This window comes from Lycium barbarum, chromosome 11, assembly GCF_019175385.1.
Source record: "Lycium barbarum isolate Lr01 chromosome 11, ASM1917538v2, whole genome shotgun sequence".
Taxonomy (NCBI): domain Eukaryota; kingdom Viridiplantae; phylum Streptophyta; class Magnoliopsida; order Solanales; family Solanaceae; genus Lycium; species Lycium barbarum.
The window spans coordinates 101821433-101893521 of NC_083347.1; the positions used below are offsets into that span (position 1 = coordinate 101821433).

Here is a 72089-nt window from a genome sequence, read left to right on the forward strand (position 1 = left end):
TTTGATATTATATTGGGTATCTCCTGGCTTTCTCCTTATCATGCGATCTTGGACTGTCACGCCAAGACAGTTACTTTAGCCATGCCGGGCATTCCTGGGCTTGAGTGGAGAGGTACTCCTAGTCTCGCTCCGAAGAAGATCATTTCCTTCCTTTGGGTGAAGAAGTTTGTAAGTAAGGGGTGTTTAGCGTATTTGGCGCATGTTAGTGATACGACTGTTGCATCTCCACCCCTTGAGTCTATCCTTATTGTGAGCGAGTTCGTGGAGGTATTTCCGTTAGATTTGCTGGGTATGCCACCCGATTGCGACATTGATTTCTGTATCGACGTGGACTCGGGCACTCGTCCCATTTCCATCCCACCATATCGGATGGCATCTGCCGAGTTGAGGGAGCTTAAGGAACAATTGCGGGATTTATTGAGCAAGGGGTTCATTAGTGTCACGCCCCAAAACCCACCCTAGACGTGACCGGCATCCGACGTCATGAACAACATCGGAAGAACCTAAACAACACAATAATAATACTTGAACCCGCCAGGTTCAACATTCGCCTCCAACAGTTTATAAATTAAATGTAACAAATCATGAATATATGAATTAAATCAGCGGAAGTCTTTATAAGTAAATAGTCATAAACGTGGCAACCACCCATTAAGTCGTACGAGACTTTGACAATCTACCCACAATTCTGACCACTATCTATGGAGCTTCTAAGAGACACAACAATCATCTAACTTCGGGACGCAACCCAGAAATCTAGAATAATAAATGAAACAGGAAGTGTCCCACGAACAAGGATGTGGGATCACCAAATCAACAGCAGTAGCAAGTTCTCCTAAGCGTCGAAAGTATCACGAACCTGCTCTTCTCCGTTACCTAACATACTATCAAAAACAATAATGGTATGCTTGAGTACTTTCGTACTCAGTGAGTGCCTCGGGGACAACAAGTATTATAAAAATAAAATATAATAATACATAAAGGAATCAGTCTTGAAAATCATATGAAACCAACGTAAGAGCAGTTATTCAGTTTGTGTATCTCAATAAGAATTATCAAAACCGATTACAAAGCCCTTTTGCCAATTTATAACTTTCAATTATGCCTTTGAAATTGATCATGATTGTCAACAACAGTTCCATGAGAGAATAAGAATATCACACATGCCAATACAGGCCCATGAATCAATCATATCGCGCATAGCGCACCATAGCGGAACATATAATTCTCGGTGGCTATCCTTCCTCCCGAATAGCTAGGCATAAATCACACCCCGGGTAGCGAACCTAGCGGTGGCTATCCTTCCTCCCGAATAGCTAGGAATGAATCACACCCCGGGTAGCGAACTCGGTAGTGGCCACTCTTCCTCCCGAATGGCTAGGCAATTACCACACTAGGATCCATAGTGGCTACCCTTCCTCTTGAGTAGCTAGGCCAAACACAACAACAAAGTTCATAGCATAGAAGCCGTTTCACAATTTATCTCAAAGTAGTCACACCATCAAATAGCATTAAAGTTCATTATGCCATTATGAAAATCCATAGTTTCATAGATAATCCTGAAAACGTTTCGACTTCTTTGAACAAGATTCCTTTGTCATAGTTCCTTTGTAAAATCATCAATACCAACAATTAACCATCATCACTGATCATCTCTTATAGAAGAAAATGATTATGATTTCATATACGTATACAAAGGATAATACAATCAAGGTTTAATGTGGTCTTGTCCCCTCACGCACATTAACCATTAATCAAAACATGTAATAAATTTCAAGAGTGTAAAACCAATTCATCATATCATTCAAAACATGCTTTTATAAAGAATCAATCTTTCAAGGGAGTTTGCAAAAGAGACATATAAATTACCTTTATATTCAAAAAGGATTTTATTTTTAAAGAGACATACAGATCATCTTTATAGTCAAAAGGATTTTTAAAAGAGACATACAAATCACAACCAAAGAGTTCGTAAAAACCGATAGAAAGAGTATGTTCAAAAGAGACATACAAATTACCTTTATATTCAAAAAGGATTTTACTTTTAAAGAGACATACCTTAAATCCCGTTAAATTATCCCAAACGTAAGCTCCATGCTTCAAAGAATCATCCTACGTCTAATTGAGGTTTGTATGACCAATAAACTATAGATATTTACCAAATTCGCAGCTACTGTGCATAGCTGGAAACGCACAGCTACAGACCTTGAAATCCGATCTTCCCCGTTCACATGTAAGACCTATATGTTGCCACCACTCAGTTAAAATTTGGTCTCGATCCAACGGTTAGTTAAGCGGGAAACGTCAATTTAATATGGCTGGTCGGAGGAAATTCTATAGCAAAAATACTAGGATTTTGTTTTTAATAAAGTGCATCTAAACCAATCCTATTTCATGATTCTACCAACTATTCCATGTCTAAAACATAATAATAATTCCATATATCCATAAAAGTGTGTGGGTGTTTCCTTTTTGAAGAAATCCCAAAGCTTCATCCCATATTTGACCTTGACTGAAGTTTTCACAATCTATCGATTTCATATAATGATTCGGTGTTAACCTAGTGATTAGCTAAGGTAATTAACTTAGGTATTTGAGTAAAAACTCACCTTAGAGAGATGATATATAGCTCTGGTGGAAAAACCCTCTCTTTGGACGTTTTTGGGTTGTATTTATAGGTCATTATGAAGGCTTGGGCTTTAAAACCTAATCCTACAAGAATTGGGATTTCCATTTTACACAGCTTCAGTAAGTCGGTAATAAATTTTTACTCACACGTCTGTTTGGGCTGCATAATATATTTTTGAAAAGGTATTTTAATTCCCTACAACTTATATGTTTTGAGTTTTTCCAAATGTCAAACTAAAATACCCAAAAACTGGACATAACTGGAAACTGTCTCAAACTTGACGAATTTAAGGATTTCTACGGAACTTCCTTATCTCATTTGACCCCGAAAAGATTATTTAATACTATTATCCATCCCAAAGGGATCCAAAACGTTAAAATTACATCTAAACCCCAATTATTTCACAATGACACCTAACTCGGATTTACGGGATGTTACATTATCCCCCCTCCCCCTTAGGATCATTCATCCTCGAATGAAAGCTATGGCCTAAGTTTTTCACTAAACCTCAAGTCTTAGAAATTTTCGCTCGAGTTATTTGTATGGAAAGGTATCACATCATAAGACCCTATTAATGCCATAAAGTTAACAATATGGTTCTCACAAGGACTCCCACAACTACAATGAAAAAGCCTAAACATAAAATAAGAGATTCACCTTAGTCTACACTTTCCCTAGGATTCGATAACAAGAAGGTTCAACACATATATGCTTTGACTAGAAAGCTCACAATATATCAATCTAGACAATATAATCCAACAAGGAGGCTAATTTAACAACACGTGATACAAGCCTAACTTACCTTATATCAAAGCCAAGAATAACAATTTAACGCCTAAATCAACTCCCTCATCTTCTTAAATCATTCTTCCACAAGCGGTAGTTCTCCAATTTCAAGCCTACAGTATAGTCCTTCCACTAAACATCTAAGTAATATATATCTTTTAACTCAATATGAATATAGACTCAATGTGCAATAATTCTTAATTCACTACAAGATTCCTTCAATTGTTCCCTTCATCCTAACCTCCAGTACTTGAAATATATCACTAACTTAATTATTCCCTTAAGCTTAACAAGATTTTGTAACAAGGACTACTTCTGTTTCTAAATCTGTCTCAATTTATCAACAACCAAACCCTACAATGACCATATATATACCAAACAACTATAATGTAATTTTCGTGACTGTGTACCATCCCTCGAATTAAACATCACAACATGTGCACTCCATAATACCATTGTCCACTGGATTAACATATGTAACACGGATTAAGGTCATCTCCATAAGCGCGAGTAACAAAAGCGTCAGAAAGATCCTAAAAGAAGTTCAAGCTTAATTGCACAATGTAGAATCAAGCAGAATGAGAAACACCTAAAATGTCCTGGTAGTCAAACATCCATACAGGTGGCCAGTCTGCATTAAGAGGACTCCTCTAGACACAGCTCCAAAGACAAATCCTAGGACACTTCTAAACCTAGGCTCTGGTACCATGCTTGTCACGCCCTAAAACCCACCCTAGACGTGACCGGCATCCGACGCATGAACAACATCGGAAGAACCTAAACAACATAATAATAATACTTGAACCCGCCAGGTTCAACATTCGCCTCCAACAGTTTATAAATTAAATGTAACAAATCATGAATATATGAATTAAATCAGCGAAAGTCTGTATAAGTGTCACGACCCAACCCCGTAAGTCGTGACTAGTACCCGATTTGGGCACCCAAACACATATATCCAATGCTATCTTAACTGTTATCAAACGCGTTCAAGTATAAAGCAGAAGCCGTCAAGGCTATATTTCAAATTTAGATAATTTCCAGAAATTTTTTGGCAGAGTTTCCTTTGTTTTACAGACTATCCAAAATGACCCTGCGCACAGAAAATACCAACAAAGGCCACACCGGCCAACAAAGCAACATATGAACGTATGCGGACCGGCCGCCGCGGCGAATGGGATCGCCCCACACAACATATACACACATCCGTACAGAAAGACCCTAACCCACAAACATATCTACAGGCCTCTAACAGACATACAGAGTCATGTGACGGGACAGGGCCCCGCCATACCCGGAGTTGCCATACATACAAAATATACAGAAGACAGAAGATATATACCAAAAGTACACGCTCCGGATCAAAGGAGCTCTCCAAAATAGCAGAATCTGAGCCCTAGACTGGCGGCGTGTCTCTAAGTGCGTCTGTACCTGCGGGCATGTAGCGCAGCCCCCGAAGAACCGGGGGTCAGTACGAAAAATGTACCGAGTATGTAAAGCAGAAACATAACAAACATAATCATAACATGAACCGGAAGCACAGAAGTATAACAGACAGAACCATAGATCAAACGGACGGACAGAATTATGGTTCAGACGGACGGGCAGAATCACAATCCATACGGACAGGCGGAATCAGAATCCAATCAGACAGACAGAATCATAATAGAGCACAGGAACGTGGTCGCCACTCCTGCCTCTGGCGCCACAACATATCATATTTCAGAAGATTTCATATCTTCGAACATCTCCGTCACATAACACATCATATCATAACCACGGTAACCCCGGGGACAGATCACACGCCGGGAAACCGGACACATCATACTTCGTAACATATACACGGTAACCGGGAACGACATATACCACAGTACCCTGGAACCGAACACATCATACTTCGGAATTCATACATGGGACCCGGCCCCCGACAAGGGACTCGGCGGCCCATCCGCACGATATAAACCGGCCCGGATCCGGTGAAAGGGATCATAGCACATGCACGAACTGATTAATGAGAAACCACATACATACAGATCATTATACCGACTCAATCAAACTGAAGTAGGCCAAATGGCGAGTCCAATCAGAGTATTCGGATAGCGTTCATAACACGCGCCCCTATCCTACTTGGGAAGGCGCGACAGATTATCACCGAAATCAGATTTCCAGATATCAAACCATTTCGTAGGATTTATAAAAATAGTCATATCATGATCAGAATAATAGTCCAGATGTTACTTTTGAAAAACGGACAGGAATAAGGCAATTTAGGTCATACAAGAGGTATCGGGGCTCCGAGGGCCCACCTCGGACCAACTCGAGGCGACATGCGTAAATTACTGATAATAGACCTTATGAGGTCATCCATAGTCATTTGGAAGTATTCCGACTCCGTTTGGGAAGATTGCATACAAAAGTTCACTTCGGGGACAAGTTATAAGGAAAGTGATTCAATCTTACTGAAGGAATTGGAGCGGATTTCCATCTCGGACACATCATACTTCGTAACATATACACGGTAACCGGGAACGACATATACCACAGTACCCTGGAACCGAACACATCATACTTCGGAATTCATACATGGGACCCGGCCCCCGACAAGGGACTCGGCGGCCCATCCGCACGATATAAACCGGCCCGGATCCGGTGAAAGGGATCATAGCACATGCACGAACTGATTAATGAGAAACCACATACATACAGATCATTATACCGACTCAATCAAACTGAAGTAGGCCAAATGGCGAGTCCAATCAGAGTATTCGGATAGCGTTCATAACACGCGCCCCTATCCTACTTGGGAAGGCGCGACAGATTATCACCGAAATCAGATTTCCAGATATCAAACCATTTCGTAGGATTTATAAAAATAGTCATATCATGATCAGAATAATAGTCCAGATGTTACTTTTGAAAAACGGACAGGAATAAGGCAATTTAGGTCATACAAGAGGTATCGGGGCTCCGAGGGCCCACCTCGGACCAACTCGAGGCGACATGCGTAAATTACTGATAATAGACCTTATGAGGTCATCCATAGTCATTTGGAAGTATTCCGACTCCGTTTGGGAAGATTGCATACAAAAGTTCACTTCGGGGACAAGTTATAAGGAAAGTGATTCAATCTTACTGAAGGAATTGGAGCGGATTTCCATCTCGAATTCCGAGGAACGGAGTCGTATTTAAGGCTCGCGGCCAAGCCTATTATGTTCAGAACATGCCTAAGAAGGAAGGGGTAGGCTTTACATACCTTGGTTGCGTCCTACGCTCGTCCAAACTCGATTCCTGTTTCGCTCAAAAACTGCAAATGGTCACATTTACCAGTTACTATTCATGAGACTTAACATTTCTAACCTTAACCAATACTTGTCTATAAGAATTTGGGCAGCACATCCCCTATACATATAGCCTCCCCGAGATTCAACTCGGCTCCAAACAACCAACAACAACCCAACAACAATATCAACAACATCAACAGTTATCATAATTCATAATATACACAATTAGTCTAATTTACGACATAATACAATAATCCTCATTTCGACTTCACGCTCCTAAATCAATACCAACATTCTCTCATTTATTCTAATCAAAGTCATTACAATACCATTCGGAGTCATATCATACCATTTTCACAAGATATACATAGGGTATACACCATATACAAGTTTCCTACCAAAAGCATAATTCGCTCACAACTTCCAATCTTTTAGCAAACATGTTCATGATATACTTCTATCTTTCAACTTCATCAATGCCAACCATAATTTGCCTCTTACTACTTTCATTCCCACATTTACATAAGTTACAATAAACTTGCATAATTTCCTACAACAACTTAACAACTATTCTTCCATGACAACATGAACCATTATTCTTTCATTCACTTCACAATAACACAATTAACATACTAGAGAAATTTAGTTCATATTCCATCTTACACATAGCACCACACGGCCATACCTTATAATTTCCAACTTTCACTAATTCATTCAACTTTCATTTCTAATACAATTTCTACCATACTACAACTAAATTACCAACATAAATTCAAGCCATCATAAATATACAAGGCACACATGCATTCGGCCATACACACACATTCCCAACCCACAAAATTTTCATGCTTTTCATTCATTCCCTCACACTACAACATACATAAATATATTCCATGGTATAAAAATGGTAAAACTCTTACCTTTTCTCAACTCCTTCACTTGTCACCAAGGTCACTTTTTGGCCTCAATAATCATACCACTTTGTAGAGGGCTTTGCACTTAGCAAGGATTCAAGAAAATTATAACTTTTGAATCAAAGTTGAGGCTTGGACAAATTTTTCTTTTCTTTTCTTTCTCTCCTTCTCCTCCACCCGAAACCTCTCTCTATTTTTTTGTTCTTGGTTTTTCTTTGATTTTCTTGAATGTTCTTGACACTTATCCACTATAAATGATTAATTATATCATAAAATAATTTCCATGGGTTGGACCCTTCCATGGCCGGTTGGGCCTCTCCCAAATGGGCCTCATGTTCTCTTATTTGTTTTTTGAGTCCAATTGGCTAGATTTTGTATTTCATGAGGCAAGTTTTCCAAAATTCCAATTTTGCCCTTGGCCTCCTTTCGTAATTCCACACCAATGTATTCATAGCCAACACATTCATACCAAGCAAGGTCCAAATATAGCTTTATTCATTACAAGTCAAGTTATCTCAAATTTTTCGAATGTGCAAAAATGCCGGATGTAACATCCTCTCCCACTTTAAAAATTCGTCCTCGAATGTTAAATCGACCTCATGGGGCGTCATACCATTTCAGGAGGGTTTTTTTTTTTTTTTTTTTATAGTCGTCCTTTGTTGACTTTCCGACATGGCTTCTTCACCAACATGATGGGGTAATCCTCCACGTCACTGATTCAAATGCCTTCATAATTTATTTTCTCATACCCCACATACTCATCGGACCATAAACTATATTCTCGTAACAGACGAATGCTTTTCAAACATCATAGTCAATATCATTTCTGGTTACACTCCTCGATTCTTTGCCACGTTATCATAATCCCATTTTATGCCAAACAGATTCGTAACTGGGATCGGACGCACAGGAGCATATCAGACGGATTCGCAATCGGAGGCAGACGTACTAAACTATGGCGGACGGATTCGTAGTCAAAGTCAGATATATGGGAGGGTATCAGACAGATCCGAGATCAGAGTCAGACGTACAGAGGCTTATCGGACAGATTTGTGATCAGAGTCGGACGTACAGAGGCATATCAGACAAAAACATGATCAGATTCAGAAGTACGAAAGCATAAGAGACATAGCCTCGTCCATATCAGGGGCGCAGAAGTATGACATACAGAGTAATAGTCAGAGTCAGACCATTTTCATTAATGCCTTCCGTATAATGCAGCATTTGTTGCTGGAACTTACTTCCTAGCTAGTTTGGTCACCAGGTGAGAATCGCACACATATATACGCACGCTACTATCTTACTTACAAATATTTCCGACTGTTGATCAACCTCGCCCCAAATTCACGGGCGATATTGCGTTTTCTTCTTTTCACCCATAGGTCTGCTTCGCTCTGCGCGACCCCTGTAAGGGTACTGACTACTCCATACATTCTTTTTTCCTTTAGGTTACCCCAAATTTCCATTTATATCTATCATACTTACTCTTGTGAAAAATTTTGCATTACTTCCCAGGGGGGTCACCCATCCCAGAATTACCCTGGCCTTAGCACGCTTAACCTCGAGACTTTCATGCATTTTGACGTGTTAGGGCTAATATAATTTCGTCGACTGCCCCGCACGACCTTCGTCACGTAATTTAGGGCAGATCGGGATCTTAGTAAGTTTTCGGAAAATTCTCATAGTGGGTCCCGACCCGGGCTAAACCATACAATTATTATATCGCCCTTTCGAATCCTTAGTATCTATTAGGTTGAAAATTACCTTACTCTTACTAATGCCCAGAAAAGAAAGTCACATAATGTAATAGAGTATATACCCATTCATACACATATCCCTCAAGAAAAGATCACTAACATACCTGGGTGTGCACTTGAAGACGCTCCTGGGTCCTGCCGGCCGGTCAAAGCAAATACGTGGTTCGAAGGACCGCTGTAACCAGAAGCTGCGCCTCGACCTCGGCCACGACTCGCTGGTGCTAGCGCTGGTGCTGGTGCTCCCCGCCCTGTGGGGCGTATGGCTGCCGAAGGAGAAGACGAGCCAGCAACTGACCCGGTAAGCTGGGCTGAACCACCTGGACCACCCCTATACGGACACTCTCTCATCGTATGGCCTTGTTGGCCACAAGAAAAGCAGGCACCAGTGGCACGATAACACTCACCAGGGTGACGCCTCCTGCAATAAGGGCACCGAGGTATGGATGGCCCCATCTGACTGAAACTCCTATTTACTTGCGAACTCGAAGCCGTGGAGTCCTGTCCCGAGAACTGTGGGGGCGTACTGTATGCTGGCTGGGACGAATACCTGTTACCCTGCCGCTGAGAAAACTCACTCTGAAATCCCCCTGAGTATCCGGTCGATCTGGCTCTCTTAGGCCGACGTTCCCTACGCCGGTCCTCCATGCCCTGGGTGTGCGCCTGCACCCGGGCAATATGCATCCCTGGCTGAGAAGCCACCGCCAGGCAACCATCAATCAAATAAGGGTCTAGCCCCATCACATACAGGTGCACCCTATCGGCCATCTCGGCTACTATAGCGGGTGCATACCTAGCCAACGAGTCGAACTCTAGGCTATACTCTCGAACACTCCTACCGTTCTGTTTCAGATGCAAGAATCGATCAACCCTGGCTCTCCGTAGCTCTGGAGGTAGAAAATGATCAAGAAAGGCCTTAGTAAACTCGGCCCATACTGCTGGGGCAGCATCGTCTCCCCTGGATAGCTGCCAGGACTCATACCAGTTCGCCGCTACCTCATATAACCGATACGAGGCCAATTCAACGGACTCAGTCGGCGACGCCTTAATCAACCGTATCGTGCTCTCCATCTTTCTAATAAACTCCTGGGGGTCCTTTTCGGGTTTTGTCCCGGAGAATTCTGGAGGATTACATGTCAAGAACTCACGAGCCCTGGAGCTTTCATATCTGTCCACACGACCACCCCCAAACCCATGCCTGCGAACCTGCTCTGTCATCAGTGTGGTCAATAACTGAACCGCATCTCGCATGGCCCTGTCCTCCGCCCCTGACTGGGGGGCTGGAGGTACAAGTACTGGTGCTGCTGGAGCTGGCGGTGGAGCCGCCCCCTGTGCTGCAGCTGTGGCTGCTCCAAGTCACTCCGATACTGGTGGTGTAACAGAACTAGCCGTCGAAGGCACAACATTTGGCTCAATCTGGGCACGAGCCCTAGTAGTCACCTGAGCTCGGCTGGTCTCACCTGCCGCTGTAGACTTGCCCTTCTGGGCGGTTGTTGCCTTCTTTGGAGGCATCGCTGAAAACATAACAATTCGTCAAGAGGGGATCATCCTACTAATACAGTTCTATCGCACGATCTAAGATTCAAAGAGAGGTAACATCCTAGATGCCCTGTAGCCTCCTGTTTATAGATGTGGTGCACAACACACCGATAAACAAGACTCTACTAGACACGGCCTGTAGACATACCGAGGACTAACCGCTCTGATACCACTTCTGTCATGACCCAACCCCGTAGGCCGTGACTAGTACCCGATCTGGGCACCCAAACACATATATCCAATGCTATCTTAACTGTTATCAAACGCGTTCAAGTATAAAGCAGAAGCCGTCAAGGCTATATTTCAAATTTAGATAATTTCCAGAAAATTTTTGGCAGAGTTTCCTTTGTTTTACAGACTATCCAAAATGACCCTGCGCACAGAAAATACCAACAAAGGCCACACCGGCCAACAAAGCAACATATGAACGTATGCGGACCGGCCGCCGCGGCGAATGGGATCGCCCCACACAACATATACACACATCCGTATAGAAAGACCCTAACCCACAAACATATCTACAGGCCTCTAACAGACATACAGAGTCATGTGACGGGACAGGGCCCCGCCATACCCGAAGTTGCCATACATACAGAATATACAGAAGACAGAAGATATATACCAAAAGTACACGCTCCGGATCAAAGGAGCTCTCCAAAATAGCAGAATCTGAGCCCTAGACTGGCGGCGTGTCTCCAAGTGCGTCTGTACCTGCGGGCATGTAGCGCAGCCCCCGAAGAACCGGGGGTCAGTACGAAAAATGTACCGAGTATGTAAAGCAGAAACATAACAAACATAATCATAGCATGAACCGGAAGCACAGAAGTATAACGGACAGAACCATAGATCAAACGGACGGACAGAATTATGGTCCAGACGGACGGGCAGAATCACAATCCATACGGACAGGCGGAATCAGAATCCAATCAGACAGACAGAATCATAATAGAGCACAGGAACGTGGTCGCCACTCCTGCCTCTGGCGCCACAACATATCATATTTCAGAAGATTTCATATCTTCGAACATCTCGGTCACATAACACATCATATCATAACCACGGTAACCCCGGGGACAGATCACACGCCGGGAAACCGGACACATCATACTTCGTAACATATACACGGTAACCGGGAACGACATATACCACAGTACCCCGGAACCGAACACATCATACTTCGGAATTCATACATGGGACTCGGCCCCCGACAAGGGACTCGGCGGCCCATCCGCACGATATAAACCGGCCCGGATCCGGTGAAAGGGATCATAGCACATGCACGAACTGATTAATGAGAAACCACATACATACAGATCATTATACCGACTCAATCAAACTGAAGTAGGCCAAATGGCGAGTCCAATCAGAGTATTCGGATAGCGTTCATAACACGCGCCCCTATCCTACTTGGGAAGGCGCGACAGATTATCACCGAAATCAGATTTCCAGATATCAAACCATTTTGTAGGATTTATAAAAATAGTCATATCATGATCAGAATAATAGTCCAGATGTTACTTTTGAAAAACGGACAGGAATAAGGCAATTTAGGTCATACAAGAGGTATCGGGGCTCCGAGGGCCCACCTCGGACCAACTCAAGGCGACATGCGTAAATTACTGATAATAGACCTTATGAGGTCATCCATAGTCATTTGGAAGTATTCCGACTCCGTTTGGGAAGATTGCATACAAAAGTTCACTTCGGGGACAAGTTATAAGGAAAGTGATTCAATCTTACTGAAGGAATTGGAGCGGATTTCCATCTCGAATTCCGAGGAACAGAGTCGTATTTAAGGCTCGCGGCCGAGCCTATTATGTTCAGAACATGCCTAAGAAGTAAGGGGTAGGCTTTACATACCTTGGTTGCGTCCTACGCTCGTCCAAACTCGATTCCTGTTTCGCTAAAAAACTGCAAATGGTTACATTTACCAGTTACTATTCATGAGACTTAACATTTCTAACCTTAACCAATACTTGTCTATAAGAATTTGGGCAGCACCTCCCCTATACATATAGCCTCCCCGAGATTCAACTCGGCTCCAAACAACCAACAACAACCCAACAACAATATCAACAACATCAACAGTTATCATAATTCATAATATACACAATTAGTCTACTTTACGACATAATACAATAATCCTCATTTCGACTTCACGCTCCTAAATCAATACCAACATTCTCTCATTTATTCTAATCAAAGTCATTACAATACCATTCGGAGTCATATCATACCATTTTCACAAGATATACATAGGGTATACACCATATACAAGTTTCCTACCAAAATCATAATTCGCTCACAACTTCCAATCTTTTAGCAAACATGTTCATGATATACTTCTATCTTTCAACTTCATCAATGCCAACCATAATTTGCCTCTTACTACTTTCATTCCCACATTTACATAAGTTACAATAAACTTGCATAATTTCCTACAACAACTTAACAACTATTCTTCCATGACAACAAGAACCATTATTCTTTCATTCACTTCACAATAACACAATTAACATACTAGAGAAATTTAGTTCATATTCCATCCTACACATAGCACCACACGGCCATACCTTATAATTTCCAACTTTCACTAATTCATTCAACTTTCATTTCTAATACAATTTCTACCATACTACAACTAAATTACCAACATAAATTCAAGCCATCATAAATATACAAGGCACACATGCATTCGGCCATACACACACATTCCCAACCCACAAAATTTTCATGCTTTTCATTCATTCCCTCACACTACAACATACATAAATATATTCCATGGTATAAAAATGGTAAAACTCTTACCTTTTCTCAACTCCTTCACTTGTCACCAAGGTCACTTTTTGGCCTCAATAATCATACCACTTTGTAGAGGGCTTTGCACTTAGCAAGGATTCAAGAAAATTATAACTTTTGAATCAAAGTTGAGGCTTGGACAAATTTTTCTTTTCTTTTCTTTCTCTCCTTCTCCTCCACCCGAAACCTCTCTCTATTTTTTTGTTCTTGGTTTTTCTTTGATTTTCTTGAATGTTCTTGACACTTATCCACTATAAATGATTAATTATATCATAAAATAATTTCCATGGGTTGGACCCTTCCATGGCCGGTTGGGCCTCTCCCAAATGGGCCTCATGTTCTCTTATTTGTTTTTTGAGTCCAATTGGCTAGATTTTGTATTTCATGAGGCAAGTTTTCCAAAATTCCAATTTTGCCCTTGGCCTCCTTTCGTAATTCCACACCAATGTATTCATAGCCAACACATTCATACCAAGCAAGGTCCAAATATAGCTTTATTCATTACAAGTCAAGTTATCTCAAATTTTTCGAATGTGCAAAAATGCCGGATGTAACAATAAGTAAATAGTCATAAACGTGACAACCACCCATTAAGTGGTACGAGACTTTGACAATTTACCTACAATTTTGACCACTATCTATGTGTCACGACCCGACAAAATCACCTTTCATTTGAAAACATAAATACCTTTATATACATAAGCCTTTTTGGCCATCAAAATAATATATATATATATATATATATATATATATATATATATATATATATATATATATATATATATATATATAAAGATAGTAGCAACCTTGTGAGACCATATAACCCACACTGCGTATCTACGAGCCTCTACTAGAGTACTAAACATATGGACGGGACAAGACCCCGTCGTGCCCAAAATATACATGTACACAAAAGAATAATCATAAGCACCTCCGAACAATGGAGTGCTCTCAAATCAGCTGCTAGCTCCTATGAGTCTGGATCAGGATCACCTCCCGATCTATCTGTGGGCATGAACACAGCGTCCAAAGAAAACAGACGTCAGTACGAATATTGTACTGAGTATGAGAGGCATAAACGACAATAATACATCAATGAGATAGAGGAAGCATCAATAAGGAGCAACTGTGTATGGCTGTCACTAATGAAGAAATGACACATGCTGACTTACTCATAATCATCATTAGATCGTATACGCAACGATGTATAAGCTGCCCATCCATATAGGTACGGTGTGATAATGTATAGGCTGCCCGTCCATATAGGTACGGTGTGATAATAATTAACCTGCGTCCAGGCCTCCCGCGTCCGGGGTATAAGTTGCCCACTATAGTGGTGTGTATGTCTACCCGCCTTAGCGGTGTAATATCATCATCATGTGCACATCATAGGTTTATAATACTATTATCATAATGCATGCATACCAGCTCAAGGATGGCTAAACTTTATCGAGGTGACATAAGGTCGTGAACCCCTGATTCCATTATGGACATTTATAAGTACTCTACCTCACCTTGAAGGAAATAGTACATAAAGTGAGTGTATACGATAACTGACATCATTAACTTAGTAGTATTCTACCTCACCTTGAAGGAAATAGTAGATAAGGTGAGTGTGCACAACAAACAACATCATTATTGAACTCATATCTTATCTCTTATCTCATATAACTGTTCAGGATCATAGATTCTTGACTTTCCGGAATATATAGAGAATTCATGGAGAGGAAAGAGAAATCATGTCTGATTCATGCCATAGAAAGAAAGGACTAGCCTCACATACCTTTGTCGCTTAACTATTTTATTTCTTGCTCGTTCTCCTTTAATGCACTTGTTCTACCTTCAAGAGAATTCGTATCGACATTAGCTAAACGGTTACAAGAACGTGCTTGCTAAAGATAGAGAAAATTGGACGGCATTTCCTTCGTTTATACAACTTTTCCCATATTCTATATCAACTCCCAAACATTCATAACAACGTTCACAATGTTATAAACAACAAGCATCATTCATTTATATTATCCACATTTCACAATTTCACTTTAATTCACCCATAATCATGACCACAGTTCACTATCGTATTCTTTCACGTATAATACTCACTCCATGTTCTACATGTCATTCATAACGTATTTACAATCTCAACATACCCGTTTTGATGATTCATTCCAACCACTACTCAACAATGTCACTATTCACACTTTCATGACCCATTTCCTATATCTTTCTACAATCCAAGTGTCTCCACTTCTCCATACTTTAAATAACATGCAAAATACCATAAAACTTACCTTAGATAGTGTAAGAACAAGTCTTGAGTGATATTACTCTTCTTGCACCAAAACCCTAGTTCACCTCTCTTGAAATTTCTTGACTTGGATGAACTTTGATGTGTTCCTCACACTTAGTTTTGTGGATTTGATGAAGTTGAATCTTAAATTTTTACTTGGATTCTCGTATTGGAAGGGTTTGGAAAGTTCTAGAGAGCTATTGGGTCGTGGAGAGAGAAAATGGAATGAATTAAATGGACTTGGGTCATTATTTTATAAATGCAAAAGCTGTCCCGACGTCATTATACGGTCCATTATACAGTACGTATAAATTTATACGGTCTGTATATTCGACCGTAAAACTGCTCCAGCGACCACCCTTTTATGTGTCAGTTTGACGGCACATTATACGGGCCGTATAATTTTTATACGGTCCATATCATAGACCGTGAAATCAACCCTTCAACAACTTCATTCTGTGACACTTCTACGGTCCACTATACAGGCCGTATAACATTATACGGTCCGTATAATCGACCGTATGACCCATCAGTTCACTGAATCTTATTTTCGTCACTTCGTTCGATCTCCGATCCTTAGGGAACCTTCTTAATACTTGTTTATTGCCTCATTTACAATCTAAGGATCGTTATAACTCGTCTCCAAAGCACCATTTAGTTATTATTAACTCGTTACTCGTAGTTTCTTTCCGATACACATCGTATGCCTTGCCTTTCCTCGGCAAACCTTCTTCTCTTATTTCAAATGCTTTTGAAATCTTAATTAGGGTCGTCAAACGTCATTCCTTTCTCATTAAAATATCATATACTCATATTCTTCGTTAGTCTATTCACTGTACGAAGTTGGGGAATTTTCCGAGGTGTAACATTCGCCCCCTTTTTGGAACATTCGTCCTCGAATATTAAGTCATCGGGAATTCTATAAAAAATTTGCTAGAATTTCCCTTGTAATATGGCAGTACCGTCCTGTCACAACAACCCATAATATCATTGCCTCACAGGGCCACAACACAATAAAACTTATAAATTGGCCACACACGACCAAACGCATGAAAGGTAAGCATACATGCCTTATATTGTTGGTGTTTCATTTTGAATTTCTCCTAGGGGTTGGAATAAATACGGGTACATGGATTTCATTTTCTCTTCCGCTTCCCAAGTCATTTCTTTCCGGTTGTTATTTCGCCACAACACTTTGACTGAAACTACTTTCTTATTTCGAAGTCTTCGTACTTGCCTGTCTAAGATGGCAATAGGCACTTCTTCATATGCTCGCTTTTCTGTCCCTTGCACGTCATCAATTGGAACAATCCTCGCAGGATCTCCGACACATTTACGGAGCATTGAGACATGAAATACTGGATGGACTGATTCAAGCTCTGAAGGCAAGTCCAATTCATAGGCTACATGACCCACCTTGCGGATAATTCTATAGGGTCCAATGTATTGGGGACTCAACTTTCCTTTCTTACCAAATCTCATCACCCCTTTCATGGGCGAAATTTTTAAAAATACCCAATCATCAACTTGAAATTCCAAGTCTCGTCGGCGATTGTCCGCATAAGACTTTTAGCGACTTTGGACTGTCAACAATCGATCTCGGATCACCTTAACTTTTTTCTACCGCTTGCTGAATCAATTCAGGGCCTATTAGCTGTACTTCTCCTATTTCAAACCATCCGATTGGGGACCTACATTTCCTTCCATATAAAGCTTCATACGGAGCCATTTGAATACTGGAATGGTAGCTATTGTTGTATGCAAACTCAATAAGGGGTAAGTGACCATCCCAACTACCACTGAAATCCAGCACACATACTCGTAGCATATCTTCTAAGGTCTGAATAGTACGCTCGGCTTGCCCATCAGTTTGCGGATGGAATGCCGTGCTAAGCTTCACTTGGGTGCCTAGACCTTCTTGAAAGGATTTCCGGAACTTGGCTGTAAACAGTGATCCTCTTTTTGTGATAATGGATAGTGGAATACCATGAAGTCGCACAAGTTCCTTGAGATACAACTTCGCATAATCTTCAGCCGAGTAGGTAGTTCTAACCGGAAGAAAATGGGCTGATTTCGTGAGTCTGTCCACGATCACCCATATAGAATCATACTTGCCTCGGGAACGAGGTAACCCCACAATAAAATCCATGTTGATCACTTTCCATTTCCAAGTAGGGATTTCCATCGCTTGCAATAACCCTCCTGAATTTTGATGCTCAATCTTTACTTGCTGGCAATTTGGACACTGAGCTACAAATTCTGCTATGTCTCTCTTCATGCCATCCCACCAATATATTAATATAAGATTGTGATACATCTTGGTTGCACCGGGGTGAATAGAATACCGAGAATAATGGGCTTCTTCTAGAATTCGGCGATGTAATTCTGCAACGTCCGGCACACATAGCCTGCCTCGGTGTCTAAGAATTCCATCCATAGAAGTTTCAAATGGGGACTTCTCTTTCTTCTGGAATACATCTCCATAATGTCTCAACTGAGGATCTTCATATTGTCGCTCTTTTACTTCCATATTCAGAGAAGAAACTGTGGGATCATTAATACCAATCCCTGCACTACCCGAGTCAATTACACGTACTCCAAGATTAGCTAGTTGATGGAGCTCCTGAATCAATTCTTTCTTTTCCAGTGGAACTTCACATAGGCTACCCGTTGATCGGCGGCTGAGAGCATCAGCTACTACATTGGCCTTTCCGGGGTGGTACAAAATACTCACATCATAGTCTTTCAGCAATTCTAACCACCGCCTCTGCCGCAGATTTAACTCCTTCTGCTTGAAAATGTATTGAAGACTTTTGTGATATGTATAGATATCAACATGCACACCATACAAATAATGTCTCCACATTTTTAGCGCATGAATGACTGCAGCCAATTCGAGATCATGAGTTGGATAGTTCTTTTCATGTTTCCGTAGCTGTCTCGAAGCATAAGCAATAACTCTACCATGCTGTATCAATACACATCCTAGCCCAATACCGAAAGCATCACAGTACACAACATAGCCATCTGGCCCTTTTAGAAGTGTTAAGACTGGAGCTGAGGTTAATCTATCTTTCAACTCCTGAAAACTACGCTCACAACCATCGTTCTACTGAAATTTAGCTGATTTCTGGGTTAGCTTCGTCAATGGGGCTGAAATAGATGAGAAGCCCTCTACGAATCTTCTATAATAACCTACCAATCCCAGAAAACTACGAACTTCTGTAGGCGTCGTAGGCCTTGGCCAAGTCTCACAGCTTCAATCTTCTGAGCGTCGACTCGAATGATATCATTTGAAATAACATGGCCCAGAAATGTCACAAAATTCAGCCAAAACTCACCCTTTGTAAATTTTGCATATAATTCTCGGGCTCGAAGAATTCTAAGAACGATACGTAAATGATCTGCATGTTCTGATTCTGTGCGAGAGTATACCAAAATGTCATCAATGAATACTATCACGAATAAGTCCAAGAGTGGCCTGAACACATTATTCATCAAATTCATGAACACTGCCGGAGCGTTAGTCAACCCAAACGACATCACCCGAAACTCATAATGGCCATATCTCGTTCTGAAAGTTGTTTTAGGAATATCTTCTTCTTTAACCCTCACTTGATGATAGCCCGATCTCAAGTCTATTTTAGAAAATCACTTGGCACCCTGTAATTGATCAAATAAATCATCAATCCTTGGGAGAGGATATTTGTTCTTTATCATCACCTTGTTCAGCTGCCTATAATCAATGTACATTCGTAAGGAACCATCTTTCTTTCTCACGAACAAGACTGGTGCTCCCCACGGTGATGAACTGGGCCTAATAAACCCCTTCTCAAGCAAATCTTTCAACTGTGCCTTTAACTCTTTCAGTTCTGCCGGAGCCATTCGATAATGAGGAATAGAAATAGGCTTGGTGTCCGGCAACACATCAATGGAGAAGTCAATCTCTCTTTCTGGAGGAAGACCTGGAAGTTCATCTGGAAATACATTCAGAAATTCACTCACTACCGGAACAGATTGGAAAGTTGGCGACGTTGCTTCGGTGTCATGAACTTGGACTAAGTGATAAATATAGCCCTTAGCTCTCATCTTCCTTGCCTTAAGGTAGGAAATAAACCTACCTTTTGGAGATGCTGTATTACCCTTCCATTCAAGTAACGGTTCTCCCAGAAATTGAAATCGAACCACTTTCATTCGGTAATCAAAATTAGCATAAAATGAAGCCAACCAATCCATACCCATAATCACATCAAAATCTAACATTTCTAGCTCAATTAAATCAGCTTTGGTTTGGCGATCACATATCACGAGTACAAAATTTTTATACACTTGTTTCGCTATCACGGGATCACCAACCGGAGTGGATACCTCAAAAGGTTTGATTGGCTCAGGTTTCATCCCAATACGACCAGCAACATATGGAGTAATATAAGATAGGGTAGAACCCGGATCTACCAATGCATACACATCATGAGAAAACACGGACAGTGTACCTGTAACCACATCTGGGAGCATAAATGCGGGGCTGAGTGGCACCTGGAGTAGATGCTCCCCCTCGGCCTCTACCTTGGCCTGTTGAAATTTGAGAAGTATGCCCTACCGGGCGCACTGAAGAAGAACTGGTCGCTGATCCCGTGGGCTGAATCCCAACTCTACCACTCATCGACGGGCAATCTCTCATCATGTGCCCAACCTGGCTATAGGCATAGCAAGCATCCGAACCCTGGCGACACCGTCCGGAATGTAATCGACCGCACTGACTGCACTGCGGTGCTGGAGGTCTCATCTGGCTATAATCTTCCCCAAACTGTGAACCTGAGGCCCTCGAACTCTGACCCTGTCCTGAACGGAATGATCGATCAAATCTCCTACCCGTAAATCGAGGAGGTGCACTGGTCACTGACTGGCCAGAATGTTGGGAATAAGTCTGCCTTGATCCCCCTCTATCATCGCCACCTGTCCCCATAGATCTGGCCCTCTTGCTTTGCCTTCTATCAATGTCGCGATCACCCCTTTGCGGATATCGTTGTCCTTCTAAATTCTGGGCATGGGCTTGTATTCGGGAAATATCCATCCCGTCTTGCAACGAAGCCGTCAAATAATCCTTGAACAAATGTGGCCCCAAGCCACTCACAAATCTATGTACCCGATCTCCCATGTCGGCCACCATAGTCGGGGCATATCTAGCTAATGAGTTAAATTGCAGGCTATACTCCCGGGCACCCATGTTTCCTTGCCTTAGATTTAAGAACCTATCCGCTCTAGCTCGGCGGACCTCGGGCGGCAAATAGTGACGGATGAAAGCATCTACAAATTCTTTCCATACGGGAGGAGGCGCATTTTCTTTTCTCGATGCTATCCAATTATTATACCACAATACCGCCACGTCTCGGAGTCTATAAGAGGCCAGCTCCACGGATTCAGTTTCTGAGGCATGGACAATCCTCAATGTTCTTAGCATCTCATCAATGAAACCTTGCGGGTCTTCATCCGGCTTTGACCCGAAAAACTCCAGAGGATTTAGACTCATAAAATCACGGGCTCTGGTACTAGCTGCCCGATCACTTGAACTCACATTCTGCCGCTGTGCCTGGGCGGCAACCAACTGTGTCAATAGATGGATGGCCTCGGTCACTTGTTGACCCGAAGCAACCGGTGGAGGAACTGGAGCTGGAGCTCCCCCTGTTCTTCCACATTAGGCGGGGGTGGAGGAAGTATTAGATGGAGCCTCATTATGTGACTCGCCCTCTTCTACATTCATGGGCGGCTCTCTTTCTACCCGTCTTTTTGTCGTAGTATTTCCCTTCTGGGCAGCTGTAGCCTTTCCCTTTGGCGGCATTTCTGAAATCACAACACACTATTAGAGAGGATAAAATCTTATACACGACTCTATCGCACGATCTCATAAGAAGAAAGATGGTCATTTTTCATAAATGCCCCGTAGCCGCTTCTTTATTAGCGTGGCGCGCAACACACCATAAACAAGAATCTACTAGGAACGGCTCGTAGACACTTCGTAGGACTGAACAGCTCTGATACCACTTTTGTCACAACCCGACTAGGGGCCGTGACGGGTACCCGGGGCTAATCACCGAGCACCACTCGTTCTACTACTTATGATGCTCATTCAACGTTCTTTTATCAAATTCATACTTAAATTATAAGAAAATCACCTTTCATTTGAAAACATAAATACCTTTATATACATAAGCCATTTTGGCCATCAAAATAGTATATATATATATATATATATATGCATAAAGATAGTAGCAACCTTTTGAGACCATATAACCCACACTGCGTATCTATGAACCTCTACTAGAGTACTAAACATATGCACAGGACAAGACCCCATCGTGCCCAAAATATACATGTACACAAAAGAATAATCATAAGCACCTCCGAACAATGGAGTGCTCTCAAATCAGCTGCTAGCTCCTATGAGTCTGGATCGGGATTACCTCCCGGTCTACCTGTGGGCATGAACACAGCGTCCAAAGAAAACGGACGTCAGTACGAATATTGTACTGAGTATGAGAGACATAAACGACATTAATACATCAATGAGATAGAGGAAGCATCAATAAGGAGCAACTGTGTATGGCTGTCAATTATGAAGAAATGACACATGCTGACTTACTCATAATCATCATTAGATCGTATATGCAACGATGTATAAGCTGCCCGTCCATATAGGTACGGTGTGATAATGTATAGGATGCCCATCCATATAGGTACAGTGTGATAATAATTAACCTGCGTCCAGGCCTCCCGCGTCCGGGCTATAAGCTGCCCACTATAGTGGTGTGTATGTCTGCCCGCCTTAGCGGTGTAATATCATCATCATGTGCACATCATAGGTTTGTCATACTATTATCATAATGCATGCATACCAGCTCAAGGATGACTAAACTTTATCGAGGTGACATAAGGTCGTGAACCCCCGATTCCATTATGGACATTTATAAGTACTCTACCTCACCTTGAAGGAAATAGTACATAAGGTGAGTGTATTCGATAACTGACATCATTAACTTAATAGTATTCCGCCTCACCTTAAAGGAAATAGTAGATAAAGTGAGTGTGCACAACAAACAACATCATTATTGAACTCATATCTTATCTCTTATCTCATATAACTGTTCATGATCATAGATTCTTGACTTTCCGGAATATATAGAGAATTCATGGAGAGGAAAGAGAAATCATGTCTGATTCATGCCATAGAAAGAAAGGACTAGCCTCACATACCTTTGTCGCTTAACTATTTTATTGCTTGCTCGTTCTCCTTTAATGCACTTGTTCTACCTTCAAGAGAATTCGTATCGACATTAGCTAAACGGTTACAAGAACGTGCTTGCTAAAGCTAGAGAAAATTGGACGGCATTTCCTTCATTTATACTACTTTCCCCATATTCTATATCAACTCCCAAACATTCATAACAACGTTCACAATGTTATAAACGACAAGCAAAATTCATTTATATTATCCACATTTCACAATTTCACTTTAATTCACCCATAATCATGACCATAGTTCACGATCGTATTCTTTCACGTATAATACTCATTCCATGTTCTACATGTCATTCATAACCTATTTACAATCTCAACATACCCATTTTCATGATTCATTCCAACTACTACTCAACAATGTCACTATTTACACTTTCATGACCCATTTTCGATATCTTTCTACAATCCAAGTGTCTCCACTTCTCCATAATTTAAATAACATTCAAATACCATAAAACTTAACTTAGATAGCGTAAGAACAAGTCTTGAGTGGTATTACTTTTCTTGCACCAAAACCCTAGTTCACCTCTCTTGAAATTTCTTGACTTGGATGAACTTTGATGCGTTCCTCACACTTAGTTTTGTGGATTTGATGAAGTTGAATCTTAAAGTTTTACTTGGATTCTTGTATTGGAAGGGTTTGGAAAGTTCTAGAGAGCTATTGGGTCGTGGAGAGAGAAAATGGAATGAATTAAATGAACTTGGGTCATTATTTTATAAATGCAAAAGCTGTCCCGACGTCATTATACGGTCCATTATACGGTCCGTATAAATTTATACGGTCCGTATAATCGACCGTAAAACTGCTCTAGCAACCACCCTTTTCTGTGTCAATTTGTCGGCACATTATACAGGTCGTATAATTTTTATACTGTCTGTATCATAGACCGTGAAATCAACCCTTCAGCAACTTCATTCTGTGACACTTCTACGGTCCACTATACGGGCCGTATAACATTATACGGTCTATATAATCGACCGTATGACCCATCAGTTTGCTGAATCTTATTTTCATCACTTCGTTCGATCTCCGATCCTTAGGGAACCTTCTTAACACTTGTTATCGCCTCATTTGCAATCTAAGGGTCGTTATAACTCGTCTCCAAAGCACCATTTAGTTATTATTAACTTGTTACTCGTAGTTTCTTTCCGATATACATCGTATGCCTTGCCTTTCCTCGGCAAACCTTCTTCTCTTATTTCAAATGCCTTTGAAATCTTAATTAGGGTCGTCAAACGTCATTCCTTTCTCATTGAAATATCATATACTCATATTCTTCATTAGTCTATTCACTGTACGAAATTGGGGAATTTTCCGAGGTGTAACACCATGGAGCTTCTAAGAGACATGATGTGCCGCAGATTTGTGGCACATTCGACGCCTTTTTACTATGAATTTTGGTTGTTTTCAAGTAAGTCTGGTTCTCGTTAATATGTTTTGTTGTGTTTTAGGAAAATAATGGCCCAAAATCAAATAGCAAAGAACAAAGGAAAAATTGGCCAGAAATGAAGAATCGACGTTCCATCGATCAGCTGACGAACCGTCCTTTGAAGCGTCGATAAGCTCGATTTTCCAGTGACGAAAAAGTTGAAGACGACAAAGGACGGAGACATCGATGAAGCGTAGAACTGATTGACGCTTCATCGTTTGTGTAGTCAATCAGGATCTGTCAACAAGAAGAGAGAAAGACGGAATACTCGACGGAGCGTCGAACTGGTCAACGGCACCGTCGAATGGAACACATTGCTAAAGGAACAAAGGACGGAGAAATCGACGGATCGTCGAACGATCGACGGTCCGTCGATTGTTCTATCGGGGGCAATTTTGTCAGTCGCTGCTTTGCATTTTTTGGAGCCTATTTAAAGAATATTTTAGGTTTTTTTTTGGCAGCCAATTTTAATTGTAACCACGTGAACAAAGTTTCATTGGTGGGTGAGCATTGAATACTCCCCTTTTGGAGCTTAGTGAAGACAACAAGATTCCATTTTCCATCATCTTTATCACACTTTGTAAGTTTTATGTCTCATTTATTGCTTACTTCTTTTGAGACCATAATGTGTTAGTAGTTTCTTTAATCAAAGTTGTGGACCCAAATGATGGGTGCTATGTAATGGGTGTCTAACATTGTATATATATATATAAAATGGGTTGTGATGTGTTTTATTATTTCTCGCATTCATTGTTCATTAGTGGTTGCAAACACTTGTTCATGCACAAACCCTAGGTTATTTGGAAAGATGAACTGGGGTGTGATTTGAAATAATATAACAAGGACTCGGGGTGCTAACCCTCGTTTAATGAACTCGCTTAGGGATAATATAAGTTCTACTTGGCATATTTAATCAATCTTATTTACATCTTTTCTGCATTTGGGAAAATCATGAAAAGAAATACTTTCTAACTATTGGAAAATATTAGAAAGTGCATTAGAGATTAAGTGCATACATAACCCCGACCCATTAGAAATATATCATATTGACACCCATAGCATAACATCTAATTATCCGGGGACACAACTTTGGTTCTCCAAATCCAAACAAATTCCAAACACTTCAAAATAGTGAATACAAACCAAATCTCTTTTTTCAAACTATTCGGAATAGGATTAAAGCCTTTAAAGACTAGTATCGCATACAATTAGTACCCTTTTCTCTCCATATTCCCTATGGGATTCGACCCCAACCTTGTTTGGGTTACTATATTTGACAACGTCCGCTTTACGCCATTAATAGGTGTAATTTGAGCGTATCAAATTTTGGCGCCGTTGCCGGGGAATACGATTTTGAAATTACTGATTGTTGTGTACTCTTCTTTAAAACTTTTTCTATTCCATCACACCTTGTTTGCTGTTGTGGTGAACCAGGTGAACATGGCAGGAAGACAGAATCGGAATCAAGGAAACCAAGGTGGACTCCAAGTGAACCCACCTGCACCAGAAGAGGATGAGGATGAGAATATATTTGCGGAATTCATCAATGAAGCTGATTATGCTTCTGCAGTGGTTCCTCCTAGAACTGGAAATACTACTTTCAAAATTGATAGTTCTATCTATCAGCTGTTGAAACTTGAAGGTTATTTCTGAAATTCTTCGGAGGATTGTCCAGTCCGACATTTGAAGAGCTTCTTGCATGTGTGTGCTCAACAATCCCATGGTGCTGTTTCTGCTGATGCACTTCGATTACGGGTCTTTAAATATTCCTTGGCTGGCCAAGCAAGGCAATGGTATGAAAAGCTCCCCAGCAATTCTATTCATACCTGGAGCGAGTTAGCCAATACATTTTTGAAGAAGTGGTTCCCACCAAGCAAAAAGTCTGAGCTTCAGGATAAGATCTTTGAGTTCAGACAACTTCCGGGGAACAATTATATTCGGCATGAGAGCGTTTCAAGTACTATATAGCTCAATCTCCAACACATGGGTTTCCGGATGCTATTCTCACTGAGAAGTTCTACAAGGGGTTAGATACAATGAATCAAATTGCTGTCAACACTGCAGCTGGGGGATGCTTCATGCACAAATCATTTGTCAGCATCACCAGGTTGCTCGATAAGCTCACCAGCCACAATCAAGCTTGGCACTCCAGTGATAGCGAAATCCTGTCATATGGTAGTCCTTCTGCTGCTGCGGTGGCCAAAGAAAATCATGAGCGAGATCATGCTTTTGCTCAATTGCAAACCACCATGGATTTGCTGTCAAAGAGGCTTACGGAGAAAGAAGCTAAAAGTGTGAATGTTATCGAAGATATGCCATCTCATGCTCCCGGAATGTACCAAGTCTCGGAGGAAGCTTATCTAGAGGGGCAACCACAACGTGAGGATGCTAATTATATCGATCACTCTCAAGGGAGTTATCAAAAGCAATGGAGACCCCAACAACAAAGCAATCAATATGTTCAAAATGAATATGGTGGTTCGGACAGGAGGGATTACAACAACAACAATTATGGTAATCGGAATTCCAATGCCTATGTTCCACCAAAGGGCCGTACTTCTAACTCTCAAAATTGGCGAGAGGGTCCTTCCAATGATCAAGGGACCTCTCGAATGGAATCTATGCTTGAAAAGATATTGGACAATCAACATAAGAGTGACTAGAAGATGGAAAATTTGACCAAAGTGGTAGGCTCTCACACCGCTTCGATTCATAAACTTGAGTCACAAATGCGAGATCTTTCTCGTGAGCAACATCCACCACAAAAAGGGGGCCTTCCTAGCGACACAATTCCGAACCCAAGGGGTAGTGGAGGTGATCACATTGCCTCATGCAAAGCTATTTCTACTAGAAGTGGAAAGATCCTTAATGCGGTGAATCAGAGAGTGGTTGAACCTATCATTATCGAGCCGATTCTTGATGAGGTTATTGAGGAAGAAGTTGAAGAAGAAATGGAGGCACCAATTGAAGTGCCTATTATTGTTGAGAAAGAGAAGGAAGCACACCCTATTGTTCTCAAGGGTGACGAGGAGCCAAGTGTTTAAAAAGCTATCGGTGGTAGCACCTAAAAGAGCAAGGTCACGGGGGCAATTAAACCCTTGACTCAAACATATAAATCTCCTCCCCCGTTCCCACAAAGATTGATGAAAAGAACGGAGGATGCCAAGTGCCAACGCTTCTACGACCAATTGAAAGGGTTGTCAATGAATATCCCATTTCTTGATGCATTCCAAGAAATGTCGGGATTTGCTAAATACTTGAAAGATTTGTTGACGAATAAAAGACCAATCAAGCATGATACGGTGGGAGTCACCCACCGTGTAAGCGCTATTATTTCATCATCCAAGGTTTAGAAGAAGGGAGATCCCGGGGCTTTCACTATCCCTTGCACCATCGGTCATCATGATTTTTCTCGTGACAATGGGGCTTGTATTAATTTGATGCCACTAGCCATCTATAAGCAAGCCGGTTTGGGAACACCTACACCAACGAGCATGCGTCTCCAAATGGCCGATAGATCCATTAAAAGACCGGTAGGGGTTGTTGATGACATCCTTGTTAAAGTGGGGGAATACTTATTACCGGCAGATTTTGTCATCCTTGATTGTGCGGTTGACAAAGAAGTTTCAATTATCTTGGGAAGGTCATTTCTTGCCACCAGGAGAGCTCTAATGGACTCAGAAAAGAATGAAATAAAATTTCGGGTCAATGATGAAGAGGTAACTTTCCAAGCTAGAAAGGAGTTAAAATTGCCTAGTGCTTATGAGAGCATTTCAGTCATTGATTCTTTGGATGTGGTAGACGAAGCGGTGGATCATAAATTAGAGGAGGGGCACTTTGACGAAACACTTTCGGCTATTTTAGTGAACTTCGAGGCGAATGACATGAAGGGGTATATTGAAACAGTTAATTCTCTCATTGGCCGGGGTTCGTACTCTTATGAGCCGAAGAAATTATCTCTTGATCTTGACAAAAGAACCACTCCTCTGGCTAAGCCTTCAATTATTGAGCCTCCAAAACTTGAGCTCAAGCTACTTCCCTCTCATTTGAAGTATGCTTTTCTTGGCCCAGATAATACTTTACCGGTTATTCTCTTATCTTTGTTAAATGAGGAACAAACTCAAAAGGTTCTTGAAGTGTTACGGGCTTATCAAAGTTCTATTGGGTGGACTATTGCGGATATTATGGGGATTCCTTTCGGTATTTGTGAACATAGAATCGAACTTGAGGACGATAGTTCATCAAGTGTAGAGCATCAAATAAGGCTAAACCCTCCTATACAAGAAGTGGTCAAGAAAGAGATAATCAAATGGTTGGATGCGGGTGTTGTATACCCAATTGCAAATAGTCCATGGGTTAGTCTGGTGCAATGTGTGCCAAAGAAGGGGGGCATCACTATTGTCCCTAACTCCAAGAATGAGTTGATTTCTACAAGGACAGTTATCATATGGAAAGTGTGTATGGACTATCGAAAGCTCAACACCGCGACTTGTAAAGACCACTTCCCTATGCCTTTTATTGATCAAATGCTTGATCGGCTAGCCGGAAGAGCTTATTATTGCTTTTTGGATGGATACTCGGGGTACAACCAAATTAACATTGCATTAGAGGACAAGGAGAAAACCATTTTCACTTATCCTTATGGCACTTTTGCTTTCAGCCGCATGCCTTTTGGCTTGTGCAATACCCCGGCTACTTTCCAACAGTGTATGATGTCTATTTTCTCGGATATGGTGGAAGATTTCTTGGAAGTCTTCATGGATGACTTTTCAGTTGTTGGTGACTCTTTTGACGAATGTCTTGCCAATCTCGGTAAGGTATTGAAGTGAGTGGTGTGAAGAAACCAACCTTGTACTTAATTGGGAGAAATGTCATTTCATGGTGAAGGAAGGGATTGTCCTTGGCCATAGGATTTCCGAGAAGGGTATTGAGGTAGACCGAGCAAAAGTTGATGTTATAGCCAAGCTCCCTCCACCAATCTCTGTCAAAGGGCTTCGTAGCTTCTTGGGACATACCGGCTTCTATCGGCGGTTCATCAAAGATTTCTCCAAGATCGCCAACCCGATGTGTAAGCTTCTTGAAAAAGAAGCTAAGTTTGCATTTGATGAGAAGTGCCTTAAGGCATTTAATGAGTTGAAGGAAATGCTCACCTCTACTCCAATTATTGTATCTCCGGATTGGTCAATGCCATTTGAGCTCATGTGTGATGCAAGAGGATTTGCTATTGGTGCGGTGCTTGGGCAAAGGCACAACAAAATCATGCACCCAATTTATTATGCTAGAAAGACCCTCAATGGAGCTCAAATGAATTATACCGTCACCGAGCAAGAGCTTCTGGCCATTGTCTACGCGTTTTAGAAGTTTCGGGCTTATCTACTTGGATCCAAAGTGGTTGTTCATACGAATCATACGGCCTTGAGATATTTTATGACAAAGAAAGATGTAAAGCCACGGTTGATTCGTTGGGTATTGTTGTTGCAAGAGTTTGACTTTGAGGTCAAAGATCGAAAAGGTTGTGAAAACCAAGTTGCGGATCATCTATCTAGACTTGAGGAAGCTGGGAGACCGAGTGAAAATCTTGAGTCAAATGATGTGTTCCCTGATGAGAGGCTCTTGGCTGTATCTTGTGAGGTTGCCCCTTGGTATGCAGATATCGCCAACTTCTTGGTGACGGGTCTTATCCCCGACGTCATCAAGGCTTATCAAAAGAAGAAATTTTTTAGAGATAGTCGTCAATACTATTGGGATGAGCCCTATTTATTCCGCACTTGTGCCGACAACATCATTCGGCGATGTGTAGCCGAATCCGAGGCCATGAAAATCTTGAAAGCTTGCCATGACTCTCCCGTGGGGGGTCATCAAAGTGGGAACCGCACAACAGCTAAAGTGATTGAGTGTGGCTATTATTGGCCCACCCTTTATCATGATGCAAATTTGATGGTGAAATCTTGTGATCAATGTCAACGCCAAGGGTCAATTGGGAGGAAGCACAAAATGTCAATGAATTTTGTCATTGAGGTTGAGCTATTTGATGTGTGGGGCATCGACTTTATGGGCCCATTTGTGAGTTCTCGTGGCATGCGATACATCCTTATTGCGGTTGACTATGTGTCCAAGTGGGTTGAAGCTGTAGCATTGCCCAACAATGATGGCAAGAGTGTCACCAAATTTTTCAAAAGAAACATATTCACAAGGTTTGGCACTCCAAGGGCAATCATTAGTGATGGTGGCACTCACTTTTGCAACAAGCAATTCGCTAATCTCTTGGAGAAATATAGAGTGCAGCACAGGGTGGAAACTCCTTACCATCCTCAAACTAGTGGGCAAGTCGAAGTCTCTAATCGGGAGATAAAGAGCATCTTAGCCAAGACGGTTAATGCAAACAGAACATGAATTGGGACGAAGCAACCAAGCTGCTTGATGATGCTATTTGGGCTTATAGAACAGCATTCAAGACACCCATTGGTACTTCCCTTTATCGGTTGTTGTTCGGTAAAGCTTATCATCTACCTGTTGAACTTGAACACAAAGCTTTGTGGGCATTAAAAAAATTGAACATGAATTGGGACGAAGCAACCAAGCTGCGGTTGTTTCAAATGAATGAAATGGATGAGTTTCGGTATCATGCCTATGAGAGTGCGAGTTTGTATAAAGAAAGGATGAAGCACTATCATGATGTCAAACTTCTAAAGAGAGATTTTCAACCGGGTGATTCGGTGTTGCTGTTCAATTCACGGTTGAAGCTCTTTTTGGGCAAGTTGAAATCCAAGTGGTCCGGCCCTTTTACTTTGGTGAGTATGTCACCTAATGGGTCAATGGAGTTAAAGTCCGACGATGGGATGCGTACTTTCAGGGTGAATGGACATCGGGTAAAGCACTACCATTGGATGGTTGATAGAGACAAGATTGTTGATGCTCACTAGTTGAAACATGGCACCGGACCTTAGCATCAAAAATGGTATTACGTCGTACCGCGACGTTAAATTGTGTGCTTCTTGGGAGGTAACCCATGTGCATTTTCGAAATATGATTTTTTTCATTCCGTTGATTTTTGTGGTTGTGTTGTTTTAATGTTTGTTGATGTGTTGAGGAACCTAAGTGTTGAACCTAGAATTTGCCAGGAAAGTAGTTACACGACACATTTGACGGAACGTCGAGCTGATCGATGAGCCGTCGAATGCACCGTCGAGTGGATCACATGAAAGATTGGTCACTCGAAATAATGAAAATTCGACGACAGGTTTGACGCTCCGTCGAACTGACCGTCGGTCAGTTCGACGGGCGTTCTTCTCTCTTTTTCATATAAAAAAAAGGGGGAGGGGGGTTTTCACTCGACGGAGCGTCAAACTAATCGAGCTCCGTCCTTTTAACGCGACGGTTCAATATCACGGGGTTTATAACCCACGTTGTTTTCATTGTTCTCCATTTTCTGTAACGTTTTGCTCTCTCTCTCTCTCTCTCTCTCTCTCTCTGCCATAACCGTTACCCACTTCCCCTTTCCTTCACCACCCCACAACCGCCACTCCCCCCTGCCCTACTACTCTGTCCCTCTGTGTGTGAGATTCTTCGGGTGTTTTTCCTTCCTTAAGGGCTGAAATCATATTCTTTCCATTTTAAGGTATGTGAATTAGTGGATTGTGTGCTCCCTAGTTTTGATTGTCTTTGCATTCCATGGCTTGTTTTGATTATTTTTGCTTGCCTTCCAATTGCTCAATTTTTTTTTATTATTTCGCCTGGGATGCTTATATTTGTTTTGCTAGGGGTGGTTTGTTGGTTTGTTTGTGGTTGTTGGGTCATTGATCTTTAGCCGAGTCGGAGGGCATTACGACAAACACACCTCATTCATGAGATTGTTGTTGTTTTTCCCACCACCTGTTCGATGAAATGCCAAAGTATGGCATTGTGTGTCACGATGGCTTGGAGGGCATTACGACCATAGAGTTGTTTTGCCCGCCAAGTGTTTTCCCTAGTCTAACCCAAGCCAACATGGGGTGAAGTCTGAGTAACCCCAAAATACGTGACGATTTGCACCTCGGCCAAAGAAGTGTATGGAATCTGTAGTTTTAGCCTGCGAAAGCATTCGATGCTCAGTTCGACGGCCCGTCGATTCAATCGATGGACCGTCTTACTCAACGTCGAATGAGCCTTCTCAAAATTCTTAACCAAAACAACATCGATGGTGGACTCGACGGCCCGTCGAATCGATCGACGGGGCGTCTTTCCCACTGTGTTTCAGTCGAAAATTCCAGTGGCTAACGTGAGATCGACGATGAGATCGACGGCCCGTCGAATCAATCGACGGGGCATCTTTCCAACCGTCTTTCAGTCGAAAATTTCAGTGGCTAACAAGAGATCGACGATGAAATCGACGGCTCATCGATCAATTTGACGACCACTTCGACGCTCCGTCGATCTGTTCGATGACTCTTGTAGCAAATCGATGGACCGCTGGCAGCTTTAACATTATTGCATGTCTTGCACTTTTGTCTGATTCTGTTATATTTCTATGGTTGTCTTAACAACGAAGGGTGTTCTTTTCTCAAGTATGCCTTCAAAGAATCCAGTCAAGCGGGGTGGTGGTCCCAGAAAAGGCCGAGGTCAGGGTCAAACAACCCTTACTCTTAGGGATGAACCCTCCGACTCTGAACGTCAAGCGGTGGTCCCAACGACTAGATTGAGGGCACAGACCACCACTCCCCAAGCAGAATCATCCACCTTACTCTCCTCTCAGTCTGCAGAGGGGACTTCTTCCTCCACATCCGCTGATTATAGCCATGCAGCAACAGAACAACCAGTCGCTCCTGAGCGAAATTCAGATGAGGAACAAGAGCGGCTGCGGTTGCAAAAGATAGAGATAGCTGCAATCGGCTTCCCCTATGAAGGGTGCCGAAAAGACTATGTAAAAGGGGCCACTACAGTCAGCGGGGGTAATCCGAGGAGAAATATTCAAGAAGAAGAAGAAATCAGCATGACGGCTTAGAGAGATACCCTCAGATTACTGATCTCATCCAGCACTATCATCTTGAGGCATTCACACAGCCTCCAGGGGATTATTGCCCGACCATGGTTCAGGAATTCTATGCTACCTACAGAGTGATGCTCGAGCAGCGGCGCAAGAATAAGAGAGCTTTGAAAGTCTCCCCTCCATTAGACACAGTGTATGTTCGAGGTGTCCATGTTGACATCTCAGCCCGCACAATCAACATATTTTATTTTGGTGATGACTTCGTGGCACCGACCACAGTGGAATATGATGATAAGTTTGAAAGAAGGGCTGAGCAATCTGTACGGGAATGGTTTGCGACGGTGATGGCTAGAGGGCTGGCGGACCAGGCCCCATGGGTGAGACACTTGGCTGCCAAAATCCATAAGGCGGATATCAACTTGGAAGCTAAATTTTGGTGGAATTTCGTCATATATCAGGTTCTGCCCACGGGAGTAGATAACATAGTCACATCGGACAGAGCAGTGGTTATGGCTGCCATGCTATCCAGGTACCCAATGAACTTGGGTGATCTGATCAGTAGAGCCATTCGGGCATGCGTACCACAGGAGGCGACAACCTTGATATTCCCGTGCCTTATCACACAGTTATGTAGGTTGGCCCAGGTGAGGCACATTAATACATTGGCAGCTACTCTCCCCGCAGCAAAGGTGTGTGACATCACACGGAGTAGGGATGAGACCCTCCGTACATCTCAAGCCACCAATACTTCATTGCTAGATCTCATGGGTGAGCAGGCTGAGCATGTCATGGATTCAGTACCACAGGGCACAGTTGATATAGGCACGGAAGGACTGTCCACAACAGAGGCCTCTACACCATCTGTAGCTGATGGTATCCCTTCTTCAGAGGAACCACTTCGGCCTGCTGTCCTATCTGTATCTCTTATTCCTCCATCAGCCGCAGCATCAGCTTTGGAGGATCTCTTTGTCCTCAACAGAACCAACTTCAGAGAGTTTGCAATCAACGCAGAGCGTGCTGATCAGCAGGTGACCCGGATATTACAGCAGTTGGGTAGGTTTGTCCGGAAAGAGATTGCACCGGAGTTGGAGCCTCTTCAGGAGGCTATAGAGAGGCATCATGCTAGGTCAATGCACGACTTGACAGTTTAGAGATGCGGATACTCACTATTGAGAAGAAGATTGAGTCTGGTACTTCGAGAGATTTGAAGACCGAGCTTGACCAACTCCGAGATGAGATTGCGGCCCTTCGGACAAGAGAGCAGGTTATTGTGGATGACCCGACACCACCTGCACCAGTCGCCAGCATTTCCGATTTGATCAGAGTAGTTGACTTGGTGACTGAGGATGAGCTTAGGGAAAGTCGCAAGACAAAGTGGCATGTCACATTGGCTGATGATGAGGATGAGAAGGAGGATAATGAGGATGAAGACCCCGAGCTTCAGGAGGGTATTCGGCATTCGCGCCTGGACACGAGGTTCCCCGGCGCATCTTCCAGCACTAGTGCTATCCCAGCATCAGTCAGGACGATTACGATAGCTCCTAAAGACCTGCAACCACAGAGCCAGTCAGCTCCACCTCTTCAGTCCACTGAGCCAGCACTAGAGAGGGATCTCATTCGCACTGCTGCGGAGGAGACACCTCAGCAGCAACAGTAGGATTAGAGCATTTCAGGTCGGCCCCTCCACTATGGGGTGATAGTATGATTTTTGATGCATTGGGGACAATGCATCCTCTTTTTGCTAGGGATGGGGTAACCTGATGTACCTTGTAGTATATATATTTGTTAAATCTTATTTAAAGTAATTGTGACTCTCATGGTTGTTGTATTTTGAACTTATGGCATGAATTTTGAATGAAAAAGGATATTTGTGAACTTGAAAATGGATTGATTTGAAATTGACCCCTCTGAAAGTTTATTGAGTATCTTAGGTTGTAATGAATTGACATATATGGTTCTTTTTGTGACATCATAGATATTAGAGTGTGTATGAATTGAGTGTTCAAATCCTTATGCCATTGTGAGTGTGAGAACTTCTTGTGTTCATTATTAGCATATGTGGATCTAGAACTTGCCTGGTAGGTCGTACTATATTGCTTAGGATAGTTGGTTGTGAAGTGATCATAGGCTTTCCTTCTAAATAGTCACGTCAACCTTAAAAAGCCCAAAACCCGTTCTATATGAATATCACTAGTTCCCACGTTGAGCCTTTGACTTTTTCTCTTGATTAGTCGTAACAAACCTTTTCCCCACTTCATGAATTCATTCCATCTTTGCACCCGTTCCCTCCTTGGCACTACTAGAGAAAAGAGGCAAATCGCCTAAGCTGGGGGTGGTACATGTGTGAAGTAAAGGCCAAAAGCCTAAAGCTGGGGGTGTGTGAGTTGGATAGTCGAGAACTGGATGTGATAGCGGATTAAATAAGAGAAAAGATTATAACAAAATGTATATATATATAGTTTTATAATAATAATAATAATAATAATATTGTCTCATAAAAAGATTGTAAATTCTAGTAAGAGTAAAATCACATCTTAGTCATGAGTTGAAGAATGAATAGATTGTGCATGAGAAGAAAGGTCAAAATCTGTAGTGTCGAGGAGGATGAGTCACTAATTCCCAAATGAGTATCCTACCCGTCCCCGAGCCTACATTACAACCCAAGAACAAGTCCTATAGTGATCACAATTGAACCATCCGAAAGTGTTAGGCATTGAAATTAAAGGCAAGCATACGATATCTGCACTTGTAAATCATGAACTTCTTTGTGAGCGCGAGTGCTTTCTATTCTCATCCATCCTTGTCCCGATTCTTATTGTAAAATTGTGTGTGGGACATTCTCTAATCTAAGTGAGGGCATAATGGTGAATACTCGCATGCATAAATGCTTCTAACAATGTGATGTCATCGATTGAAGCGTCATGGTCAATTCTAATAAGTTCGTTTTGAAATAATCCTATTTGGGAATGAGGAAAGAGGGAGTTGATTTGAAAAATGCACATGCCGGTAGCGATGAGCAAGCACCATTGTAGTCACTTCTACTTTATTTTTAGCATAGTTGTCGTTTTATTTTGTGGTTGTTTTGTCTGACTTGCTTGAGGACAAGAAAAGATCCTAAGTTAGGGTGTTGATGTGCCGCGGATTTGTGGCACAATCGACGCCTTTTTACTAGGAATTTTGGTTGTTTTCAAGTAAGTCTGGTTCTCGTTAATATGTTTTGTTGTGTTTTAGGAAAACAATGGCCCAAAAGCAAAAAGCAAAGAACAAAGGAAAATTGGCCAAAATGAAGAATCGACGTTCCGTCGATCAGCCAACGAACTGTCCTTTGAAGCGTCGATAAGCTCGATTTTCCAGTGACGAAAAAGTTGAAGACGACAAAGGACGGAGACATCGACGAAGCGTCGAACTGATCGACGCTTCATCGTTTGTGTAGTCAATCAGGATCTGTCAACAAGAAGAGAGAAAGACGGAATACTCGACGGAGCGTCGAAATGGTCGACGGCACCGTCGAATGGAACACATTGCTAAAGGAACAAAGGACGGAGAAATCGACGGATCGTCGAACGATCGACGGTTCATCGATTGTTCTATCGGGGGCAATTTTGTCAGTCGCTGCTTTGCATTTTTTGGAGCCTATTTAAAGAATATTTTAGGTTTTTTTTTTTGCAGCCAATTTTAATTGTAACCACGTGAACAAAGTTCCATTGGTGGGTGAGCATTGAATACTCCCCTTTTGGAGCTTAGTGAAGACAACAAGATTCCATTTTCCATCATCTTTATCACACTTTGTAAGCTTTATGTCTCATTTATTGCTAACTTCTTTTGAGACCATAATGTGTGAGTAGTTTCTTTAATCAAAGTTGTGGACCCAAATGATGGGTGCTATGTAATGGGTGTCTAACATTGTATATATATATATAATGGGTTGTGATGTGTTTTATTATTTCTCGCATTCATTGTTCATTAGTGGTTGCAAACACTTGTTCATGCACAAACCCTAGTTTATTTGGAAAGATGAACTGGGGTGTGATTTGAAATAATATAACAAGGACTCGGGGTGCTAACCCTCGTTTAATGAACTCGCTTTGGGATAAGATAAGTTCTACTTGGCATATTTAATCAATCTTATTTACAACTTTTCTGCATTTGGGAAAATCATGAAAAGAAATACTTTCTAACTATTGAAAAATATTAGAAAGTGCATTAGAGATTAAGTGCATACATAACCCCGACCCATTAGAAATATATCATATTGACACTCATAGCATAACATCTAATCATCGCGGGGACACAACTTTGGTTCTCCAAATCCAAACAAATTCCAAACACTTCAAAATAGTGAATACAAACCAAATCTCTTTTCAAACTATTCGGAATAGGATTAAAGCCTTTAAAGACTAGTATAGCATAAAATTAGTACCCTTTTCTCTCCATATTCCCTGTGGTATTCGATCCCAACCTTGTTTGGGTTACTATATTTGACAACGTCCGCTTTACGCCATTAATAGGTGTAATTTGAACGTATCAAGACACAACAATCATCTAACTTCGGGACGCAGCCCGGAAATCTAGAATAATAAATGAAACAGGAAGTGTCCCACGAACAAGAATGTGGGCTCACCAAATCAACAGCAGCAGCAAGTTCTCCTAAGCGTCGAAAGTATCACGAACCTGCTCTTCTCCGTTACCGAACATACCATCAAAAACAACAATGGTATGCCTGAGTACTTTCGTACTCAGTGAGTGCCTCGGGGACAACAAGTATTATAAAAATAAAATATAATAATACATAAAGGAATCAGTCTTGAAAATCATATGAAACCAACGTAAGAGCAGTTATTCAGTTTGTGTATCTCAATAAGAACTATCAAAACCGATTACAAAGACTTTTTGTCAATTTATAACTTTCAATTATGTCTTTCAAATTGATCATGATTGTCAACAACAGTTCCATGAGAGAATAAGAATATCACACATGCCAATAAAGGCCCAAGAATCAATCATATCGTGTATAGCGCACCACACCGGAACATATAATGCTCGGTGGCTATCCTTCCTCCTGAATAGCTAGGCATAAATCACACCCCGGGTAGCGAACCCAGCGGTGGCTATCCTTCCTCCTGAATAGCTAGGCATGAATCACACCCCGGGTAGCGAACCCGGTAGTGGCCACTCTTCCTCCCGAATGGCTAGGCAATTACCACACTAGGATCCATAGTGGCTACCCTTCCTCCCGAGTAGCTAGGCCAAACACAACAACAAAATTCATAGCATAGAAGCCGATTCACAATTTATCTCAAAGTAGTCGCACCATCAAATAGCATTAAAGTTCATTATGCCATTATGAAAATCCATAGTTTCATAGATAATCCTGAAAACGTTTCCACTTCTTTAAACAAGATTCCTTTGTCATAGTTCCTTTGTAAAATCATCAATACCAACAATTAACCATCATCACTGATCATCTCTTATAGAAGAAAATGATTATGATTTCATATACGTATACAGAGGATAATACAATCAAGGTTTAATGTGGGCTTGTCCCCTCACGCACATTAACCATTAATCAAAACATGTAATAAATTTCAAGAGTGTAAAACCAATTCATCATATCATTCAAAACATGCTTTTATAAAGAATCAATCTTTCAAGGGAGTTTGCAAAAGAGACATATAAATTACCTTTATATTCAAAAAGGATTTTATTTTTAAAGAGACATACAGATCATCTTTATAATCAAAAGGATTTTTAAAAGAGACATACAAATCACAACCAAAGAGTTCGTAAAAACCGATAGAAAGAGTATGTTCAAAAGAGACATACAAATTACCTTTATATTCAAAAAGGATTTTATTTTTAAAGAGACATACCTTAAATCCCGTGAAAATATCCCAAACGTAAGCTCCATTCTTCAAAGAATCATCCTACATCTAATTGAGGTTTGTATGACCAATAAACTATAGATATTCACCAATTCGCAGCTACTGTTCATAGCTGGAAACGCACAGCTACAGACCTTGACATCCGATCTTCACCGTTCACATTTAAGACCTATATGTTGGGACCACTCAGTTAAAATTTGGGCTCGATCCAACGGTTAGAGAAGCGACAAACGTCGGAGGAAATTCTAGAGCAAAAATACTAGGGTTTTGTTTTTAATAAAGTGCATCTAAACCAATCCTATTTCATAATTCTACCAACTATTCCATGTCTAAAACATAATAATAATTCCATATATCCATAAAAGTGTGAGGGTATCACCTTTTTGAAGAAATCCCAAAGCTTCATCCCATATTTGACCTTGAATGAAGTTTCCACAATCTATCGATTTCATATAATGATTCGGTGTTAACCTAGTAATTAGCTAAGGTAATTAACTTAGGGATTTGAGTAATAACTCGCCTTAGAGAGATGATATATAGCTATGGTGGAAAAACCCCCCTCCTTGGACCTTTTTGGGTTGTATTTATAGGTCATTATAAAGGGTTAGGCTTTAAAACCTAATCCTACAAGAATTGGGATTTTCATTTTACACAGCTTCAGTAAATCAGTAATAACCTTTTACTCACATGTCTGTTTGGGCTGCATAATATATTTTTGAAAAGGTATTTTAATTCCCTACAACTTATATGTCTTGAGTTTTTCCAAATGTCAAACGAAAATACCCGAAAACTGGACATAACTGGAAACTGTCTCAAACTTGACGAATTTAAAGATTTCTAAGGAACTTCCTTATCTCATTTGACCCCGAAATGATTATTTAATACGATTATCCATCCCAAAGGTATCCAAAACGTTAAAATGACATCTAAACCCCAATTATTTCACAATGACACCTAACTCGGATTTATGGGATGTTACAATTAGACCGAGCGTCTCCCCTTAGGGTGCTCCTGTATTATTTGTGAAGAAGAAGGATGGGACAATAAGGATGTGTGTTGAATTCCGCCAGTTGAACAAGGTCACTATTCGAAACAATTGCCCTATACCTCATATTGATGATCTGTTTGACCAGCTTCAGGGTGCTTCGGTGTTTTCGAAGATTCATTTATGTTTTGGCTATCACCAATTGAAGATTAGGGCAGAGGATATTCCGAAGATAGCATTCCAGACGAGATACGGCCACTATGAGTTTTTAGTGATGTCTTTTGGGCTTACCAATGCCCCGGCTGCATTTATGACTTTGATGAATGGCATCTTTAGGCTGTTCTTTGATTCTTTTGTGATTGTGTTTATTGATGACATCTTGGTGTATTCCAAGATTAGAGTGGAGCATGAGGGCCATCTCCGTACGGTCCTTGGGTTGTTGAAGAAACATAGCCTGTTCGCTAAATTTTCTAAGTGTGAGTTTCGGTTGGTGTCTGTAGCATTCTTTGGCCATGTGGTGTCTAAGGAAGGAATTATGGTTGATCCACAGAAGATTGAGGCTGTGAAAGGCCCACTACCGTTACTGAGATTCGTAGCTTTGTAGGTTTGGCCAGTTATTACCGTCGCTTTGTGAAGGGTTTTGCTGCCATTGCTTCATCCTTGACCAGATTGACTCAAAGGGATGTTCCCTTCCAGTGGACGGATGATTGTGAGGAGAGCTTTGAAAAGCTCAAGCTTCTTTTGACCGCAACCCCGATCCTAGCCTTACCTGTGAAAGGCAAGGATTTCGCTGTCTACTGTGATGCTTTCCGTATAGGTTTGGGTGCGGTGTTGATGCTCGAGGGTAGAGTGATAGCTTATGCTTCCCGTCAGTTAAAAGTTCACGAGAAAAATTACCCTACCCGTGATTTGGAGTTATTGGTCGTAGTTTTCGCCTTGAAGCTTTGGAGGCACTACTTGTACGGTGTCCATTGTGAAGTTTTTACCGATCACCGTAGCCTTCGGCATGTGTTTACCCAGAGAGATCTTAATTCCAGGCAGTGCCGATGGATAGAGCTCCTGAAGGATTATGACATCTCTATTCTATATCATCTCGGAAAAGCCAATGTAGTGGTTGATGCCTTGAGTCGCAAGGCAATGAGTATGGGGAGTTTAGCTCGATTGATTGTTTCCACGCGTCCGTTGGCGATAGAGGTTCAGACTCTGGTCAACAGTTTCGTCCGTCTTGACATTTTAGCCTCGGGCAGGATTTTGGCCTGTATATAGGTGAGGTCATCTTTATTAGATCGAATCAGGGCTCATCAATTTGAGGATGCTCAGTTGAGTAAGATCCGAGATAAGGTTTCTAGAGGTGAGGCCAAGAAGGCTGTGATTGATTTTGAGGGCATTGTGCGGATTAGAGGACGCGTGTGCGTTCCTCGTATTGGTGATTTGATTCAGTTGGTCTTATCCGAGGCTCATAAATCTCGCTATTCCATTCATCCGAGGGAGAGTAAGATGCACCGAGACTTGAGACAGCACTATTGGTGGCGTCGGATGAAGAGAGATATAGTTGATTTTATAGCTAAGTGTGGAAATTGTCAGCAGGTAAAATATGAGTACCGGCGGCCCGGTGGGATGCTTCAGAGGATGCTCATTCCCAAGTGTAAGTGGGAGAGGACTACCATGGATTTTGTCACGGGTCTGCCGAAGACCCTTGGCAAGTTTGATTCTATTTGGGTGATAGTGGATCGGTTGACGAAGTCCTCTCACTTTGTTCTAGCTCAAGTTTCCTATACCGCGGAGAAGGTAGCTAAGATGTATATTTGGGATATTGTGAGATTACATGGGGTTCCTATTTCTGTTGTATCTGATCGGGGTACTCTCTTCACCTCTCGATTTTGGAGGGCATTTCACGAGGAGTTGGGTACCTGATTGGATCTTAGTACAGCCTTCCATCCCCAGACCGATGGCCAGTCCGAGCAGAACATTCAGGTGCTCGAGGACATGTTGAGAGCGTGTGTTATTGACTTTGGTGGTCATTGGGATCAGCACTTGCCCCTGGTAGAGTTTGCGTACAATAACAGTTATCATTCGAGTATTGGTATGACACCTTTTGAGGCCTTATATGGTAGGAGATGTAGAACTCCGATTGGTTGGTTTGATGGGTTCGAGGCTCGACCTTCGAGCATGGATCTATTGAGAGTGTCCCTTGATAGAGTGAGAGTTATTCAGGCCAAGCTTGTGGCAGCTCAGAGTTGGCAAAAGATGTATACGGATCGGAAGGTACGGGATTTGAAGTTTGCTATTGGTGACCAGTTGTATTGAAGGTTTCACCCATGAAGGGTGTTATGAGGTTTGGTAAGAGGGGCAAGTTGATCCCCAGGTACATTGGTCCGTTTGAGATTGTGGATTGTATTGGTGATGTAGCTTATGAGTTAGCATTGCCGCCAGGCTTGGCGGGAGTTCATCCGGTCTTTTATGTCCCGATGCTAAAGAAGTACCATGCCGACGGTACCTACATTATTCGTTGGGATTCTATATCACTTGATGAGAATTTGACTTATGAGGAGGAGCCTATCGCGATCTTGGATAAGCAGGTTTGGAAGTTGAAGTCAAAGGAAATTACTTATGTGAAGGTGCAATAGAAGCACCGTCTTGTGGAAAAGGCTACTTGGGAGACTGAGTCCGATATACGTAGCCGATATCCCCAGTTGTTCGCTGATTCAGGTATTTCCCTACTTTCCTTCTTTTCTTCGCTCGAGGATGAGCGACAGTTCAATTGGTATCGGATGTAACGACCCGTTTAGTCGTTATAGTCTTTTAGGCATTTTCGCCTGTTCCCGAGCATTCATTAGCTCACATTTGATCCGAGAGGATCGTTGACACACTTCCCGAGGTGACCATATTCGAGCAACCTTTGTGAAAATATAGGCTTAAAGTGAAAAATGGTTGACCCAAAGTTGACTTTTGGGCAAACAAACCTTTGTCGGAATCCCGTCGATTCCGAGAGGTCCGGATGGTCGTTCAGAACTTGTGTGTGTATTTGGTTCGGCTCCCAATGCACTTGGATGCATTTTGGGACTTGGGTTGGAAATTTGGGATTAAGGCATCGGGGGTTGACTCAGTCAATGAGACCTCCGTTGGGTATTCCGAGGCCACAGGCGCGTTCGTAGCACGTTTTTATGTGGGTCTATATATATGGCATGCGAGCAGATGACCTTGGGAACTAGACGAAAAATTGAATAGAATTGAGAAACTTTGGGAGTTTTCTGGTTTCTGGTGCCCGCTTTGGCGGCACCAACACCGCGGCAACGGCACTACCGGAGCGATAGCCCTACCGCTGGAGCCGTCAATGACGTTTGGTCATTACCGCTGAAGCGGCACCGCTGGGGCAGTCCTAGTGCCGCTAAAGCGGGTGATGGGCAGTTAGCAATATTAGTGAAGCGTTAAAAGCCCCTAGACCCTCATTACGTTCCATCTTGATATTTGAGCTTAAAGAAATTGCTCTTAAGGATATTTGGAGGAGAATCTTAGAGACTATTTTGTTTCTGAGGTTCACCGAAAGGGCAAGGCAAATGAGTAAGTTGTTGGTGTTGCGGTTCGGCAATCCAGGTAGGTTATGGCTTAACTTTTGTGAGACTTAGTATAGCAAAGCACATATTTAGCTTATAATGTTGGAGACAGCATGTGAACCTTCGGGTATGAAGTCGGGTTGGATATTGCCTTAGGTTGGGCCCTGTTGTGTATTGGGACTAGCCACCCCGTTATGTGTGCTTTGATTGTTCCATTGTGATTGTTTGATGCCATGAGTAGTTGGTACATATTGGAATCTGTGTTATTATCTTGATTGAGATAGAATTGACATACCCGTTGTTGGTATTTGTACTTGGATATGTTGTTGGCGTACCCACTGTTGGTACTTATGATATTGATATATTGTTGGCATACTGATACGCTCAAATTTACACTTTTAATAGCGTAAGCGAACGATGTCAAATATAGTAACCCAATGAGGTTAGGGTCGAATCCCATAGAGAATATGGTCTGAAAAGTTTACTAAACAAGTATTATACTAATCTTGCGGTCCCGGTGTATTCCAGAAAAAGGGTTTTATAGTTGTTTTAGTTTGTGGACTAATTTAAAGTGACTAAAAATTTAAAATTGTAAATATATGGGTAAAAAGAACCAAGGTTGTGTCCCCGTCAGATAAAGTATATGATCATGGGTATCGATCTTGATATACTTCTAATGGATAGTTTCTATGGATGCACTTAACCTCTACGTGAATCTAAACTATTTCTCAATAAGAAAAGATTATTTCTTTCTATGCTTTTTCCAAAGATAAGAAAGTATGCATGAAGAACGGTTAATTATGCCAAGTAAATTCCTCTTATTCCTACGTAAATTTATTAAACAAGGTTTAAAGCTTTGAGTTCTTATTATTTGTTCTTACCTAACCCTAGTTATTTTCCCAAATAAACTAAAGTTTACGGCGTTAGCTAATGTTTGCAACCACAAACTATTTGATAAAAACGAAGAACAAATAAACCCTAACAATCCATTATGTGTATATCATTCACGATCCCCAATCACAAAACACTCATCCTTGGGTTCACAACCTTAGTAAAGTTGTTTAACTACTCATGGCAACAAGAAAACAATAAAAGATTGAAGATTGCATAATTGAATTTTGTATTAAACTTACGAATAAAACTTGAAAGTAACGAATGTATTTGTCTGGAAAATCTTCAAAAGTAATAACAACTCAAAAGTAATTACAACAAGTCTAAAACTCCAGATGTCTGAAAAATGAAACCTAAATAGGTATTTATATAAGTTAAACTCAGAATAATCAATCCCAGTCCTTAAGAATTCTCCAGAAGGCTTTCCATCACTGCAGGATACTCCAGAAGGCTTTCCATCAACTTTAGTGACGCACTCGAACTCCTTGGGTTCAACCCTTTATTAAAGGCCTCCACAGCCCATTCATCCGGAACTGCATTAAGGAGCATGTGCTCCTTTTGAAACCTCGTTACGAACTCCCGCAGCAGCTCATCGTCTCTCTGACATATTCTAAATATATCGGCCTTCCTCACTTGCACCTTTTTGGCTCTGGCATGAGCCTTAATGAAAGCGTCCGCGAGCATCTCAAAGGAAGTGATTGAATGCTCAAGCAAGTGATGATACCACGTCATTGCTCCCTTAGCTAGGGTTTCTCCAAAAATATTTAGCAGGACTGACTCGATTTCATCTGGTAACATTTCATTGCCCTTATTGGCACATGTGTATGCTGTCACATATTCCTGAGGATCCGTTGTCCCATCGTATTTTGGGAGATCCGGCATCTTAAACCTTTTAGGAATCAACTTCGGAGCGGCACTTGGTGGAAATGGCAATTGAATATATTTCTTGGAATCCGGTCCTTTCAAAACCAAAGGTGCACCAGGAATATGATCTACCCTTGAATTGAAAACTTCGAACTTCTTCTCATTTTTCTCCATTCGGCTACTGAGGTCCTGGAGTAATTTAAGTATCTCCGAGGACTCATTCGCCGCCAGACCCCTGCCACTCCTATTTTTATGAGTCTCAGCACGGGTCTCACCACCTCGACACGATCCATTTGATCCGTTGCTCCTTTCCTGCAACTGGTTATTGCTTGTTGTTGTTTTTCCATCATATCAAATAACTTGTCCAGATCCTTTCTGGCAACTGGCACAGCGTTATCGGTTTCGTTTTCAGCGACATTCCTTCGGGATCCTTCAGGAAAATCAACGTGCTTATTCCTTATTTCTCCAACTGTCGGGTCAAGGATTGAAGCAATCTCAGTATTGCCAAGATTGGTATTGTTATTGTTAACATCATTGTGTTCTAGGGTTCCTGTCATACTTTCAGAATAAAACTTGCTAACAAAAACTTTGCAAAAGATAAGTGATATTTGGACAACAAACCACCACTATTATCCTTAGCCCCACGATAGGCGCCAAATTGTTTACCCCTGAAAAAGGGTACAGTTGAATTTATACGTGGTTTAAAGGATACGTGATTTGGTTTGCTTCAATTAAAATCAAAATGATGAACAATTATAATGAAATATGAATAAAAGAATAATAAAATAACAATTGGAGCTTACCCTCTGTGAGATCTCGGAGCGATTTCCTCAGTGTAGTGACTCCGAATTATCTTTATGCCTTAAGAATCTTCAAAACCGAAGTAATAAACGAAGTAATATGAAAAGACTATGCAAAATGAAAGAACTTGTTAACTGAATGTGATAGAGCTTTTTAGGAAGAGTGTTGCCCTGTGTTTTTTTGGTGATCTTCATTACAAGTTATATGCCCATATTTATAACATGGGAAATCAGTACTTAAATCCATAATCTTCACTAATAATGACTAATTAAGAGTCGTAAATGCCTCTTAAATTCTAATCGTAACGTCCGCATCAATCTGGTCCGGTCCACTAACGGCTACAAATCCTAGAATCTTCATTAAATGACTTCGTCGAGCTGATGCCTCGGATCAGATTTACTTCGAAATGGTCACCCCGGGTTCTATCGTAGTCCTTTCCTTCAAAATCTTCAAATTGTTGTACTGCCTTGGTAACTCTTCCTCCCATTGCCTCGTGCCAAATTAACTATATCCACGTATAAAGCTATTTTTAGCACGTATAACTTGGTATTGTTGGTAGATAATAAGTTTGTATACAATGGAAGGATATTGGATCAAAATCGTGAATGTATATATTCAATATTTCTTTTGTATTACTGAGATGGCATAGATCTTACTCCTTATTTTCTATGTGTTTTTTACTTGATTCTTTTACTTTAAAACGTTGTATCGAAGAATTCTAAGATGGAGTTTATACCAATATTATCAATAATCTACGTACTATATCAGGTTAGTACTAACTGTCAGAGTTAGAAAAAAAGGGAAAGGTCAACCGTGGAGGATAGTGGAATTTACAATATAAGCCATTAGCTTGAAACGAAAATCGTGCTTTTTCTGAAATTTAACTCTCTCCCTTATTCAAACTCGGAGATTGAAGAAAATGACCAAAATGTTAAATTTCAAATTTGTTAAATATAGGACGGTCTTTCAATTTCTGTATCAAACAGTTGGATATTGCTCATGAATTATCATCTAATATTATTAGTATAAGACAAGAACTAAGTTGTATTTCTTCCTCATCGTTCCTCATTTATATTTATCTTTTCTTATATTTTGTGCCTTTTTTCTTATTTTTGCGCCTTTTTTCTTATTTTTGCCTTGAGATTTTGCAGAAAATTAACGATAGCTTTATCTTCATTTCATCATTAACACTATTATTAACCCCCTCTATTCCTTCTTAAAAGTATATCATATTAACATTAAGACACTTAACCTATTACGGAGATCGATTTTCTTTTACATTAGTAGTTCTTAGTTTTTTCCCTATTTGACATTAGTTATTTTGTCATAATTTGTAGTATTATTTATGACCGCGTGAAGCGCGGGTAAATTTACTAGTGGATGTTATACAATTCTTCAGCTGTTATAGAGAATGACTGTTATACATCTATAACAGCATTGACATTTAAATAATATTTCGCTGTTATAGGCAAAAAAGATGCATAAAATCTAATTTTTATTTTTAATTGTTAAATTCTAAACTTAATTACACTTTGTATAACGAAGGAAAATCATTTAATGATGAAAATATACATATTCATATGATATTTTTTTGTCATAAATAGTGTATTAAATGATCAAATATTTGGTCAAAATTTCTACTCTTATTATTGGTAATCATAGATATTCTATTTTTATAAAGATGGTTAATTATTATATTACCAAAAAAAGAAGATAGCTGTTATATGGGGGGTTAATTTTACAAAGAGCGTACTGCTATAAGGTTAGTTGTTGTTGTTATAGGTGAAATGTTGTTATAGAGAAGTAAAATATAACATAAAAAATCGGTTCCGAAAAATCTTAGCTGTTATAAATAGGTGTTGTTATATGCGGGTGCCGTTATAGAAAGGTTTGATTATATTAAATATGTCAAAGTTGGTTGGAACCAATAAACGAGCATTTTATTTTATCCCATCATAAATAATCATTGAAATCTAAAATTTGGTAATGATTATCATCATATTCTGCTTAAACTCTTTCTTATTCTAGGATTAAATCTGATCTGGAGCAAGCTCTATCTACCATTGGAGCGCTCCATATAATTTGTTTGGGTTCATTATTTTATTAATTTTCGTATATACAAAATATTAATGTTTTATGGGCCAATAATTACCTGACTTTTTTTCTTCTTTTTTCCAGCAGTAACAAAAGGAATTATGGCCCTAAAATATCAAATACAACTTCTGAAGCACAATTACTTGAGCTCTAAAACCAAAAAAAAAAAAAAAAAAAAAGTCCTAAAGATTATTCCAGTTCACTGAAAATGAGCACATCAAAGAAATTAAAATGCAGATCATATAACATTCATGTACAGGTTCTCTCCCATAATTTGTCTAATGTTTATATGGGTCAACATATGTGAATTTAATTTGGTTTAACAATGAATCATAATATGATTCATTCAATTTTAATTATTTTATTTGTTTTTATAATTTGTTTAAATAACAAAATAAAATTAATAAAACACTTTTATTTTATTTATCATTGATTATATCAAACCCAAACAGAACATATTTTGTATATATTTGGTTAATTCTTTATGAAACTCACTTGATCCAAATTTCTAGACAAATTAACATTTTTTTTTTAAGTTAGATGAATTAACTTAGGCTCTGCCCAAAATGACACTAATCATATGCATTACACCCTCCAATTAAAGAGAAATGTATTTTCCCGAGCCAACTTTGATAGTTCTAACTATTTAAGATTGTTAGGCTTTGCGAAAGTCACAAATTTACTTCAGGCTTTGACCAAAATAACGCTAAGAACCATTCAGTTGTTATAATATACCGTATTGTGGATGTTTATTTAAATACATAGTTTCCTGAACAATTCTGTAATTGGATAAGCTTGCAATCAAGAGGACAATTTGTGAGTTAGGAGTGGGCAAGGTACGGTATATACCAATAAATATATCGAAATCGAAATTTTTTATACCGTGGTTTTGGTATTATGGTATTTTATACGATATTTGGTGTGTTTTTTTAAAAAGCGGTATTATGATATTTTATACGGTATTTGGTGTGCATTTTTAAAAAGTTTGGTATTCGGTATTTTAAAAAAAATATACCGAAATACCGAATATCATACCGAAGTATATAGTTCCATATACAATTCATATATATTAGTGTTATAATTCTAACAAATATATAAACAAGTATTAATTCAAACTTAATTGCTTAAACGTTCAAATTTTGACTAATCTATGTTGATTGAAATGCTTTTTTTGTGTAATTGCTTTACGAAGGGTAGTGTTGAATATATTTACATGTGTACGGTGTTAGTACAGTATAATTGAGACGTTTCTTGAATAGCAGAAGTCGTAATTCTCTATTATATGAGTATATCTAAGTCGAAGTCGAACAAACTATGGTACCGATTTACCGTACCGCAAAATACCATAACCGTACTTAAAATTACCGAATCATACCAAATTAATTTGTATGGTAACAATATAGTATTTTCAAAAACCGAAATCACTGTGCCGAAGTTATCAATACCGTACCATGCTCACCCATATTGTGAGTAGCTCATGCAGGCAGCTCCCTAAAAAGCCTTGCAACTGCTTCTTCAAACTTGCAATCAAGCAGGCAGCTCGCGAGTAGCGCAAGCAAGTAGCTTGCAAGTTGGTAGCTTGTCATCGGCTTCTGAAAAGTCTTGAAACAACTTCTTTTCTTCTATAAATATGATGTCAATTTTCATTTGTAGACCAATTTGAAGAGAAATAAAATAACTCTCTATTATTTCATAACACGTTATCAGTACGAGACTCTGCGATCTCGAGCAAATATTTTAAAAGCATCAAAGGTGTGACTTTACTTTTCTTAAATAATGAAAAATCTTTCTAAACTTGAATTTGTTGCCCTGGATATACCGGACAAAAGCTCGTCTTTCGTGCTTGATACGATGGGTCTGACATACACCATCAAAGATAAAAATCAAACATCAAATCAAGACCTTGTCAAAGTAATGATATTTCTCCGTCATCACCTTGATGAGGGCTTGAAATTGAAATATCTCATTGTAAAAGATCCTCTTATGCTGCGGAATAATTTGAAAGATAGATATAACCATCTATGACCGTCGAGAGATGATCAGATATAACCATCTATGACCATCTAGAGATGATCACTCTTCCACAAGCACATTTTGATTGGATCCATTTGAGGTTAATGATAATGATGGCCCACAAGGAGTATATATGGCATCACAAGTTTGCTACTAATGATACAATTCGTTGGTTCGTTTGATCTGAGGAATCTAATTTGTTCGTAACTATTATGCCCCAAATTTGTTCCTAAAGAACAATATTTTTAAGAGGGATTATGATGTTAATTTCATATCCCTTAATGGATAAATGAGAGTTTGCTAGAAATATATAGGCCAAAATCATAGATGGACCCCTGAACTTATCCTGATTTTCCATCTAGACCCCCCAACTGAAACGTTGACCATCTGAACCCCCGAACATAAGATAAAATGTGTCATTCGAACCCCTCGTGCCAGTTGGGCACACGCGTGAAGCTCACTTGCTGTGACATGGAAAAATAGACCAGTGACATGGAGCCATGTCATGTTACCTGTTTTTTTTTTTTTTAAATAAGCCATGTCAACAAAAACAATTAATTTTAACAAAAACTCTATTTTAAAATATATTTAAATAATTAAAAAAAATTGAAAAACCCAACCCATCCTCTCTGATAGCCCACCTTGCCACTGCCGCCGCCGCCGCTGCCTCCTCCTCCGCCGCCGCCGCCGCCGCTTTCTTTTTTTAAATTTTTAATCATTAAAAATTAATTTTAACAAAAACTCTATTTTAAAATCTATTTAAATAATTAAAAAAATTGAAAAACCCAACCCATCCTCTCCGATAGCCCACTTCACCACCGCCACCACTGCCCCCGCCGCCGCCGCTTCAAAATCTATTTAAATAGCGTTTTTGTTAAAATTAATTTTTAATGATTAAAAAGTTAAAAAAAGAAAGCGGCGACGGCGGCGGAGGAGGAGGCGGCGGAGGAGGAGGCGGCAGCAGAGGAGGCAGCGGCGGCAGTGGCGGCGGTGAAGTGGGATATCGGAGAGGATGGGTTGGGTTTTTCAAAAAAAGAAAAAAATTGGTCTCTCACGCTCTGTTTAAAGCAGTGAGCTTCACGCGTGTGCCAGCTGGCACGAGGGGGTTCAAATGGCACAGTTTATCTTATGTTCGGGGGTTCAGATGGTCAACGTTTCAGTTGGGGGGTCTAGATGGAAAATCAGGACAAGTTCAGAGGTCCATCTATGACTTTGGCCAAATATATAATCACCAAAAGTGACAATATATTGTTTATGTTATTTTGAAGTGTTTTGAAGTCGATGGGATTCTTCTAATATTTGTTTGCATAATGTTGAAGTTGGTTGGATTCGTAAAATGTTTGATGGCTTAAGTTTAATGTTTGATTTGTTTCAAAGTAATCTTATCATAGTTATGATGGTTATTATTGCTTGTGTCGATGTTTCTATTGAAGCATCTACTATAATCTTCTGTTTAGCAGGTGGTGCAATAAACAATAGATACTGACTGTCAAAATAACATAAGAAATACCCAGAGACTTACTGATAGAGTCCCTCGAAAACATGCATAACTGTCTAGCTCAAATTTTCAGTTTATCGAGGAACGCCCCTAGGTAAACTGAAAAATGTAAATGTTAAATATTTATATTTATGGAGGGTGTCCCTCAGTATATTTAAATTATTAGTTTTAATTAAGTTTAACATACTGATGGTCGTCCCTTGATAAATAATATATCAATATTATATGTTAAGGTTGCATACAATATATCCTTGGTGTCCGGCCCTTCATCGACGCATAAAGGAAATTTTGTGTATCGGGCTGTCTTTTTAATGTACCGAGAGAGTCCCTTGGTGTATTTTATTTTTCCTGAATTTTGTGTCAAGAAAATACTGATGGACGTTATGAGTGTCTCTATCGGTATTATTCGAGAGTTTCCATCTGTAATATTTAGCAAGGGTCAAATAACGTAGAAGCCTTGTACCGATGGTGTCCCTCGGTAAATCCCATAGGTAAAATAAGATTTCTTTGTAGTGTGTTATATATATATTGTAAAAATCCACTAAACAAGTATAAAAAAAAAAATCAAACTCAATAAATTAAATGGGTTGTGTTAGAATTTCGAATTCCAACTTTCCGGTATTCAAATCATAAATCTGCCGTTATTACAAAAAGCTACGCAAAATATATAAAGATACTTAGTAATACACAAGACCCAATAGTCTCACTTGCCAAATTTTGAGAAGGTCTCCCACGCTGTTGTTGATTGTGTGACTTAAATTTTAATATCAATGTGTAATCTTCAGCAACGGAATAATCAGTGGCGGAGCCACATGCACCCAAGTGGTGTCAACCGATACCCCTTCGTCGAAAAATTACACTGTGTAAATATGAAAAAAGAACTTTATATATATACTATGTGTTGAACCCCCTTAATTTCATCGTATATTTATTTTTTTATGTTATGACACCCCTTAATAAAAATCATAGTTCCGCCATTGGGAATAATCATATATAATATTAAATGACAAGCTTAATAATTTAGGTATATTTGGTCCAACGGTTAATTTGATTCTCTGTTCAAGAGAATTCGCATGTTTCCTTTTATTTTGTCCAAGAGAATTTGCATGTCCTAAGCTCCCATATGAGTGTAAGATTTTCTGTTTTGCTTTTAACAAAAGAGTTTTGAAACGATGTCATTTCAAGTCTAATCTTTTTTTAAAATTGTAATCCTAGAATTACAAATCACTGGATTTGAACTTGTCGAGGCATCTATATTTATGTATTTGAGTTGAATCTTATATTAATATGTTCTTGTTATTGTTTTGTTATAGTGATTTATTTATTTATTCATTTCTTTAAATATTAATGTCACTTGACATGTGAACTGAGAAAAAAAAAGTCTAGGTTTACGAAATAAAATATCATGTCATATTTTGTTGGCCAAATATTAATAGAGTGACTTTTGAAATAATATAAGCAAAGTTAGGTGATCTTGTTGTTACCAAAAAAAGACATGACTTTGGTAAATAATTACTCTTAATTGGGTGACCTTCCCAGTTACTATCTCCGGCAAACTATGCATACGCTCGTGACGGTCTCAATAAAAAGTGATGGAGTTTCCTACTTCAATATTTTCTTTGGGAATGACTCTTTTGTAGGACTCTATAAAATTTAAGTGTTTTATAAAAACAAAATATCAATTTAGGGGTCTTTGTGTATTCTCCCTTTTCAAATTACAGCATATATACACAACATTACGTCTCTCTTGTCTAGCCTATCAGATGTACATTTTTTGTGGAAGATGCGTTTATCTTTCATCATATCCTAATTCTGCCAAATGATGAAACCGCCGTAATCACGTCTCATTTCATATATTAGATGCTCCTCCTGTGAGATGCCAAAACTTACACTCCAAAAATATTCCCTCTGTTTTAATATATACGGCTTGATTCAGAGTATGAAATCTAAATTAATGTTTATCGTGAATTTGGATATAAAATTTTTTGTTACATATTCAGAAACCATATATATAAAAAGTACTACTATTAGAGTTGAATTAACTAATATTTGGCGTGAACTCGGATATATAACAATAATATATCCAGTGCAATCCCATAAATACGGTCTGGAGATGATAGAGTGTGTGCAGACTTTACCCTTATCTTGAAGTGTCCGAAACCAAAATGACCCATTAAAAATCAAAGTGAACAAAAATACCCAAAAAAAAAAATGGTACAAAAATACCTTTAGCGCAGTATTTTACTGCGCTAAAGCACTTAACCGTGACGGAGCCGTTAACTGCTTTAGCGCAGTAAATAATGCGATAAACCAAACTCTCTCCCCTATAGCGCAGTAAAATACTGCGCTATAGGAGTCCACCATAAAATCCCTGCGGCTCCACCACTGGTCCCTCCAGTGGCGTTAAAATTTAAAAAAAAAAAAAACGCCATTGGAGGCGATTTAAGATGGTCCCCACATAAAAAAAAACATCGTTTCTATTAATTTTCGTCGGGAAACTTTAGATTCTTGGTATATTCAAGTCAAGGAGCAAGATTCTAAGCTCGATTTGTGGGAAAAAGCGGCGTACAACTCGATTAACACAACTCTACAAAAATCTTCGATTAAGGTTTTCTACTATGAGCTTTTGTTATTAATTTGTTATATACATTATATTGTACGCATGTTTAACATTTAATCGTCGTTAATTTCAAAAAAAAAAATCAAATTTCATTTTATTTTATTTTTGGTTTGATCGGCTGGGCAGTGGCTTTTGCCATTGTTCCTTTTTTTTTTTTGGCAAATTCATTAATTGTTAAATGTGTATGAATTGCTAATTTGTTAAATGTTTATGAATTGTTAAGTTGTTATATGTTTATGAGTTGTTAATTTGTTAATTATTTATGAATTGTTAATTGTTTATGAATTGTTAATTGTTAATGAATTATTCTTTTGTTAATTGATTATTTGTTAAATACTGATTATGAATTAATTAGTTGTTAAATTTTGGTTATGAATTGAAAGAAGTTGATTGTTAATGAATTATTATTTTGTCAACACTTTGTTTGGAGGATTGTTATGTATTGTTTCATAATGTATCGTATTGTGTTGTACTGTATAGGACCAAATCAGTCGTTACATAAAATAAGACCTTTCGTCGTTACATAACAATGGATTTAACGATACGATACAATAAAATTAAAGTAACAATCAAAGCAAACATTGTATTTAAACTACAACAACAACATACCCAGTGTAGTCCCACAAACATTGTATTTAAACTAACAACACAATATAATACAATAGGTAACAACCATCCAAACAAGTTGTAAATGATTATGAATTGTTAAATCTATATTATTTTAAAAGCAGGAATATATATGTTAAATAAAAAAAGATTATCTAAAAAAGAATAGTTAAAGTTCTTCTTTTCATAAATACATAGGTTAACGATAAAAATGTAAAGTTTATAAGAAAATATATGGTCGACGAATATACTCTCTTAGTCTAATTTTATCATATTTATGTTGGCTATTTGGTCAACTAAAAATATATCACATATTCAAAATAGAGTTCTAAACAAATATTACTGCTGAATTTCGATTCCCAAACTAATTAACTTAAAAGTCTTTGCCATCACATAATTCAAAACCACGTGTCCTTACTATCACATATTAAATTCACTGCACATTTAATATGACGAAAGTTATGTTGAAAATAATTATTTTCTTCCAATGTTTGGTGGAGAGTGAAAATAATTTTTGGAAAGACTATCTAGATAATTAATCTCCTATTATGTTAATTATGCCATTGTTATTTTATTTATTTGTGAAATTGTTTATCCCATGTTAATACAACATAATTCACATATTCCCTACAAATTATTAATTAGTTAATATAATTTCTCTTTCATTTCAAGAATAATGACTAATTTAGTTTGTACAGACCGGACTTTTTCATGGATCCGAATGTTCCCCCTGGGCCTGATGATCACCCAAGGCATGATGATAACCCGGGGCCCGATGATCACCCTGGGCCCGATGATAGATTAGTATTGTCTTTGCAAGGCAATCATAGGTTAGAGTTATTATGGGCTGGTACTATAGGGATATCGACTAGGCTCCGTCCGCGTAGGCTGCAGAGAACGGGGACTCTTTTACGCGAGCGCCCCCCACACCCTCGCGTCTTAGAGAAATTGTTTCGGGACGACGTCTATCGTTGCATGTCCGTTGATCGGGTATAGCATGATTGGGCGCTCATTACAGCCATGGTTGAGCAGTGGAGGCCGGAGACACATACCTTCCATCTTCGCACTGGTGAGGTCACGATTACACTTCAGGATGTGGAGGTCCTCTTTGTATTGCGGGTAGATAGAGATCCATTATACACTCGGTACGAGCCTCTTCCTGGTAGAACATGGGTGACATTGTTGACTAGGCTCACCCACTTCGTGCCTGATGCCGCGGCCCAGATCTCTGGACAGAGTCGGGTTCAGCTTAGAGCACTCTGCACTTATTTGGAAGGTCTGGATCCCATTGTGGACGGCACCCAACAGGACGTTGTTAATCGTCATGCCCGTTTGTACCTGCTTATTATATTTGGGGGCATCTTGTTCCCGAACTCATCTGGTGCCTTTGTCAGTTTTCGGTATTTGGTTTTCTTAGAGCATCTGGACTGCTTGGGAGACTATAGCTGGGGCGGTGCTGTTTTGGCGTATCTTTACATATGCCTATGCCGAGCGTCTATTGGTGCTGTCAGCGATGTGTGTGGATTGTTTGCTCTTCTCCAGGTAATATTTTAAGTATGTGTTCCTTTAATGTAAACAAACCTCTTGAAACGATGACTAAAAAATCGTATTTTCTAATATCACTTACAGTTATGGGTGTGGGAGAGGATGGTGCCTTTTCAGCCAGTACCTAGGCATCACCTCAAGATTAACATGCCTTATGCGAGGAGGTGGACAACGAGTTTTGACCGGAATATGGATACGCACCATAGTATTCTTCCATTTCGGACCAGCTTGATCACATGACGGACGATGCTGTAAAACTATTTAACTTTACATTATTAATTTAATTAAACGTCTTTTCTACTTGGTGATCACTGATTTGTATTTATATTTTATGCAACTATTTATATGGACGCCATACGCTGCTATATAAGATGGTTTGCCGGCCTTTTGTAGGGCAGGTCAGGGGGTTTGGAGGTCGCAATGTCTATTGATACACCTTGACATCGTAGAGGACCACATGCCCGAATGTGTCTTACGACAGTTTGGGCATACACAAAATATACCTCCTGACGTCCGTCATGAGCTCCGACACTACCAGCGGGACGATCGAGCTGCCGTTGATGATGATTTTCTAGCTTTCATGGCTGTCCAGCTCCACCGTTGGGAGAACAGGTTGGGCACTTTAGCGGTGGTCGGCCATTTGACTCCCATTGAGGATTACATGCGCTGGTATCCTCAGATCACACGCCGATTGATCGGTAGCCCAGCTCAGCTTGAGGTTCTTGTCAAGGGCGCACGGGCCAGGGGAAGAGGAGATGATCATGACTTGGAGCGCCCGGTTATTAAGAGGAAAAAGGGCGATGGAGACGATGGCGAGGGCGGTGGGGATGGTATGAGCCTTAGGCCTAGGGATAGTCTCAAGCATACCACATGTGGGACTCATCCTTGATAGTGTATATACAATAGTGTTGTACAGTTTAAGTAAATATTATATATTTTTTGCGTTTCTAATTATATTTATAAATATTATCTTAGTCTTTATTATTGTTTGTAGTGTCACATCCTAAATTGATAATAAAAAAAAGGTGACACATTCGAAATAGAGTTAAGCATTAATTTAAAAATAACACGAAACCCTAAAACATAAATAACGCAAAGCTAATGACTACAAGTCTTCAAACAAAAAAGACTTCGAGCACTTTTCAACCACTAAAACGACAATCCAAATTTTTGCGTATCCTTGATGTATTGAGCCTACCTTATTAATCGTACAAATATAAGTAGGGTTCTATATAAAATATTGAAGTTCCGGAGTCTCAAAGCATGATTAATATATGGCTAAACTATGTAAAAAAGTGTGAAAATGAAATAAGAGGATGTTTTGGGAAAATGGTGGAGTCCTATAGCGCAGTATTTTACTGTGCTATAGGGGAGGGAGAGTTTGGTTTAGCGCATTATTTACTGCGCTAAAGCAGTTGACGGCTCTGTCACGGTTAAGTGTTTTAGCGCAATAAAATACTGCACTAAAGATATTTTTGTACCAATTTTTTTTTTTGGGGTGTATTTTGTTTCACTTTGATTTTTAATGGGTCATTTTGGTTCCGGACTCTACCTTGAAAGGTAGAGAAGAAATTCAAATATATAAATTTTCTAGTTTTTAGAAATAAAATTTATATATTTAAAACTAAATATAAAGTATTATACAATAGTTAATAATTTAAAATATTGAGAAAATATTTTTTAAAAATCATTGTTGAATGATATTCTTTAACTTTGCAATTTTATAATTAAAGCACATAAATTGAAATGGATTATGTATTTTGATACACAGATGTATTCAGCACCATCTTCATGTTCTGTTGTTAGTTACACCTGCAAAAGCAGATTGTCGTGTTGGAAAGCGAGGACGAGATAAGAAAATTAGCAAATAATTTGTTTTTTAGGTGTCCAATTTAATTACGGGTTGTTATTTATAGTTATCTTTAAATTAGGTGATGTGATAGTATAAAACTATTTTACATTATCACTGTATTTATATATGGTACTATCAAGTGGCTTCCCCCTTACAAGACTCCCTCCCACCTCCATTAATTTATCATAGTTAAATAAAAAACTTGAAGTGAATCTTTAATAATCCATTTTAAAATAGAATGGCACTACTGCTTTTTGGAGAGTAAAAAATTCCTCGAAATATAATATTTAGAAAAATATATCAATTTTTAAGATGATGTGCATAATTTGTTTGAGGATTAAAGAATATTTCCTCCGGTCCATAATAAATGGCTTTTCATCTTAATTCAAAATAAGTGTTTTTCTACATAATAAAAAAGGTGGAGTATTACTATTGTTTTCTTCCAAATTTACCTCTATTTAGTTAAGTGAATTTTATGTAATCAAATAATTATATTAAATAGGTATTAATTAAGGGTAAATTACACAAAATGCCTATTTTTTTAAGAAGTTAATATTTATTTAAAAGGTGTGTCAAAGGCCAAAAAGTCACCTATTATGGACCTGAGGAAGTATCATTTTTTGTTTCCGAAAACTAATAAAGTTAAGAATAAAATCAATACTTAAGGTACCAATCTTTGCTAGATGTAGCGAGTATTAGGCCGTGATTCTTTTTATTTAATTTTGGGGCACGTCTATGATTCTTTTCCGGTCAAACCAGAGCCGTCAATACTGTTTAATTATGTGCTTTGAACATAAGATTCTCAAACAAAACATTTTCTTTGATATCATCGATGTTGTTGGTTTCCCTGGACCCAATTCATTGGTCATGGCTGAACTTCAATTTACGACCACAAAGATAATTTAATGTGTATCGTCCAACACCGACCTTGACATTAATGTTCAAGAAATATTTCAAATTATTTGTTTTACGCCATTAAGAAGTTAGTTAGAAGTTTGACTAACTTTGTTTTTATTTATGTATAAGGTATAATTTCTATCCATTAAATGTTTATTCTATTTATGTGCCGTCTCCATTAATGACTAAATTATACTAAAGGTAGAAAGGGAAAAAAATAATTAATGTGCCTTGAATTATTAAAATAATACTCGCCCGTTCCAATTTATGTGATACATTTCACTTTTTAAGAGTCAATTTGATTATACTTTAAAGTTAAATTAGATTAGATTAAACCAATATTTTAAAATTAAAATTTATATATTTGAAAAGTACTATAAGTTGCAACTTTTTTCATATCAATTTGGTAAAAAATTATATCTTAAAATGTTGGTTAAACTTCATGCAGTTTAAATCTCACGAACTAAAAGTATCACATAAATTGAGATAGAAGAAACAAATAATTTAACATAACTATTTTTAATAAACATGACAAATAATTTGAAATGGAAGGAGTACCAAAGTGGATGATGGTGAGGACCAAATCAATGTGTAATCAGTCGCCTGTTTCAAAGTCTGAAAAGCCTCGCTACAGCTAAAGCTACATAGAAACTGTGTAAATTTGTGGACGATCGACCACCGATAATTTTTTTAAAATATTATCTGTATATCAATTTATGTTTACATTTTTTTTAGTGTGTTCACCATTTTTTACTCAAAAATAATTTAACTTAAAATTTTTCCTTTTACTTTCAGTAAAATAATTTATAATCACACAAATATCTATAATTATTTTAGATCACAAACTTCAAAAGTTTTTCTGTCTTTTTTAAATTGTTATCTCGTTAGTGTAAATATATTTTTTATATTAGTAGATCATTCAAATAATATATATAGAAAGCCTCCTTAAATTGTGAAATTTGAAATTTTAAAAAATAAAATATATATTATTTACTATAATAAGTTAAATGATTTTGTAATGAAAAATATTTTGACCGACAAATGTATACTCCTCCTGTTTCAATTTATATGACTCATTTATCATCACAAGTTTAAAATCTTTTTTAAAGAAAAAAAAATTGTGTCCAATTAATTAGGTCCACATAAATTGAAATAGAGAGAGTATTACTAAAACCCAAAGAAATATATAAGTCTTCTCTCGGTTTGATATATATAAATTACTACTACTTAGAAGAGGGAGTTTGGTCGTCCCTCTTCGTCGTAGTTGATGGGCCCCATAAAAAAAAAAAAAATTGGGCCCTATATTAAACAGGCCATAAAAAAATTAAAAAAAGTTCTGGATCTCATATATATTAAACAACAACTAATATTTAAAAAAAAAAAAGTGGGCCCCATATTAAACACCATGCGTATTCGTAGCAAACACTAATATAATAAAGTTTTAAATACGGAGCATAAACTAAAAAATTGTGGATCCCATATATATTAAACAACAACTAATATTATTTTTAAAAAGTGGGCCCCATATTAAACACCATGCGTATTCGTAGCAAACACTAATATAATAAAGTTTTAAATACGGAGCATAAACTACAATGCTATATTAGTCGTATTTTGAACATAGTATCTCATATTGACAAAATCAAGCAACATATAAAAAAAAAAGGGTGCAGACTTTGTATTCTTAGCAAACACTAATATAATAAAGTTTTAGATACGGAGCACAAATTACAATGTTATATCAATCGTGTTTTGAACATAGTACATATAAATACGAACATAGTATCTCATATTGACAAAATCAAGTAACATATAAAAAAAAAAGGTGCAGACTTTGTATTCTTAGCAAACACTAATATAATAAAGTTTTAGATACGGAGCACAAATTACAATGTTATATCAATCGTGTTTTGAACATAGTACATATAAAAAAATAAAAAAAATTGGGCCCCATATTAAACAGGCCCATAAAAAAAATTATAAAAAAAAAATTATGAGCCCCATATATATTAAACAACAACTAATATTAAAAAATAATGTAGGCCCCGTATTAAACACCATCCAGTATTAAAAAAAAGGTGGAACCCACCACATCCAAACTCACGGGAAAAAAAAAAAAGTGAACCCCGTATTAACAAAATCAAGTAATATTAAAAAAAAAAGTGAATCCCATATTAAAAAAACAAACAATGTTATTTTTGGGCCCTATATTAAACAGGCCCATAAAAAAAATTTATAAACAAAAAAGTATTGTGGGCCCCATATATATTAAACAACAACTAATATTAAAAAAAATGTAGGTCCTATATTAAACACCATCCAGTATTAAAAACAAAAGGTGGAACCCACCACATCCAAACTCACGGGAAAAAAAAAAAGTGAACCCCATATTAACAAAATCAAGTAATATTAAAAAAAAAAGTAAATCCCATATTAAAAAAACAAACAATGTTAAAAAAAATTGTGGGCTCCATATTAAATACCGTGCGTATTCGTAGCAAACACTAATATAATAAAGTTTTAAATACGGAGCACAAACTAAAATGTTATATTAATCGTGTTTTGAACATAGTATCCCATATTGACAAAATCAAGCAATATATAAAAAATAAATGAATTCCATATTAAAAAAATAAACAATGTAAAAAAAAAAGTGCAGACTTTGTATTCTTAGCAAACACTAATATAATAAAGTTTTAGATACGGAGCACAAATTACAATGTTATATCAATCGTGTTTTGAACATAGTATATATAAAAAAAAAAAAAAAAAAATTGGGCCCCATATTAAACAGGCCCATTAAAAAAAATTGTCGGCCCTATATATATTAAACAACAACTAATATTAAAAAAAATGTGGGCCCCATATTAAACACCATCCAGCATTAAAAAAAAAAAAAAAGTGGAACCCACCACATCCAAACTCACAGAAAAAAAAAATGAACCCCATATTAACAAAATCAAGCAATATAAAAAAAAATTGTGGGCCCCATATTAAACACCGTGCCTATTCGTAGCAAACACTAACATAATAAAGTTTTAAATACAGAGCACAAATTACAATGTTATATTAATCGTGTTTTGAACATAGTATCCCATATTGACAAAATCAAGCAATATATATAAAAAAAAAAAAATGAATCCCACATTGTGGGCCCCATATTAAACGCCATCCAGTATTAAAAAAGAAAAAGTGGAACCCACCACATCCAAACTCACGGGAAAAAAAAAATGGATCCCATATTAACAAAATCAAGCAATATTGGAAAAAAAAAAGTGAATCCCATATTTAAAAAGCAAACAATGTTAAAAAAAAATGTGGGCCTCATATTAAACACCGTGCGTATTCGTAGCAAACACTAATATAATAAAGTTTTAAATACGGAGTACAAACTACAATGTTATATGAATCGTGTTTTGAACATAGTATCCCATATTGACAAAATCAAGTTGTTATGTTCACTAAATATACTTAAAATATTTATATTTTAAAATTAGATAGAATTTAATACAAAAGACAACATGACAAGTAAAATGAGCTAAACCGAGAATATTTACTAAAAAATTAAAAAATAGTATTTCTTCGTTTAGATAGAAAATCAATTTCTACAACAAGTCTTCTCTTTTAAAAAATATTAATAAATTTGCCGATTTTGTATTCGTAGCAAACATTAATATAATAAAATTTTAGATACGGAGTACAAACTACAATGTTATATTAATCATATTTTAAACATAACATATACTCTCTCTCTCTCTCTCTCTCTCTCTCTCTCTCTCTCTATATATATATATATATATATATATATATATATATATATATATATATATATAATCACTATTCAAAGACAACTACATACACATAGATGCACTATAATCTAAAGTGTTGAGCCCATGCGCAGCACGGGCATAAGCCGTCTAGTATATATATATATTGAAAAGAAACAAGTGATAATATCTTCTTCCGCCGACCTTATTGGGAGATGACCTCCTTTGTTTTGACCCCAAAACTTTACCCACTCCTTCATAATAAGTGGTTTTTCATCTTAATAGAAAATAAGTGTTTTTCTACATAATAAAAAAGGTAGAGTATTACTATTGTTTTCTCCCCAATTTACCTTTATTTAGTAAACTGAGTTTTATGTAATTAAAAAATTACATTAAATAGATATTAATTAAAGGTAAATTACACAAAATTCCTATTTTTTTTAAGAAATTAACATTTGCTTAAGGGGTGTGTCAAAGGCCAAAAAGTCACCTATTATGGACCTGAGGAAGTATATTTTTTGTTTCAGAATAAAATCAATACTTAAAAAATGAGTGACCTTTGAATTCTTGAGGTACCAATCTTTTCTAAATGTAGCGGGTATTAGTCCGTGATTCTTTTTATTTTATAACTTTGGGGCATGACTATGATTCTTTTCCGGTCAAACCAGAGCCGTTAATACTGTTTAATTATGTGCTTTGAACGTAATTCAAAAACATTTTCTTTGATACCATCGATGTTGTTGGTTTCCCTGGGACCCAATTCATGGCTGAACTTCAATTTGAGACCATAAAGATAATTTAATGTGTATCGTCCAAAACCGACCTTGAAATTAATTGTTAAGAAATACTCCTTCCATCTCAAATTATTTGTAAGCCCCTTAAGAAATTAATTAGAAGGGTATTTCATTAACTTTACTCTTATTTATGTTTAAGGTATAATCTCTCTCCATATTTATTACTCCTATATTTATGTATCGTCTCATTAATGACTAGATTAAACTAAAGGTAAAAAGGGAGAAAAATAATTAATATGTCTTGAACTTTTAAAATAACACATAATTTGAGATAATTATTTTTAGTAAACACTATAAATAATTTGAAACGGAAGGAGTAGGATATTGGTTGATGGTGAGGACCAAATTGTCGCTCATCTGCTTCAAAGTCTGAAAAGCCCTACTACAAGCTAAAGCTACATAGAAATAAGCTTGTTAACCGGTTCAACCGGAACCGGACAGGTAACCGGTTATAAAATCGATCGGTTTCCGGTCTAAAAACTGGAACAGGCCATCGGTTCCGGTTTACTGGTTCCAAACATGAAAATCGGAACTTGACCGGTCCAAAACATTAGAAAAACTCTTTTTTTTTTTTTTTTTGTATAGTATATATATATTATAGTATTTATTAGTATATTGTAGTTATATTTATATATGTTATATAAGTTTATAAGTAAAGTTTATATATTTACTAACTAACAGCATATACGTATATATATTAAGTTATGTGCTTAAGTTTTACTACATATACCTAAAATATACTAAGAATATACTTATATATATCAATATACTTAGGTTATATAATTTATATATATATGTTTAAGTTGTATGTATACTACATATAGTCATAAGTTATATATATGTGTTTAAGTTATATGTATACTATATATATATATATATATATATATATATATATATATATATATATATATATATATATATATATAACTTATATATATAAGTATGTATATGTTTAAGTTATATGTATTATAACTTAAGTTATTTATAAATTAAGTTTTTTCTAAGTTTATAAATTTCTATTTTATAAATTAAGTATATTTATATTATAAGTATATTCTTAGTATATTTTAGTTATTTTTCAAGTATATAACTTTCTAGTTTTTAATTTAAGTAGATGTATATTATAAGTATATTCTTAGTATATTTTAGGTATATTCCTAACTTAATATAAATAAAAATATGAATACAAGTAAATAGAAGAAAGCTCAATGAGCCATATATTTTATTCATTCATGGATAACATTTATTTGCAAGTTGTAATTTTTTTAACTTGCAAATAATAAATGAGTTGCAAAGAAATAGTAGAATAATAAAATAAAAAAGTGTCAATCATTTGGCTAATATCCGCCATATCATATTCGGTCATGGAGACATCTTCAAAGTCTTCCATTTGGTCCACTCCACTTGCTATCAAATCTTCAATCTCTTCCTCTTCGCCTTCCACCGCTTCTAAGTTTTGGTTGCGTCGCTCCGATCTAATCCAATCGCGAATGCACACTAGTACTTGCAAGCTAAATTCGGATAATGAGTGTCTATGGTCTCCAATTTGTTGTCTTCCTTGGCTAAATGCACTCTCCGAAGCCACGGTTGATATTTGAACCATAAGGATATCTCGAGTCATTCTTAAAAGTATCAAATGACTCGCCTTGTATTTCTTCCACTATGCTAAGACGTCCAAATCATCTAGTTGGTTGATGTCCACATTTGACTGCATCAAATAAAAGTGATATTCATCAAAGTTTGCATTATGAGAAGGAGTTGGATGTGAATATAAAACTGTTAAATGCAACAAACCCGACAAACCCTTTTTGCTACTTTGAGAAGTAGTAGGGTGTGGAGCAACGGGTGTAGTATTTTCTTCAAAATTAGAATAATGACTAAAAAATTTTCTAAACTCGGCATCAATCGCGAGCTCGGCTTCAATTAAAGATAGTTCAACTTCCTCTTCAATTTCTAAAAAGGTATAAATTTGACCAACCAATGCTCTAGTATAAGACATTTTTAAACAAGGATTTAACAGAGAACTCAATATAAATAAAGTTGGGATGGGAAAAAAAATACTTCTTAAATTTTGTTGTCATATTAAAAATAACCACTTGATAACCGGATTTATTTTTATACTCCTATAAAACTCTAGCTATTTCCGCTAAGTAGGCTAAAATTCCGGTTATCGTGGGATAAAATTGTCTAGAAAAAGCAAGAGTTGCATTATAAAATTTTTGTACACATTTCTTAACATCTTCCCAATCGGTAATATTTAACCAATCATCACTATCCGTATTAAAATGGTTGTGAACTTGTTGTATGAGAATCCTATAATCATATGCTTGTTGTAACATAATATAAGTGTAGTTCCACCTAGTGTCAACTTCTACTTGAATTTTCCTAGGTCTAAGGCCATTTTTCACACAAGAATTTTTAAACTCTCTCAGTTTTGCCCTATTAGCATTACAAAAAAAAAACGCAACTGCATTTCTAACTTTTTGAATAGAATCTTCAAAACACTCAAGACCATCTTTAACAATCAAGTTTAAAATGTGACAACTACATCTCACATGAAAAATACTTTTTAGCGGAGGGTTTAATTTCCTTTTTAAAAGACCAACCGCCTTTGTATTATTAGAAGCATTATCTAAAGCAATACAAAGTGTTTTTCTATAAATGTTAAAAAATCTCATAATAGTAGACATTGAATCCGCTAAAATTTTTCCATCGTGACGACCTTTCCCTTCATCATATAAAAAAGCTATAATTCTTTTTTGCATCACCCAATTATCATCAACCCAATGACATGTAATAGCAAAAAAATCTAACTTGTTAAGACTAAGACCCAAATCGGCGGTAAGAGAAACACTACAATTTACAGAATTAAATACATGGCGCAAATAAAATCTATATTTTTTTATACAAATCTATAACATCCGCTCTACAAGTACTTCTAGGAATACCCTCAAATAACAGATTATAACAACGTTGAATATAAGTAACAAACCCCAAACCCAAAGGAAAGGAAAATGGTAGAGCATCAAAAGAAACCATTTTAGCTATTTCTACACGCTCTTTTTTCTTGTCATAGCAAAAATAATTATCGGTTCGTGGGTCTATCGTCATTTGAATACCCCCCCCCCCCCCCCCCCCCCGCATTTGAACCCGTTTGCTCTCCCGAAACATCCTTATGTTTAGCTTTCATATGACCCGTTAGTGTACCCGTTCCACCATCCTTACTAGTTTGTTGCCTAAAAGCAAATTCTTGTTTACATAAATTACATTTAGCTATTTGTCTTTCCTTATTCTTAGTCATAAATTTTCAAATTTTAGCGGTTGGCTTACGAGTTCTTAGTGGTTTGTCTTGTGTATGTGATTGTGCAGGACTTGTATATCCTATGGGATTTTCGGGGGCTTCTGTTTCATCATAATCATCATCAATTTCATTAACAGTGTCGGTATAATGTTGTTGCATTACCTCATGATCTAAAAGTGGATTATTTCCACCAATATCAATACCTAAATTAGGTGTTTCGTTCACAAATGTTTCCTCATTAAACCAACCTCTAACAATACCACTACTACCGCCACCACGTCTCAATCTCTTCGACATTATTAAGTAGAATTAATTTAAATCACACTAAAATAAATCACAAGAAAATAAATTGCAACAAGTTAAATTGCTAGAATTAAATTGCGTAAATTAAATAGCGAAAAATAAAGATAGAGTTGGAACGAAGGTACCAAATTGCCGGACTAATTTCCAGCAAAGTGAAGGCGGCTAGAATTGCAAATCCACTAAAGCTTCGGAGCTACCCTGGTTTTCGAGGATTCCATTTCGATCTAAACCCTTCGGATTGTTGCAAAATCACCAACTCCACCAACAATATTATAATTGCAAAATTAATAATTGAAACTAGAATAAAACTTTATAATATTTAATTGAGAGAAATTTAAAGTGGCTAATTGTTGCAAAGTAGCTATAATTGAGAGAAATGAGGGAAAGAGAAGAGTGAATTGGTGTGGATTAAAATTAGAAATGGAGAGAGGTTTATATAGGGGTGGAGGATGAGTTAAAGTGTAAAATAAAATGGAGGGGTTGGGGGGCCAAAAGGGGACTTTGGAGCCGTTGGCAACGACCATTTTTGCAAAATGAACCGTTGCCTAACGGTCCAGCCCACTAAATAACGGATACTTAAAAAAAAAAAAACGTTTTTGACCAGTTTAACCGGTCCGGTTCGGGTTTACCTGTTAGCCAGTCCCAAAAATATAAAATCAGACCGGTAATATTTTAACGATTAAATGTAACCGGTTTGAACCGGTAAAACCGGACCGGTTGCCAGGCTTACATAGCAATGTGTAAATTTGTGGACGATCGACCACCGTCAATTTTTTGTTAAATATTTTCTCACTCCTAATATATATGATTCACTTTTCTTTAATTTATTTAAAAAAGAATGATATATTTAATATTTAAAAATAATTAAACTTAAAATTTCTCCTTTTACTCTTAATGAAATGTCACACAATATTTATATCTTGTTTTAGACCGCAATTTTCAAAGATCTTCCTTTCTTCTTAAATCTTTTACCTCGTTAGTGTAACTATATTTTTTATATTAATAGATCATTCAAATAATATTTATAGATAAGCCTCCTTAAATTGTGAAATTTGAGATTTTGAAAATAAAATATATTATTACTATAATAAGTAAAAATGATTTTGTAATGAAAATTATTTTGACCGACAAATGTATATTTCTCCCATTTCAATTTATGTGATTCATTTAACACCACAAGTATAAAAACCTTCTCTTTTTCTTAAATTTCATTTCTAGTCAATTAATTAGATTCACATAAATTAAAACAGAGACAGTATTACTTAAACCCAAAGTAATATATAAGCCTTCTCTCGGTTTCATGCATATTCAAAAGAAACTAGTGATAATATATCTTCTTCCGCCGACCTTCTTGGAGATGACCTCCTTTGTTTTGACCCCAAAACTTTATCAAGACATTACACATGATTCCTAAATTTAGGAGTTCTAATGGTAACTAAATTGTCACCCCTCAAAATCTGGAACTTCGTGGTCACACCCGATAACATTCTCCATGTTGAGAGAATCATAATTAAACAATAATAATCGCAGTCTGAATCAAATATAAATCCAAAATAACACAATAGCGTAAATAACTCAATTATAATTTTGGCCCATAAATTATTTATAACTGAAATTTCCCCCCCAAAAAAAAACATGGAAGTGAAAATAGGTCCAGGCCCACATTGTGTCATGACTCATGAGCATCCGCGAATTTGTTTTGCGCGGATTGTCCTTCATTTGGGGTGGTCTTTAATTTTTACCCTTCAATTGGTGGTCTTTAAGTTTTGCCTTTCGCTTAACACACCGAGATTGTGAATTCGAACTCCAGCTCTGTAAAAAAAAAAATCGCAAGGCAGAATTTGGGCTTGAAGGGTAAAATTTAAAGACCACCAATTTGAGAGGTAATAATTAAAGATCACCCCAGCGAAGGGCAATCCTGAAAATTGCGCATTAAGAATGTACTCCCTCTGTCTCAAAATAAGTGTGATCACGCCCACTAAGAAATCAATAAATACAATGTGGAGTTTACTAAACTATTCCTATTTATTAAATTATTTTTTTAGAGTTGATCAATATTAGAAGACTACCCATTTAATGCTAAGGACACAGTTGGAAACGCTTACCAATTTTTGTCATGAACTCCTAAGGTGACACTTATTTTGGGATAAATCTTTTTTGCTTAGGTGACACTTATTTTGGGTAGAAAGAGTATAAGTAGCTATTTTAAATTCTTAAACTTTAGGCCGAATACATCGACGACCTCTTAAATTTGCCAGTGAATTTCATTTAATCACTCGAACTCTGTTCTGTTCCAATTGGAAAAGTTTTTGCGCGTTTTCTCAAGCATCTATTAAGTAGATAATTGCAAGCCTTAGTTTTACGGCTTATTGAGGATAATGCGTATAATTAAAGGAGGTGACATATTATAAGTGATTAATTTGTCTACATAATGAACGCTTAAGAAAACATGCATAAACTTTTAAAAAAAATTTAGTTGGAATAGTCTAATAGAAACACTTTATCATGTGTTCGGATACTTAATCGGAACAGGCCGTAGTTTAAGTATCTAAATGAAATTTACTGACAAGTGATACGCCCAAATTACACCTTTAATATCAGGAGTAAGCGGTCGTTGTCAAATATAGAACCCAACAAGGTTGGGGTCGAATCCCACAGAGAATACGATGAAGAAGGATACGTAATAAGTGTAACACCCGACTGTTAGTCTATATTTTCAGGGGAAGGGAAATATAATAAAAGTTTGATTGTAGTTTGTTCATTAAAAACTGAGAATGGTTATAGAATGTAAACAATTGGTAAATGGGACTAAGGTTGTGGTTCAAATGGAAAGTAATACGATTGGGTATCAATTCAACTTATTTATATGCCTAGGTGCGTTAAGCCAAAGGTTACGTGATTCTTGCCAAAAGTTTTCCAACCAAATCAGCAAATTTCATCCTAGGCGTTTCCAAGCCCTAGAATGTTTCCTTTAAAAGAACTCCCATGTAGCCTCAACCAACTTTCCTATTCCTAGCTCAAGCTATTAGATGGATTTAATGACCCAAATTGTTGCTATTAACTCTTTTCCTAACCTCTACTTTCTTTTCCAAGCAAAGTAATGGTATTAAGGCACAAGTAATGTTGTACACCATCACAAGACATTAATGCTTGAAGAGTTAATAGAAAACACCACTAGCATATAAATGTAGTATGAATATGAAACCCTATCACATAACTAACACATTTGATCCCACAACCTTAGTTGGAGGATTAGCTACTAATATTCATTAAAGATAAAACAATCAAGTACAATGTATTCATAAATCTTACAGAGGTGTTGGATGGAGAAGATAACAAAAGCCAAAAGAATATCTTAAATACTTCACCAACCAACAATAAATGAACTCCACAAGAGTTTATGCTAAAAACTGCAGAATAATTCCAATCCAAAACCCTAGAAAGTCTATTTATAGCATATCCAAAACGGGAACAATTTCCAGACAAAAATGCCCATGTGCATCAGGTGCGTCTCGCACTTGGTGTCGCAAGTGAAACATGCGAGTCACATGTTGCACCAAATTCGCATGTGTGACATCTTCAGTCGTCTGTTGAGCAGCATATGCGACACCATATGCGATTCGCATGTGCAACATGCGACTCGCATGTGGTGTCACACATGGTATCTTCTTTAGCCTCTTTCTGTCAGCAGATGCTGCATCACATGCGATTCGCATGTAGCACATGCGACTCGCATGTGATGCCCTTGTTCAGTTCAGCTGGCATTTTGCTTCATTTTCCTTCATTTTGCTTTAAGTTACTTCCGGCACATGTTATTCTACAAATTGTCACAAAAACACGACAAACGACATCAAAAGTACTTGGGGATGTGCAAAAGACTAAGTAGTTGGTGTCGAATATGCCGTAATTTCACGACTCATCAACACTCCCAAACTTGTACTTTTGCTTGTCCTCAAGCATTTAAAACAGAACTACAACATATGCCAATTGCTAGGTACTACAGTGATGATCGTGATCAGTCAAAACATAGTTATTCAAAATACGAGTTCCCCTCCCTCTTGTTGCGAGACATGGTGCCTTTCCTCAAAAGGTGGGAATTAACCAACTGCTGCACTTGATGACACAAGGTTACTCTATCT

General features: G+C 38.2%; 1 non-coding gene across 1 annotated transcript; it reads right to left on the reverse strand.

The window, feature by feature from the left end:
• Positions 1-26603: 26603 nt before the first annotated feature.
• LOC132620666 (small nucleolar RNA R71) lies at positions 26604-26708 on the reverse strand. Its single transcript, XR_009575103.1, has one exon. It is a non-coding gene; the product is annotated as a small nucleolar RNA R71 (small nucleolar RNA).
• Between the last annotated feature and the right edge of the window lie 45381 nt (positions 26709-72089).